Source organism: Furipterus horrens, unplaced genomic scaffold, assembly GCF_987537825.1.
Source record: "Furipterus horrens unplaced genomic scaffold, mFurHor1.1.pri manual_scaffold_11, whole genome shotgun sequence".
Lineage (NCBI taxonomy): Eukaryota > Metazoa > Chordata > Mammalia > Chiroptera > Furipteridae > Furipterus > Furipterus horrens.
The window spans coordinates 49,852,548-49,923,260 of record NW_028327181.1 but is presented as its reverse complement, the minus strand read 5'-3'; the positions used below and the strand labels follow the sequence as shown (position 1 = coordinate 49,923,260).

The window sequence follows — 70,713 nt, the reverse complement described above, 5'->3', positions numbered from 1 at the left end:
AGAGCCTATATGGTGCTTTTGTTTTATTCCTTACTCTGACAGAGTAAAAAAGGTTTAATAATAGTTTTTAAAATACAATGGTAACTATTAGTAAAACAAAATAAATTGTGTATCTTCCATGATGTTAGAGAAGGTAAGAGCAACTAAAACATAGCTTATAAAGGCATAATACAAGGTGACTGATGGAAGTGGTAGCAAATTAGTTATAATAGTAAATGTGATTTGATTAAACTCTCTTATTAAAGATTGGGTCAGAAATCAGAAGTCCAACCAAAAAGTTCTAACTAAAATCATGACATTAGAGAAAGTATAAAAGGCAAAGATAACATCAGACCACTTCAAACAAAAGGAAAGTTGGCAGTAGAATATTATCATTAGAGAAAATAGAAAAGGGAGCAAGACAGCATTCAATGGAGCAAAAAGGCCATTTTATAAATCACAGTGAGGCTTATCCGCAGAATGACATTACGTCAAACTGTCTAGTAAAAAACTTAGAAACATTAGAAGCAATGGAGGGAACATTGTGTTGGGGTCTAAGAAGACACTGTCTCTGATCGAAGCAACAAAAAATAAGGAAGGTCTAAAGGATCTGAATGAAATAACAAGGTCAATTTAATAGCAGTATTTGGAACTTTTTATGTACAAGGATAATTTAATGACAGTTCAGTTTCTGTGCAACATTTGCAAAAATTAATTAGATGTCACTACAAAGAAAATTGAAATAAATTGCTCAGAGTAGCTACATTTTCTAGCCCAGTGCAACAAAACTAGAAATTAATTTAAAATGGTTGTGAATACTGGAATTTTAAAAAGCCAACCTGCGAAATCTCTTGGCTTAAAAAGGAAACAAAAACCACAGATAATATCGATTATTATACCAAATGACATTTAAAAACTATAAATAATAGCTTATTGATACGTAATGACAGTGATCATCTGCACGCAATGTAGAATGTGTCTGAAGTTGAATTCAGAGGGAAAAAAATAGACTAAAGGCTTTTATTATTAAATAGAGGTCAAGAAGTTTTTTATAAATTAAATTTTGTTTTTAATTTTCAGCTGAGTATATGTTTATTGATTTTAGATAGGGAGGGAGGGAGAGAGACAGACATTGATCGGTTGCCTCCTGTACACGTCCTTACTGGGGATCGAACCCACAACCTAGGTATGTGCCCTGACAAGGTATGGAACCTGGCGTACGGGACAATACTCCAACCAACTGAGCCAAGCAGCCAGGGCAGGTCCAGAAGCTTTAAAACAAAAGCAGTAAGCTTGAGAGAAATTAGGAAAATAAACTCACATTGGTAAAAGTGGAAAGTAAAGAATTGGAAAATGGGAAAATGGAGGACGAAATAGTCTTAAGAGCCGTTATTTGAAAATGCCAATAAAGAGACCTCTGGGGGGTCTCGTTCTTTGCCAGCTCTTCTCTTTTACTTAGCCCATAAATGTTAGCATTTCTACAAAGTTAATCAGTCTCGAAGGCTCCTCCTTTTGTTCTCTGCTCTTTTCCAAAGCACTGTCATCTGCGCTTCTGAGTTCAGCTGCTTATCTTGAAGCCAGGCTGACTCCCAGATCCGTATCTCCGGGTCAGGGTTGTCCTTGCTGCTCCACACCTGTCCGTCTGTCTTCTTGGTGTTTTCACTTGGCTTTCTGAGAGCACCTCAGATTCAACATGTGTGAAATATTCCTTGTCCTCTTCCAGCCCCCCAAATGCTGCTCTTCCACCACGTTCCCTTTCATAGGGCCTTGAATCAAGTTGTTTTTTTCACAAGAGAAAACCAAAAATATATGGATTGTTTTCTTTGTACCCCATGTCAAGTAATCACCAAGTCCCGTAAACCCATAGATTTGACTTTCTTCCTAAGGGCTTCCGTGCCTGCTTACGTACGTGTCATATTTCCATTTACACATTGCCTGAACTCAGGGATTCCTAATCTTTTTTGTGCCATGGATTCCTCTTGTGCTATCAGTAGTGTTTTTAAATACATAAAATACATTAAGTATCACTAAGTTATATTGAAATATGAAAACATTAAAAAGGCAAATTTCTAATTTAGTAGTATGTACTTTATTCAGGCATTCAATAGCGGGATCTAGGAGCGGGTGTAATGACTTTGAAAGCAGTGATGAGCATAAACAGTATTTTGTGATATCTGCAACAAGTCCAGTACAATATGAAAAACTGTTTTTTATTGTGACAAAACCACAGGTACTGTTAATTCTGCTGTGGTTAACTGTCTACATTCGTAATTTAAAGGTAAACTAAATTTTAGCCAGAAGTTAGTGAAAATGAAGACACACTTTTCCCCATCCAAGTTCACAGAACCCCTGAATCTATTAGTGAACACCGCTGATTTAAAAATTTCTTGCATTATTGATTCCTACTTGTCCTTTAAATTTCATTCCAAATGTCGATTCCTCGGAGACATTTTCTGATTCCTGACTAGATCGTATTTCCCTGTTAGACTACTAAGGCCCACGCTCCCCCCTCACAGTACTTAGCATGTTCGGTAATGCAGCACACTACGGTAGTAGACTGGTGGCTTACAAACTACAGGACTTTATTTCCCAAGTTCTGTGGGCTGGAAATCTAAGGTCAGGGTGCCAGCATGGTTACTTCTGGTGGGGACCCCCTCCTGAGACCCTGGCCTCTGCTGTATCCTCACTGGTGGAGAGCAGAGAGAGGGCGAAAGCTCTCTCTTGATTCTTACAAGGATGCTAATCCCATTTAGGAGGGCTCCTCTCGTATGACCTCATCTGATCCTAATATTACATGGTGGCGGGTAGAGCTTCAACATATAAACTTTGGGGACACATAAACATTCAGTCCGTGACAACCATTTTTAGCGACATTCAGCTGTAAAATATATGTAGCTCCAGTCAGGATATATAGGAAAAATAGGTGAGAACAGCTAAAGAGCAAGGGGTCTCGGAACACGGTCGGGAGCCGGAGAAAGGACAGGAGTTCATGAGGGAAGAGGGGCGGGTGACGTTTCTGGAGAGGCCTGCTCTGTCACCTCCGCCCCTGCCGACCTGCCGTTGCCGTCTTGTTTGTTCTTCTGTCCAGGCCTGGTGTGTCACCGTGGAAAACTGAATGTTATGGCGGTAACGCTGATGCTGCTCTGTTTGTGAGAGGTTACACTGAGACATGACCTTACGGTAGGTCTTCAGATAATGTTTTTAAAATTCATGTGTGTGTATTAATCTTTCCCAGAATGTCACAGGTAGATTAATGGTTGGCCTGCGTTGGTGGAATCACATTGGCGAAGATGGAAAAAGTCACTGGGTGTTTGAGTCCAGGAAGGTAAACTCCCCCTCCCTGTTTTTTGAGTGTCATTCATTAAGTTAGGTATAGATTACATTTTAATATTTACAGATGAAGTATTTAAGATTAAAAGTACTACCCCAAACATTTGACATGCCAACACTAAACCAGACAGCCTTCTACAACTAATCACATTTTTCTGACTAGTTCAGACCAGAAACAATGTGTGTATAGGAAGAAGGCAGGAAAAAGAAATAGAAGGATTGCAGTCTGAATTGATCAGAGCAATCTGTTCTTGAAGTCGGACCTTCAGGGGCCCTAGGGGGCTCTGGTCTGTTTCGGTGGTTTGCTTATCTATGGTGAACATTGTTTTCCTGTGGCAATCGGTTTGGGTGGCAGAGGACAAAATTCTTGGAGACAGTTCCAATGATATTGCTGACCTGCTTAGAATGCCTTGACAGGTATTTCTCAGAAAGCAGCAGTGTGCTCAGTGAGCCTGCGTTCCTTTGTGTTATAAAATCTACTGAATAAACAACTCACTACTCTTTTAAATTCCTAAGATACTCTGGTCATTGTCCAGAATCCCTTAATTCCATTTTTTTTTTTTTTTACTGGACCCTGACTTGACCTTTTAGGATGAGTAGAGACTTGATTTCCTTGATCCTTCCCTATGAATAAACAGTATAAATGTAAGAAGAATCGAATAGAAGCCTATCAGACCATCCTTAAACTGTCTGCTCTGCCCTGAAACTGCAAAATTCTTGATTTAAAACAAAGTATATTAAAACCAGTTCTTAAAATTACAGTAGTGGTAGATCTACTGTTTTTTGGGGTGTTGGATGGAGGTGGAGGTGGGGGTTTGTGATTTAGGACTTGGGTTATCTGTGTTAATTTATTTGAATTTGAGGGTAAGATGTTTTTCATCAAAAATGTTAAACTTCTTACTAGTGAATATCACAAAATATTGATTATTAAATTCATGTTCTTTTATAGGCATCTTCTCAAGAGAATAAAACTGTTTCAGAGGCTGAATCGAGAATCTTCTGGTTAGGACTTATTGCCTGTCCAGTGCTTTGAGTGATATTTGCCTTCAGTGCTCTCTTCTCCTTCAGAGTGAAGTGGCTGGTGAGTATCAGGGCAGAACTAGTGAATAATCCATTAAGATGCCTAAGGGACGATCATAGTAAGCAGCCATGTAGGTTAACACTAGGGGCCTGTGTTGAATAGGCAGCTTGATCATGTATTTCCCACGATTGATTTACTAGCTCTACTTTTTAAATATTGGTGAGCAGAGTCCTGTTAAAGATCCCATTTCACCAATTCTGCAGGTGCCTAGTAGAATTTTAGTTGAATCCCCTTATATAGAGATGACCGTGTTTATCAGATTATTATCCTGTTGGATGAGGATGTTCAGTAAACTCCAAACAAACATGTTTAGTTTAATTTGTAACTAACAGAGTAGTCTTTTTGAAAATACTGGTTGCTAACCTTTTCTGGCTATCTATTGCTTATATAGTAAATCTCAAAACTTAAGTGTCCTAAAACATCAGCAGTCATCGTAAAGGGCTTGTCTGGAAGCTCTGGCTGGGGATCCTTCATAGTTGCATTTGGCCAGCAGCCGTGGCTGGTGTGGCTGGGAGCTGTAAGGTGTCTCCTCTGCATGAGTCCCGTGGCCGCCCGTGCGGCCTGGACATACGTCCTGGGCTTTCTCATAGCCTGGTGGCCCCGTGGCAGTTAGGCTGCTTACTGGAGGGTCAAGCTCCAATTAAGAGAATTCCAGCTCACAGTCTGAGTTACCCTTTACACCTGAATGAGTGTGCTCGGGTTACCATAACAACGTACTGCAGACTGGGCGGCTTAGACAACACTTATTTCCTTACAGTTCTAGAGCCTGGAAGCCTGTCCAGAGCTTTGAGTGATATTTGCCTTCAGATGTAGGCAGGGTAGTTTCTTCTGAGGCCTCTTTCCTTGGCTTGTAGATGGTCGTCTTCTCCCTTTGTCCTCACGTGGTCTTCCCTTTGCACGTGTCTGTGTCCTCTTTTCCTCTGCGTATATGGCCATCAGTCATATTGGATTAGGGCCCGCACTGGTGACCTCATCTTATTTTAATTACCTCTTTAAAGACCCCATCTGTAAATATAATCACATTGGGGGTACTGGGGTAAGGAGTTCAACGTAGGCACTTTTAGGGGACATGATTCAGCCCATAATAACCACCTAGCCTCAGAAGTCACAGCATCACTTTGCCACCTATTCATATTCAAGAGAATGGGAATTCGGCTTTCCACCTTGATGGGGAGAGGGGTTAAAGAAGGTCTGGGAGAGGATGTGAAACAGGAGATACTGTTGCTACCATCTTTCAAAAACGTGATCTGTTACTTGCCCCAAACTGTGAGTCTTGTTCTTCTAATAGTTAACTTTGTCTCATTTAACTATTGATAGCAGATATATTTTGGCTTTACTTATGTTTTTTTTTTTTCCCCCATTTTTTATTATTTTCTTGTCCCCGTTTTGCTATATAGGTTCTCTTTTTCTTTGTGTGTACATATACATAAACACTTTCTTTTTTGCAGTTTGGAAGGTTTATTGTTTACTTTTAGTTTTTCTAGTATTTATCTGTATTATATGTTTCTATCATACCTTCTTTCATGAATTAGGAAATGTATTTAATAGCCATTGATTTCCTGCTATGGTATGGAGATGGTCAAGTTAACACTCAAGGGTTCTCGCACCTTTCCTCCCTGCTTCCACCTCTGTATTTTTGTTGATTATACAGTTGACCCTTGAACAACATGGGAGTTAGGGGTGCTGACCCCCCCAATGCATTTGAAAATCTGTGTATAACTTTTGACTTCCAAAATCTTGATTACATAGTCTTATTTTAGTTATTTTACCTAGTACACTTAAAGCTGTTTATTTACTTAACAGGCTTTATTTAGAAAGGAAATGAAATAGTCCCTTTCTGTCGCCTGAGTTTTGTTTGTTCCAGTGTTATTCTTGTTGTCAAGGTTTGGAACAATTACCTTTTGAATGACATTTCTGACTGGCTGTTCAGTCTTTGATCTACAGTATTTTTAAATACATTGATTCGATCTTTATATTGCAGCTTTTCCTTTTACCTCCTGTATGGTTAGCTAAATTTCATTGTTGGGTGATTGTTTTCCAAAAATGTATAGGTGTTGTTTTCCTTTGGCTCTGTCATGTTTAAGAATGAGTCTATTGATTTTATTCTTGAACGCCAACTTGGCTAGATGAATATTCTTGGGTCACAGGTTCTTGTCATTTAGGAGGCATTACTTCATTATTTTCTTAGATTGAATTTTGCAGAGAAATCTGAGGCCAGGCTTACTTAACCTCCATGTAAGTGAGTGAATCATTTTTTTCCCTAGACAAATAATTTTTAAATTATTCTTGAGGTTTTAAAATTGTACCAAAATGTCTTCGTGTTTGTCATTCTATATTGATTTTTCTGGAAACTGTGTGCCTCTAATATGCAGGCACAGGTTCTGCTTTGAATCAGGAAAATTGTGTTCTGTCAAGTCTTTAAATTTATGTTCTATTTTTTGGTCTCTCTGATTCTGAGGTGTTATCTCTGTTGGATCACTTTTATCTGTTCTTATCTACCATCTTTAATTGCTTCGACCTCTTGGTTTTCTTCTGTTTATTTACTCAGCAGATATTTTTAAGAGTCTTCTATATGCCAGACCTGTTCTTGGCACTGGAGATACTGTTAAGGGCTGGATAAATAAGGTGACTGCCCTGACAGAGCTTATGTTCTCAGTGGAGGATAATGTGGGCACGCAGTAAATGAGAGAGCAAGGTGTCTAGAAAGATAATGATACAAGGTAAGAGTGGAGCGTGCAAGGGAGAGAATAGTGGGCTCCTTTGGGCTGGGGCTTTACTGTCCATCTGGGAAGGTCAGCCCAGTCTTTCTTATTTTTCTCCTTTATTTTTATTGTTGACATGGTTGCCGATATCCCCATTTTCCTCCCTTTGCTCCCAGGCCCAGCTCCCCAGTCCCTCTGTCCATCACCACACTGCTGTCTCTGTCCATGGGTCATGCATGTGTATGTGTCTTTGGCTAATCTCTTCACCACTTTCTTTCATCGAGTCTCCCTCCTCTCCGCTCCCCTCCAGTCTGTTCCATGTATCCATGCCTCTGTTTCTGTTTTGTCAGTTAATTTTGTTCATTAGATTCTACATATAAGTGAGACCATATTGTATTTGTCTTCTCTGACTGGCTTACTTAGCATAATAATCTCCAGATTCAACCATGCTACTGTAAAAGGGAAGCTTTCCTTTTTTATGGCTGTATAGTATTCTATTGTGTGAATGCACCACAACTTTTTTATCTGCTCATCTCCTGATGGGCACTTGGGCTGTTTCCAGATCTTGGTTATTATAAATAATGCTGCTGTGAACATAGTGTATGTATTCTTTCAAATTGGTATCTCTTCAATAAACGTTTAGAAAAATTGGACAAATACATGCAGAAAAAGGAAACTAGGTCACCTACACCAGTAACAAGAGTAAACTCAAAATAGATAAAAGACATCAGTGTAAATCCTGAAACCATAAAAATCCTAGAAGAAAACAGACAGTAAAATCTCAGACAGCCATCAGAGCATTATTTTTGCTGATATATCTCCTGAAACGATGGAAATAAAGAAAAGAGAAACAGGTGGGGCTACCGCAAACTAAAAAGCCCAGTCTTTCTGTAGCAGTGGCTCCGCTTCCCTAAGACAGCCGGCAAAGGCCATGTGACAGTGGTTTGCGCTCACGTTAGGGCCACAGGGCGGGAGATGGCATCACCCAGGCTCTTCATGAGTTTCTTGCCGCTGTGCTCTCTGAAGGGCATCGGCTGATGACTGGTGGTACTTCTGTGCTGCTGCTCCTCCTCCGTCCCTGCTCCCCCTCCCTGGAGGGGGGAGGGCATCACATGTCAAGCTGCAGGCATTTTCCTGCCTCTGTTGGGTTTTTATTGGTTGGAAGGGGCTTCTGCTCTCACATCTGTTTCTGCATTTTTTCTTCGGGTTTTCTGTATCCTCTGGCCTTTTGCCTCTAAGTTGTTAGGGGTGGTGGTTAGTAAATTTCTTTCTTAGAGCTTCTTGGACAGTTAGGGGCTATACAGAGCAACACCGAGCGGGCTCTCTCTTGACAGCCAGCCCTTTTTGTATTTATTGGTACCAGCTTATTTGCCTTTAAAAAGCGTTTTTGCTGTTTATATCTTAGCGGGAGGGAGATCTTGATATCTGGCTTTCTCTGGTTTACACCATTGTAAGCAAATAGTCTGCTTGTTTTAACTCCTAAATACAGTTTCAAATCGGCTGCCGCTGGACAGCGCCGATGCGTCGGCAGCACTCCTAGCCAGTCGTCTGCGAGCTCAGGAGCCGCGGCCTGTGGGTCACACGTACCCAGGGGTGTCCCAGTGTGAGAAGCATGGGAAGTCCAAGGAAACTTATTTAAAGAAAAACATAATTTTATGTTTATTTAGGTGACTAGCAACCTTACATAATTCTAACATGTTTATTTCTGTGAAACATAAATTTAAAACAGAAAGCATAACTATATACTTTCTTTACTAAAGCTTTGAACCTATTCCTTCATTAGAACTTACGTTCTCTCACTTGCTTAAAATCACCTGTCCAGCTTGTCCAGGCGAGTAAGTCTGGGTTGGAAAGGGACGTTCTCTTTAGGTGTCTGCTCTGCAAACACACACTTGTAGAGTCCAGGGTGGTGGGCTGGCTGGTTAGTTAGTCGTCTTAAGTTCTTTTGTTCCTCTTACACAGCATCGCAGAGCCTTTCCTCCTCCTCTTCTCTTTGTCTCTTTTATTTATCTCCTTCCCTCCTTTTCTGTTTGCTTTCCTCCCCTGGTGCCCCTCCCTGCCGGGTTCTCTGTCTGCGCCCCCAGCCTCCCCTCTCTCTCTTCCCCTCCCCTCAGCTCTCGCTCTTGGTGATTTATTACTTGCCCTGCTGCTTCTGACAAACTATTTGTAGGAAAATGAGATTTGGTCCACGCCAGATGGCTCCTCTGGGAGGCCGCGTGGGGGTCGGTGTCGGAGCCCCAGTGCGGCCCCCACCAGAGCCCCCGGCGCTCTCGATCACAGAGCTCTTTAAGATAAATGAGCAAAATTAAGAGACTCACTGGGGGAAGAAAACGCTGGATGGCAGCTAGTAAGAGCGGGTGGTGCCCGGCTTCCTCCCAGAAATGCACCCACGTGTGCCCCACTGGAGCTCCCCATCTGCTCAGACTCCAGGGACTCCCTCCCCCAGAAAAGCGTGGAACATTGGGTGCATTTCTGTCGTCCTGGGACATGGCCCTGAAAAGAGCAGGAAACTCTCTAGCATTAACAACAGTCTGGGGTGGAGCAAGCAGGTCTTCTTTGGGAGTGGTGGAAAGAGACCTGAGGAGGGGGAGAAGGCAAGGGACAGACAGCAGAGCAGGTGGGCGACAGAGGGCAGTGCAGTGGGCTGCCTGGTGGGGTGCACACATGAGGAGCAGCTCCAGGCTCTGCCTGAGGCCCAGGCTGCTCCAGCTGTACCTGATCCCAGGAGACTTCAGCAAGGTTCATGTCCTGGGCACAGGTACCACTCGGGGGACAGGAGAAGGGGAAGCCCTTGCCCCAGCCCCCCACCTCCTCATGTGTGGGGCTTTAGCTTTTGGCCAGCTGGGTAGCAGACTCTGAGCTCCTGAGAGTAACTGGTAGGTCTGTGGTTTTCCTGTAGCACTTTAGTGCTGGGCCACCACGGGCTTCCTGGGTCACCTCTTGCCACCTTCTATTCTGACATGAATACAAGAATGTCTTGCAAGCTGTAGCCTCTCTTCGTAACCCCAATGGGAGATACATTGGGACCAGTTATTCAAACAATTTTTCTCTTTTTTTAAAAGTCATACACTTATTTTTCTGTCAAACATAAAGAAAATAGAGAAACTATAAATAAGAAAATAAAAATCACCTGTTATTTTATAGTTTTGTTTTTATCATAGTTTTAAAAATGCATATTTTCAAAAAACAAGGTCATATTGTGCACATTTTTGACCTGCTTTAGCCACTCAACATTATATTGTGCATACCTTTCCAATGATTAAATAGTCTTCTGAGATATAATTTTAAATGGACACACTGTTTTGGTATATGTTTGTATGTTCTTCGTATAATTGTTTTTTAGTAAGGTACTTACTTTTGTTCATTTTGATCACCTCTAAATTTTTGCCATTATAAAGATGTAGTAACCTTGGAATTATCCAAATTACCCTATTCTTATCATAGTCAGTGATAAAAGTAGTGATTTCTGCTCCTTCCTGGCTTCATAAGAATAAACTGTGACATATTTTAAAGCTTAGCACCTCCAATGGGCCTGGTCTGAGATGCTAGCCTGTATCAGCCCTTCTAGAACTTTGTAGGTTTTCAAGGACCACCTGAATCTGTAAACCAAGGCCTTCTGAGAATGTTCTGGAAGAACATAGAAACCAAAAATGATATCATATTTAAAGAAAAGGCTTATTTAGCTTGAGTCTTGGTAGCACGTTTGCAAATAAAACATGAGCCAAATTATAATAATGGGCCAAGTTACCTCCAACTGGTGTTCATGTGTTGTAATTTCAAAGTGTGTTAAAATGAAAAACTTGGATGTTTCAGTCATTCTAAGAGTCTAGTATGAGAAGTGTCTAGTAGGACATGAGTGGAGAAGAAGAATAAGATTCAATGTGTAAAGCTGGACAAAAATTAAAGATTCGGTGACTACCCACAGGTACCCCCAAGTAAGCATCACTTTTGAGGTGTCCATCTGTATGTCTGTCAGTCGGGAACGTGTGGGTCTTGGGAAGGATGGACAATGATGCAAAGCTACTTGATAATTTGCTTTTTGGGTTCATTATCCCTGATGAATATAGATGTACAGTCCTCAGCAAAATTCTAGCAAACCACATCCAGCAATACCTTGAAAAGACTATCAACAACAACAACAAAAAATTATGCACCTTAATCAGAGAGAGGGCTTTATTATTTCATTATCCCAGGGGTGCAAGGTTGGTACAGTATCCGCAAATCAATAAACGCGATCCGCCACAGAAACAAAATCAAGTATTAAGTCACGTGATCATATCAACAGGTGAAGAAAAACCATCTAATAAAATACAACGCCCAGTGCCGGTAACATGTCTCAGCAAAGGGCTACGAGAGGGAACACACCTCAGCATGAAGGCCCGATGTGACCAGCGCACAGCCAGTAACATACTCAGTGGCAACAACTCAGAGCGCCTCCCTGCAGATCCGGAACAAGACGGGGATGTCCGCTCTCACCGCTCTTATCCGACACGGCACCAGCCGTCCTAGCCACAGCGACCGGGCGAGGAGAAGAGAGAGATTAAAGGCATCCTCACTGGGCAGGAGGAGGTGACGCGGTCGCTATTTGCAGATTCTGTGCACAGAGAGCCTCGAGGTCTCTCCCAACACTCCCAGAACTGATGGACGCATCCAGTCAAGGAGCCGGATACAAACCAAACAGCCAGAAATCGGTTGCATCCTTAGGCACCAACAACGAACTACCAGAAAAAGAAACCAAGAGAACAACCCCACTGACAACTGCATCAAAAGACAACAGCAAACCCAGGAAGAAACCTCACCAAGTACGTAGAAGACCTCGGCGCCAAGGGCGGGTCCCGGCAGCTCCAGGCACCGAGCCCGTGAGTGACGCCACTCCGGGGCTCACGGTCATCCGACAGAAGCGGCACCGCCTGCACGTCATAGCCACACAGACGGTACTTCCTCTCAGTGTAAGGTAAGGGATAGTTCATAACTTTTCTCTGTGTACTGGGCAGAACGGTGCTCAAAATTGTGGTAATAATACCTGGTTTCATATGCATCCCCCTTCCAGAGATGCTCGGGTTCCTCTCTGCACTCGGCGGTGAGGAGAGATACAGAACGCCCGTGAGTGAAATCAACGCACCGCCTTAGGCAGGGCTTAAAGGAACCTGAGAGACAGAACGTGACTCGTCCGAAGTCCAACACGGACTCAGCCGTCAAGCCAGAGGGAGTCTAACTTCCCATCAAAGGCTCCCTTGGTGAGGGTGACAACGTCAGGCTGTGACGATGGGCTTTCAGTGTCTGAACCCAGTGAAATCCCCCTGCTCCTCGTGTCCCATGATGTGGGCCAGGGAGCCCCCGCGGCTCATCCTCTCCACACAGTGACTCAGGGACGCGGGGCGTCTCGGCTCTGCGGCTGCAGCGAGGGCCCCGGAGGCCGGCTGCCCCTCCACACTCAGCTGGCGAGGCCCACGGACCAGCGGCACGCAGGCCCCACGGACCGGCAGTGGGAGGAAGGCCCGGGAGGGCTGCTCCCTCCGGTCCCGCCTCTGGGCGGACCTGGACCGCAGGGCGGGCGGCCTGGGAGATGCAGGACAGCACGACCCCCGTGCGTCTGCGCACCCGGGACGGCCGCCTGTCTTCCTGTCCCTGTCCCTGCGGCCGACTCCGTCCGCCTCCTCCAGGAGGCGTGACCGGGGAGAGGAATGAGAGAACGGGACGTCACGCCAACCAACGCAGCCCTTCCGAGGCCCGTGAGTAAAGACAACACTGTCCACTCGTTTCCAGCGACAGTCGGCTCACTGTCCAGACTCACTTTCTCCCCCCTTTTTTCTTCTTCTTGATGACAGAGAGCACCTCATTCTGGAGCCACCGACGTGGAGCAGCTCCACAGCCAGCCGCCCCTCCACCGATGAGCACCACGAGCTCGGGACAGAACACAGAAGGCAGTGTCCCCGGATTCGGGAAGAAAGCAGCAGCGTGGTGACTGGGGACGGAAGTCAGAACTGGACGGGTGACCGGCACGGCGGTGTGCGGGTGGGCTTCCTGCGTGCACCTCGGCTCTGTTCTGACGGCGGTGAGTCTCAGCACGGCTCCGCTGCCGGGACAGGACGGGCTCAGAGAGCTGGATGGGAGAGGGGCTGTCGCAGCCAGAGGGGTGGCTCCTGGGGACCCTTCCCTCTCTTCTCCCCGCCCTGCTCCTCTCTGGACCCTGCTCCTACCCTGACGCTGTAGCCATGGCCGCCGGGTCAGCTCCTGAACTGCGGAGGGAACACCCGTCTCTGGCTGGCGGGGGCCTGGGGGACATGACCCCCGTGCTCCACCACGTGGGGGAAGCCGGCTCAGTTTTTCTCTTTTCCTCTCACCAGTTTCCCCTGAAAACCACCCCTTTCTGGGAAGCTTCCATACAGCACATGGGGGGAGAGGAACCTAAGATCTCAGAGAAACCAGAGCTTGCAGTCGAAGGACCAGGGAAGGTGGTGGAGAGTCCAGGAGAAGACGCGCTGAGGGTGAGCGGGGGCCCCCGCAGGGTGCACCCCAGAGGCCACCGTCGGCTCTCCGCCACGCTGGTGCTGTGGTCACCCCCACAGACGCAGAGACAGACCTGCACTCCTGTCATCACAAACTTAACCGGTGGTCTCCCGGCCTCTGCCGCCCGGTGGTGAGAAGACAGACCTTGGAACCCCGTATAATAAGGGAGTTGGGGCGACACGTCCATCGGTTGCATCGGTAGCATCGTCCGAAGTCTGGAGGGAGAAAGTCCTGGGACTGGAACGGGCACAGAGCTCCGTGGGAGGAGGCCGGAGCTCCGGAGCACCAGCCTGCAGACCCGCCGCGCCCTCGATTCTATTTCCAAGAACAGGTTCATTTTTACAAATAAATCTATTTTCCATTCACCTTTGTAGTGAGTGGTTCCCTGTGTTTCCTGTGAAAGACTCAATTTCTGGCCTGAAAGGTAAACCTAAGCAACAAAGAGCAGCTTTCAGCCCTCGCGTGGCTGGGGGAGGGAGGTGCTGACTCAGCATGAGTTTCTTTTACTCCTTCATCCGCCCACCTGCCCGCCCACCCACTCAGCCACACCATCCTGCCCGCCTGCGCTCCTATCGTGAGCGGGTGGACCCAGGTGATGTCCCGTGGACATTCTAGCACGAGGGGCTGCCGCAGCCTCCAGGCCGGAGAAGGAGCAGCCGTTCCGGTCCAGCCCTCCAGCCAGCCCCACGCAGCCCCACAGACGCGGTGGCCCTGAGACACCACTCACCAGCGGTGGAGCGGGACACCTGGGGAGCAGACTCCTGCTTCTGCCCTGGCCACAGCCTGCTCACCGCCCTGAGAGCAGGGAAGCGTCCTGCTGAGGGAAGCCTGGCCCCACACCGAGGGCCCCCAGGCCCCGGCTAGGGGGGGTGCACAAAAGCAGGGTGTTCTCAATCCTTTTGTGGCCTGTAAGGGCGAAATGCATGGCCACAGCAGCACGAGGATGGCGCTGGGACGATGCTGCTGCAAGGTTCTCATGCTGCGTGAAGTGTTAGGATCTGAGGGTTGACTGTGATTAAAGACGTCTGTTGTTAACCATTGAACATTTAGATGCATGAGTAAAAGATCAGTGTTCAGAGAAACAGAGAGTAGAGTGTTGGTTACCAGGGGTTGGGGGAGGAGAGATGGTGGTCAAATGCACAAGGTTACAAGTACAAGAATAAGAAATTCTGGGGTCTCTGTACAGCATGGTGAGTATAGCTAATAATGTTCCATTATATATTTGAAAGGTGCTAAGTGAATAGCTGATGCTCTGGTGGTATCATTTTGCAACTTAAATATCCAAACAACAGCTTAAACTTACACAACATTATGTGTCCATTATGTCTCGAGAAAGCCACCAAGTAGGGCAGGGTTGACAAGCCATGGCCCACAGTCCAGACGCCACTGTCTTCCTGAGCAGTTCTATCTGAGCAGCGGTCACCCTGCTTGTTTCCTTGTCATCTCAAGCTGTGCTGGCTCCACCATGGCTGATGGGACTGATTGTGCGGGCACCGCAGAGGGGACCATGTGGTCCAGAGTCCAAGACATTTTCTCTCTTGTCCTTTTCCTTGGGGGCTGGTGCAGTCGTGGGTGGGAAGTGACGGGAGCTCAGCCTCCAGTGGCTGCAATGAGGGGCAGGAGTCAGAGTGTATTTTGGAGAGAGAACCAACAGACACAGAGCATGGATAAGGAGGTCAGTATTGACAGTTTCAGATAGACTTTCTGGCAAGGGATGGATCCCTGTCTTAAAAAAACAAGCAAACAAAAAACATAAACCTAAAAGAGCAATTAAAAAACTGACCAAAAGAACAACCCAGATTACTTTTGCCTGATGGAAGGCAGAGCTGGGCCTCCTCCAGGTTCCAATGAGCAGAACTGGAAAACTACAGGAAGAACAGACGGCCGCGGGCCTTTCTGACGAGCCTTCATGTTCTAGGCGGCACCAATGCTGGGCGGCACCCACCTACTGTCTGCACCTGGTATGGGGTTTTAGGCCTACCTTGTAAGACCATAAGAAGCTTCTTGCACTGGGCATCATGGTGGGAAGCATTGCAGCCAGCACGCCCCCATTTGCCCGCTGGGCAGGCTGCACTCCGCGGCAGACACACGTCTCACTCAGACACAGTCCTCAGAAGCCAACTTGCCTGCAGCGATGAAGCAGGGGTGGGCTCTGAACTGTGCCCCTCAAAATTCACGTGCTGAAGTCCTAACCCCAGAACCTCAACACACCTTGTTTGCAGACAGTCTTTACAGAGGTGACCAAGTTAAAATGAGGTCATGGGGGTGGGCCTAACCTAACGACTGGTGTCCTTATGAAAAGAAATAATTTAGAAACAGACGCACTGGGAGAGACACAGGCCAAGGAGCAAGGCCTGGAACAGGTCCTCCGCCCAGTCCTCCGAGGGAACCAGCCCTGGCGTCCCGATTTCAGACAGCTCACCTCCAGAACTGGGAGGCAGTAAGAGTCTGCGGTTTAAATCGCCCGCCCATGTGTGGTACTTTGTTGCCGCCACCCTAGGAAGTGAAAACGGCTCGCCAGCCCGTGGAGTGTGAGCAGACGGGGCCTCGGGTTTCCTGTCTACACCCCCCCCCCCCAGTGTGTTATGTGAGCCTTTGGTGCATGTAGGTGCGCAAGGTAACTTGGGGTGGCACAGGATACTTTTAATTTACATAATCAGGTATTTATCTTACTAAGAAAATGTTTCTAAGAATAGCTATGTATTTTAAGGTTTCAATGCTACTAAAATATAGGTTTCAATGCTAATGAGAATATAGATAAAACAAAGGTAGCATCTAAATTGTGAGTTGCTTATTGTTTTCAGTCAGAGTCCATGAAATTCAGCTTGAAATTAGAGTAGGTCTAGAAGAAAAGGTGAGTTAGGGGAGAAAACAGTATTAAGCAACCAGCAGTGCAGGCTGGGGGTAGGGACGGACAAAGGCCGGTGCCATGAAAGCGCGGCTGAGCTCAGCCCGCATGCCCCGCGCACCCCACGCGCGCACACTCGCCCCGGCACACACATGCACACTGACACGCGCGCACTGCTTTCTGCCCTTCCTGAGGACGCACGGTGGGGAGCCGTTTTGTAAAACCAGCAGAGGCGGCCCAGCCCCGGGCTCCGGGCGCAGCTGCAGGCGCACACGCTCCGCCGGCAGTTCTTCCGCTCGCCCTCTCGGCAGCGGGTGCCGCCCAGCCCCGCACCTCAGCGGGCCCTCTCCGGGCGTGGTGGGCAGCGAGTATGCAGGTCCTGGGAAACCAGGGGGCTGCCGCTGCGCTGTGCTGGGGCCGTGAGCCAAGGGAGGCAGCTGGAGAGGTGGGACCTTTCAGAATCATCTCAGGGGACGACGGGACCACAGTGAGACTTGAGTCCAGCAAGCACAGATGACTTTATTGCAGACACGTTTAGATGATGGGGACTCACAGTGGAGACCAGGGATGCAGACAGTGAAGGTCTCCTACCCTGGACCCCCCACCCCCCCACTTCAGTCCCCCTGTCTATGGCCCTTCCTGCCTCTCTCTTCCCGCCCCTTCCTCTTTCTCCCCCCATCCCTCCCTCACCAACCCGTCTTTGGCTGTCTCTCCCCGTCTCTCCCTCCCTCTCTGTCTCCCTCCTACCCTCCCTCTCTTTCTTCTCCTCCCTTCATCCCATCTCCCTCCCCTCCCTTTCACGCAGCCGGGTCCCCCTCCTGGGCAGGCCAGCACACAGCCTCAAGGTTGCCCTCTGGGGACAGGGACTCGGTGCAGGCCCTCCCAGCCTCTGTAGGGCTGGGGCACCCATACCTCCCAGTGTGTGAGGGTCTGGGAGCCCCCGGCTGGCCCGCGCTCTCCGGGGTGGGCACCCCGCACTTGGGGAAGAAGCCGCAGGTCTCCACTGGCTCCTGCAGCCTGGCCGCTGTGCTCCCAGCTTCCATCCTGTGATCTGTGTGGGAAGGGAAGAGGGCCTTGGCCTTGGCCTCGGCCCCAACCTCTCCTCCTCAGGCCGATACCCCAGGGACAGCCAGCTGGGCTGTTGGGAGAATGAAATGCTTCCCCCAGACAGTGAGCCACCCTGTACCCCACAGCACCCATGTCCACAGGGCCAGCTGCCAGGGCCAGCCCCCCTCTGCTTGGGGCCTGTGCAGGAGCAGGCTTTCACTCCTTGGCTGACATTCTGCCCCCAAGCCCCCAAGAAGACCATCCACCTCCTCCCAATGTTGCCCAGGCCCCTGCCAAGCCCATGACCTCACCCTACACCCCCTCTTCCTCAGGTGCCCCGTCTCTTCTTGCCTCCTATTGGAACTGATCTCACCAACAAAGGGAAAAGACTGCAGGGCCTCAGCCCTCTCCCAGGAAGAGCTGGCCACATGCTCTCCACTAGAAGCAGAGGCGGTGCCAGGACAGAGCACTGGTTGGCCACTGTCCCACAAGCAGTGGGAGGGGAAGACCCCCTTTTCATGCTCACCCTTGGAAGACTTGGCCGGGGTGCAGCACAGTCCTGCGGTGCACGAGCAGGAGGGGCAGTCCCCCCTTGTCTTGAGGAAGCAGGCCACAGCAAAGAGGAAGCAGCAGAGGACAGCGCCCAGGCAGAGGCCCAGGCAGAGGCCCAGGCTGCTGTAGACCGGGGCCAGCTGGTCAGCACTCAGCTTCAGCCCTGGGGCAGCTGCAAGATACCAGTGAGACCTGAGTTTAGGAGGGTCACTGCCCAGGACCCTTCTCTGAAGTGTCCCCGCTTTTAGATGGGTGCCTCTGCCCCACAGTCTTTCTTTTCCCTCATTCGGGCCAAGCAGAGCCCCCGCCACCTCCTGCAGTGGGCCTGCCTGGCTGCTGGAGGTGGACCCCTGCCTTGCCCTGAGACCTGGCTGGCGTGCTCCCGGACCCTGCACGACACTGACCCTCTCTACCCCAGGCTGAGAGCGGCTTCTTCCAGGTCCTCAGAAAGGGCGCCTCTCAAGCTGGGCCTCTTGGCTGTCTCCACTTGCTGTGAGCGTGTGGAGTGGGGCGTTGCCAGAGGCAGATGGACAAGTGACTGGACAAATGAACGGACGGTAGTCTGGGGGGGGAGTCTTTGTCTGCCCTGACCTGCACCTACCTCCAAGGAGAAGTGGGGAGCACACCCCACGGCAGTGAGCCAGGTACAGTTGCCGCTGAGTCTGGACAGCAGGTGTGAAGCAGGAGAGCCCTGGAAGGTGGGGCACTGGCCACCCTACCTTTCAGGCCCTCGAAGCTCTGCTCTAGGGACCAGAGGAAGACTCAGCCCAGGGCCAAAGGCCTCCCCCTTGACATCTCTCCGAAATCCAGGCTTTTCCTGGGCTCCGGAACTGGGGCGCCTTCTTGGCCCCAGAATAGAAGGGCAGGTGAACCCGAGATAATCTAACGTGTATGTAACACACTCATTATCGGGGCCTCCTGTAAGCTCTACTGTGTGCAGACACTTCCTGCAGCAGCTCCCTCAGTCCCCCTGCTCCCGGGAAGGAGGACTGATGATCCGTTATAAAAACTGAGATATAATTCACACACCATCAGTTCACTGTTTAAAAGTGCTCACCTCAGTGGCTCATGGTGCGCTCACGAGGCCACACAGCCGTCACCGTTACCTCCTTTGTGGACATCTGCTTCCCCCAGGACCCACTAGCGGCCACTGCCTGAACCCTCCCGGGGCCCTTGGTAATGCCTGCGCTGCTCTCTGTCCCTGGGGATTTGCCTGTCCTGGACATTTCATGTGAATGGAATCAGACTACAGGTGACCTGTGTGTCTGGCTTCTTTCACTTGGCATGTTTTCGAGGTTCATCCGGCCTTCCCAGGGGTCCAAGGTCCTGTAGGTAACAAAGGAAGTGCCCCCTAGTGCAACCCCAGCTCCTGCCCTTGCCAGCTCTCCCTCCACAGCCTGCCTTCCCCAGAGTCGCCTCCTTTTCTGCACACCGCCCCCGCCTTGTTCACCCTCCGCTCTCTGGCTTCTCTTTCGACAAGCGGATTTCACTGGTCAGCCCTGGAAGGCAAAGGGGGGTGGGGCTGCCTCGCCAACATCACACGCTGAAGTCAGGGTGCGGGAGCACAGGAAGGGAGGCGACAGAGAGACAGTGGCTCACACCCTGAGATAAGCTAAAGCCAGCAGCAGAGTGAGTGCCTGGTTTAGCTCCAGTTCCCAGATGAAAGGAAACCTCTCACAATTCCTAGGACAAAAGCAACATTGTCCCTGACCCTGCAATGCTGATCCCTGCCTTTTCTGGATGAGACCTCAGCAAGAAGACAGCCACCTCCCGCCCTGCGCAGATGGCATGCAGACCAGCTAACCTTGGTCCTTGTGGTTTGCTTTGCATGCCTACCATGCTGGGGACCCCGCCTGCCCACCCTGGCCGCCTTGCTCCCCTCCCCGCCCCACCCCCGTGCCCGCTGCCCAGATCACTGCTGACCCCAGCTCCTCACGCCCCTTCTCTGGCTTCAGCCCCACTGCCTGCAATCACCCGTGGGGCTCTGGGCGCAGGCTGGGCACTCTGAACTGCCCGGAGAACAGTGGGGCCAGCAGGGCCCTGCCCTGCACCTTCTGATCTGGTAGAAATGGGTGAAAATGGACCAAGCACATTTAGGGACTGATAGGTGATGAAGCTAAATGGGGAAGAGGAGAGAAAGAGGCCTGGCCCGTGGCCTCAGGGGTCGTCAGAAAGAGGATCCCTGTGTGTTTGTGGGGGGGTGGGGGTAGAGAACCCAGTGCCCCTGCCCATTCTCTCTGGTCAGGAGCCACCGCCACCCAAGGACACCTGAAAATGGCCCTTCACAGGGTCCCCTGACCTCCTTGTGGCCAGACCTGATGGACATTTGCACCCTTCTCTGTGGTGTGACCAACTCCTGCAAGCACTTTCCTCCTGGTTTGTCTTCATGGACACACGGACCTCCAGGCTCCTCTCCGTCCCAGGCCCTCTGCGGACCCTCTCCTGACCCTCAGATGCAGACCCCCCATATAGGGTTTCCACCTCAGTCCTTCCTCTCCTCACACGTGGGTCCCTGGGTAACCTTTTCCATTCCACGGCCATCTTCTAGGCCTGTGAAGTCCAAGTTCACCCGGTGAGACCCTCCCCAGGTCTATAACCTGTGTGGCTGCCCCCACAGCTGGCGTCACCCTCCCATGAGAGGGCCTGACTCAGAGAGCTCCTGGGTTCCCGCCTCCTTACTCCATGTAATGAGCATAATGGGCTGAATGGTACCCAACCCCCATACCCCGAAGATATGCCCCCCATAACCTGCAAATACAACGTTATTTGGAAAAAAGAGCCTTTGCAGGTGTAACTAAGTTAACGGTCTGGAGATGAGATTGCCCTGGATTAGGCTGGGCCCTCAATTCAGTGACCAATGCCCTTGGGAGGGAAGAAGAGGAGAGAAGACAGACAGAGACACACAGGAGAGGCCATGTGATGTGAGAGGCAGAGACTGGGTGAGGGGACCACTCCAAGGAACGGCTGGAGTCAGCAGGAGCTGGAAGAGGCGGGAAGAATCGTCCCCCAGAGCTTCCGCAGACGTCTGGCCTCCAGAACCGTGAGAGAGCAGGTTTGTGTTTCCAGGCCCCAGTACATGCCGGACGCTGTCCTGCGCTCTCAAAACCCAGAGGGATTCAGGCCTCGTGGGACTCCTGTGGACACTGAGGCACGAGTGGGCTGCCCAGGAGGTGGGGTTGCTGAGGGCTGGCTCGCACCCCTACCCAGAGCTCAGGCCCTGGGACTCCAGGGCCCCTGGGGAGCGTCTGGGGGCTCTGGGGCCTTGGGTAAGAAAAGCAGATCTTCACATTCACTGGTGCCCACCTGAAAGTTAGCCTTTGCTTCTGAGGTGAGCAGAGGCCCCAGGGCCCACTCTGAGCTGTGACCGTGCCCCTGTCACCAGCAGAGTCACAGACATTTTCACATCTTCCCGCAGCGACTTTGGGCTCCCCCAAGTGTCACCTGTGCTTGTGGAGTCCCTGCTGTCTATCGCCCAGTGCACTGCTCCATCGGGTTCCTCGGTGCATTGATGGAGACACTCAGGCATTCCCTCTGATACTGTAATTTGGGCAACCTTTGGGCAATTATTTAATATTTAATTTGGTTTAATATTTTGAGGTGCCATTTTTTCAGTATCTAAACATCACTGGTTTATCTGTAACCCTGTGTGTTGTGTTTGATGCACTTCAGAACATTATTCCAAGGTTTATGGGCCAAGGTGCCGCGGCGCAACACCCGCAGCGCTGGCCCAACACGAGGGCCCTTCCGTCCCGCCAAGCCCCTGCCCCTCTGCCTCCAGTCCAGGTCATTGTCATCTGCGGCCTCATTCTGGCCAGAAGCGGCCTCTCACAGGGTCCCTGCTGCGTGGCTACTCTGTCTCCTGGGGGTCAGGGGTTCTCCATACAGCCCAGCTCAGCCTCTTGTCCCAGGGCCGCGCTCCTGACTCCAGGAGCGCGCTGTCTCCCCGGTCTGGGTCCGGCAGGCAGGTCCCTGTGGCGTCTGGCATCTGACCCCTCCCAGGGCCCTCACCGACCGCCCAGAAAGCTTGCCTGCTGTCTCAGCCCTCTGCTCCTGACCACGGCGCGCCTGCTGCGGGGCGCAGCCCTGCAGCCTCCTCAGGGAGAGGCAGGGGCTCCCTCCATGTCCCCGACCCCTGGCAGGGAGCTCATCTTGTGGGCCTGGGGTCACGCACCCATCTATCTCCTTGGAGTAAGCAGTCGACCCTGCGTCTGGTGTTCGAGGCTTCCCCGTCCGGCCCACGCCTGGGAAGGCTGGAAGGAAAGCCTGCGTGCTCCGCCCTTGGGTGCCCGTGGCAGATCCAAGCTGCGCAGGCCCGCCCTCACAGGGGAACACTCGCTCGCCCGCCCCAGCCACCACACACCGCAGACAAGCTTGGGGGCCGGCCCTGCTGTCCCCGCTGACAGCCTCATCGTGGAGCGCAGCCTTCCACGCCCTCTGGGCCAGCGTATGGCATCATCAGTCTCAGTAGCCAAAGCACCCCAAATTCTGGTGGGGGCCCCTCCTGCTTTCGCAGAGTGGCCATCACGCTCCCTCAGCCTGGGACGCCCTGATGCCGGGTTTAGTCTCCTTCTCCTCAGATCCCCAGTGTCGAGCACAAAGCTCTGGCCAGTCCTCCGTGGCTCAGTGCCTTTACCCCTCATCGCACTTGTACAGGCTGTTCCCTCTGCCTGGAACACTCTTCCTCCACCTTGTCCCTTAAACACACGTTTTCTTTTTAAAAGGGCAGTTACTATCTGCTGTTTGGGCTCTCACTGACTGTCACGGACTAATCTCTTAAAATCCTCACAACTCCATAAAGTCACATGACCTCAGTCTCACAGAGCTAAGGCTCAGAGAGGTGAAGTAACTTGTCCTAGGTCACACAGTCCCTGAGGCGTGGAGCTGGGTCCCAACACCCAGCCATCACCCAGTCTGCCTGGGCTGTGATGGGGGCAAGGAAGCACCACCACGCACAGAGATTAACTTATCATTTGCATGAGTCTGGTCCATCTTCTTTGTCCCATCAGACTGTGACTTCGTGGGGTCAGAGACAAGATCGGCCTTGCTCAGGCCACCTCCCCCATGCACATTATGCCCTCTGCAGTTATGAGCCTGACAAAGGAATGACAGTCTGAGAAGACGCATGAGCCACCTGATGCAGGGTTGAGCTGGTGAGGAGTGAGTGGGGGTGGCAGGATTTGGGGAACCCACAAGTAAGACAAGGGACAGATCAGCTCCACCAGTGTGTGCAGCTGGACACAGCCTGGTCACATAGTGTCCTGCAGTCCCTGCCCTCAAACAGATCCAGACCTGACCCCTCACCTGGGCATGAGGCCTCGTACTTCTGTTTACAGTCTATACCAATCCCAGCTGCTGCCCTGCCAGTCCGAGGAGAGAGCAGAACGGACCTAAGCCCCGGAACTGTGGAGATACCGAGAGTAGGGCAGACACAGCGGGACAGGGAGCTGGGGGCTCCATGAGGGCTCATGGTGTCGCACAGCCAGGCCACGGGAGGAGGGGAGCGCTGGTGCAGGCTCAGGCATGGCCACGCTCACATACCCCTCTCCCCAACATGTTCTTACACGACCCCTTCTACTGGACGATCCATCCCTAGAACCAAAATGAGGCTCCCAGCTTCCACCCAGTGCCCTCCAAGGATGGGCCTTGGGGTGGTGGTGGTCACAAACAGGAATGGTGACGTGTGTCCCATGGGCAGCAGGCCAGCTTCGGGGAGTGGCCTCCATGGACGCTGCTCTGGGATTTTGCTCTCAGAGCGGGGAAGCTCTGAACCCATAGACTGAGCCTGAATCCCAGCTCCACATGGCTTCGCTGTGCAGCTCGCAGCAAGTGGCGTCACATTTTGAGACTCGGTTGCTTGATCTGAAAAGCGGGTAGGATTGATCCAATTGGGAATCTGTTGCATCAGAGGTGGGAAGGTTCAAGGTTCAGCTGGAAGAATCAGATATGTCACCAACCGCAGGGCAGGCATACAGGTCACCAGACACGGGGCAGTGGGTGCGGCGCCTGCCTTCATGCTTCAGCTCATCACCCCTGTACCGATGCCTGCCGCACGGGGACCGGCAGTTCCTCCCACAAGAAAGAGGCTGTGCTGGATTAAAACCCACAACAAACTCACCATGGCTACAAAGTGTTTGCCTCTTCTCCCTGCCAGAGGTGGCATCTATTTGCCCCTCCTTGAATCTGGCTGGCTTTGCGACTTGAGTATCAGAACACAGAAGCCATGAGGTGATGCAAGTTCCCAGCCTAGGCCTCGGGAGGCCTCGCATTTTCTGCCGCTTCTGCTCCTGCCACCATGACCACCTTGCCGGGCCACTGACCCAGGAGGAAGATGGGAGACACGCAGAGCCAAGCCGCCTGTAGCTGAGGCAGCTGAGCACAACCAGTCCCAGCCAAACCCCAGAGTCATGAGGAATAACAAGCCATTGAGTTCTGGTATCTTGGCACGAGGCCCTGGACGCCCAGAAATGATGTTATTATGAGGAAAGTTACAGCAACGGAGAGAAACCAGCAGGCACCCTGGGAGCCGAAGGCCTGCTGTCTCTCCACTGACCAGCAAAGAGCAGTGTAAGTGCCAAGTGATTACAGATCCACACGGCACCCCTCCTATGCTTTCTGACACTGCAGAGGAGTGGAGGGGAACCAAGAGGCCCTGTGTTTGGGGCCTTCAACCATCCCGGCTTCTCCTCCTGCCCCTGCTCACAGAATTGGGAGACCCATAGCTGCTTGCTAAACAGGCTGACCTCCTTTATACCTGCCCCTGCCAGAGATGCCTGCCTCACATCCCTCACCTCCTGGATAGTCACCCTGTCCTCTCTGAAGGAGACGCCGGTACATGTAGTCCCTACTTCATTTATGAGACTGTCCATCTGTTCTCCATGCTGGACTGTGAGGTCCTTGATAAAACTAATTTGATTTTCCTCTATACACCTATGTTGGCACTGCCCAAAATGAACTTCAGTATATATTTTGAATGATATCTGGACAAACAAACCCTCTAAAATTATATTGCAGATTCATTTATAACAAATATTTATGCTTTATTCCTAAATATTTTATAATACGATATATAATAAATACTCTATTTATGAAGATGTTTTATTTATAAAATAGGAATACCCAGCCTTACCAAACCCCACACTTGTTAAGCAAATAGCAAGCTGATACTTGTGCAAAGGCCTGGCAGTAACAAGGCTCCCACTACCTGAGAGGCATGAGATGGAGGAACTGATGTGAAGGAGAGGCCGGTCCCAAAAAGCAAATCCCACCTCGAGGGGCTCACGGTACCGCTCTGCAGCCACACCTGGAGCCAGGACTGTAGCAGCTAGCGGATAATCAAGGTGAAAGGCAAGAGGTGGGTGTAGCGATACTGCATAATTCCGTTTATATTACATGTCCAAAACAGGTAAGTGAATAGAAACAGAAAGTAGATTGATTAGTGGTTGCCAGGGGCTGAGGGAGAATTATGAGGTGATAACTAAGGAATGCAGGATTTCTTGGGGGTGGGGGGATGAAAAAATGTTCTAAAATTAGATTGTAGTGATGACTGTAAAACCCTGTGACTACATTTAAAGACAATGACGCGTATTCTCAAAAATAAAATATCGCACAGATACAGAAAATAACTAAGGTGGGTATGGCAGCCAGTAGGCCAGCCTTTCAGAGAAGCCTGTGCAGCTCCAGTCAGTTTCCTGTGGGGAAGAACACTCGCTGCTGCTGCCTCCAACCCAGGGCTGGAAGGGTGCTTAATGCCCCTTCCCCCCAACCCCATGTTCCAGACAGAAGTGACCCATTCAGGGCTTTATCAGCCAGCCAAACTCCCTGCATTCCTGGGGTTGTTAGGGTCAGCTAAACTTATTTTTTAAAGAAAAAAAGAACACAACAAGGACCCTTTTTGCTTATTGCCAGGACCAGGAAGCTGCTTTCTGTACCTGCTGTGCCAGACTGGCTTGCTGGCTCAGACAGCTGGCTGGGCAGCAAGATGCCCAGGTTCCCACCAAGCAGCGAAGGACCCGCTGCCAGGGAAGCTTTCACCACCCAGCCAAGAGAGAGTCATGCAGGGAAGAATCGCTTTCCACCTCCTCACTGGACCCAACCAGCATGGTAGCAGAACTTCACAAGAACCAAGTGCCCATTACACCATGCACAACAATGAACTCAACCTAGACCTAAATGTAAGAGCGAAAACTATAAAACTCTTAGAAGATCAATGGCAACAGCTTTATAACACTGAATTTGACAGTGATTGGATATGACACTGAAATCATAAGCAACAACAAAAAAAAATGGATAAATTGGACTTCATAAAAATTTAAAACTTTTGTGCATTTAAGGACACTATCAAGAGAGTGAAAAGGCAATCCAAAGAATGGGAGAAAATATTCGCAACTCACATATGTGATAAAGGGATTCATATACAGAATATATAAAGAAGTCTTACAATGCAACAGCAAAGAAAAAAAAAGGGGGGGCTTCCAGCCAAGATGGAGGCCTAGACAGACACACTGCATCTCCCGCTACAACTAAGAAGGAATACAACTACCTCAAAACTAGAAACAACCAGAAGTTCCAGAAAATTAAACTGCATGGAAGTCTGCAAACAAAGATATAAAGAAGAAATACTCATCCAGACAGGTAGGAGGGGCAGAGCCGGGGCGGAGAGGACGAGGTGTGGTGGTGGCAGGAGTGGCAGGCCGGCAGAAATCACAGTCACATGTTTTAAAGTCAGGAGGGACACCTGGGGAGCGTGCCCAGCTCCTCACCAGACCTAGCAGCTCACGGTCCCAGCACCGGGAAAAATCAAGCCTCATTGGTTCTGACTGTGCAGACCAGTGGGGGTTGGGGTGGAGGCAGAAACTGACGGTCTCAGCAGAATCCGCTCGTTTAAAGGGCCCCCCATGGTCCTAGAATATCCGCAGACCCACCCACTCTGGGAACGACGGCCAGGGCAGCAGCTAGAGAGGCACCAGTCTGGTGCGGAAGTGGGAGAGGTGCCTGGAAAAGGGGCGAGTGCTGGGCAGGTGGCATTGTTCCCTCTCAGACCCTCCCCCACATACAGCGCCACAACGTGGTGAAACAGGTCGCCCTGTACTGACGAATCCTTAAGGCTCCGCCCCTTACAACGTAACAGGATTGACAGCTCTACCTCAGACGCGAAGGCAAACAAATACAGGAGCCTGTCAGAATGAGGACAACTAAGCGACAAGGAGATAGCCAACCTAACAGATAAGGAGATAAGACAACCTAACAGATGCAGAATTCCAAACACCGGTGATAAAGATGCTCTCAGGCTTGACAGATATGCTGAGTATGGCAAATGCATAAGAGAAGAAGCGAAGGCTGTGCTAAGTGAAATGAAAGAAAATCCACACAAAACCGTGGTGAAGGGAAGGAAACTGGGGTTCAAATCAATGATTTGGAACATAAGGAAGAAAAAAAACAGTCAACCAGTGCAGAATGAAGAAGAACAGAAAAAAATGAGGAAAACTTCCCAAATTTTGCAAAGGAGATGGACATACAGGTCCGGGAAGCACGGAGGGTCCCCAGAGGGGACCACACCAGGACACATCATGACTGAGATGCCAAAGGTGAAAGATAAAGACAGAGTCCTGGGGGCAGCAAGAGAGAGGCGGAGAGTTGCCTATAGGGGGGTGCCTATAGGACTCTCAGCTGATTTCTCAGAGGACACTTTGCAGGCTGGAAGGGACTGGCAAACAGAATTCAATGTGATGAAAGGCAACCTGCAACCAGGACTACTGTATCCAGCAAAGCTCTCATTTGGAATGGAAGGGCAGATGAAGTGCTTCCCAGACAAGGTAAAGCTAGAGGAGTTCAGCATCACCAAGCCGTTATTATATGAAATGTCAAAGGGACTTACTTAAGAAAAAGAAGATCAAAACTATGAACACTAAAATGACAACAAACTCACAACTATCAACAACTGAATCTAGACCACCCAAATGTCCACCAGCAGGTGAATGGAAAGCAAAATGTGGTCTATCCCTACAACAGCCTTAAAAAGGAATGACATTCTAATACATGTGACGGCATGGGAGACCCCAGAAAACAATGCACTCAGGGAGAAAAGTCAGACACAGAAGGCCGCAATGGTACAAGATTCCACTGACATGACATGTCCAGAACAGGCAAACCCGGGGAGCAGAGGGTGGCCTGAAGCCAGAGGCACTGGAGGGAAATGGGGAGTGCCCGCTACAGGGTGTGGGGTTTCTCGCTGGAGCGATGGAAGGACTCCAGCACTGACTGTGATGACGGCTGCACAGAAACCACTTATTTGCTGTAGGTGGGCAGATGGTGTAGTGTATGAGTTACATCTCAATAAAACTGTCACCAAAAACATTTTTTTTACTTGAACTACACAGTTCGCAAGTTGCTGAGCCAGGGTCTGACAGTCAAGAGTCCCTGCTCCCCTCACAGCCCTCACCGCCCCTCTGTGGCCTCTCACAGACCTCATTCTTGGGTGTTCTGGGCATACTGGTCTTCACTTCCCTTCACTTCCCCGATACCTCCATGTTCGTTGGCAGCCGTCCGTCTCGAGAGACGATGGTGTAGCTTCTTAAGAGTCTATCTGCACCGCCGAGAATGGCTGTGCAGTCCGACTCGGGAGTGACACGGTATCTGTCTCCTCCCGTGTTGAATCGACATCTTGCGATGACGCTGGAGTGTCCTCTCCAGTGAAGCTGAAGCTACAGAGCCTGGGCAGGGTGATATGGAGGGTCTGCTGTTGCCCATGCAGCAGACCCCCCCTCTCTTCGCAGCTGAAGGGTCCAAGGGAAAGACGGAGTCAATACAGCTTGGCTTCAGGTGCGCCGCAGGAGTTGCCGGTGTTGACTACAACGTCAAACCGCCTTAGGGACTCCGGCTCCGGATTTTCTGTCGGGGTTTACTCCCTTAGCCTTTCCCCTGAAGAGGTATGCCGCAAGGCAGCGGAGGTTTTTTGGAATCAAGAGTTTTCTTTCTCTGATGTGCCCTGACTGGAAGATCGAACCAGCGACACTTAGCTCGCAGGCCGACGCTCAATCCACTGAGCCAAACCAGCCAGGGTGCCTCCATGTATCAGAGTTTATAAGAACTCCTGCAGCCCATGCCAAATAGAAAGTCAAACAGTGTTATGTCTGCCATGGGGAGAGTTCACATTCCCAACAAACATAGGATCCTGACCTCAACCGATCCATCCAACCTCATTCCTGTTCCTGGAGGCTTCAGCAGAGCCACTCCCCCCCCACAGGCCTTGGACCAGTATCCTCGCCATCCAAATATAACCTGCTTCTCATCTAGGACACGGTGGCAGGGAGGAGGAAGGTGTAAAACACACACACACTCCCTCACCACGGGCTACATACACCAGGAATATCTGGGATGTAGAGAGCAGGGGCCGGAAGGAGTCCCCACCTCCTTCCTGCCTCACACCGGCTCCCCTGGGCAGCCTAGTCAATTCACTCTGCGGATGAGAAAACTCCCATCTCTCCTCCTGAGCACCTTTGCTTCTCCAGTGCATGCCTCTCTGACCTCACCTCCTCAGGGGTCCCCCACACCTCCAGCTCTTCAGCTCCCCCTAGCTGTTATCTGCCAGCAGGCTGCAGCACTTCCCTCTACAAGTGTCCATGTGCCTGCTCCCCAGCAAGGCCTTGAGCTCCCTGAGATCAGAAAGAAGGGCCCCTCCTGTTTCCTAGAAAAACAGCAGAAACAAAGTAAGACGCTTACAGATCACCAGTGGCAGAACAAGCAAGCCAATAGCAGGTACCTCCTTTCCAACAGAAGAGTCAAGGGCCTGAGGGCGCAGCTCAGGGGTGTATTACCCAGTGCTCCTCAGGGCAGCTGTCAAAACACAAAGCACCCAAGGAAATGGCCAGACAACCTCACTTGCCTCCCTTTCCAGACAATGCCCTTTAGAAAGAGGCTGGGAGCTATGACGCCCAGGTCAGTGTGCCAGGTCCAGCACCTCACAGGAGTCATTTGTGTCTTTGACCTTCTGGAACACTTGGCACAAGCAGCAGCAGGTGCCGGCCACTGTGATGCAGCGTGCACCCCGTCATACCCAAGTGAGGGAGCTGCGCCGGGAAGCTTTTCCAACGTACTCCTCACAGCAACCAGCACAGTAGGCACGACTCTGCTGTCAGGGCGAAAAGGAGGGGGCAAGGTAAGAAGGCGGCAAGGACCCTTGGTCTCACTGGCAACCCCACACCCACACAGCAACGCTGTCTCACAAGCAATGAATCTCTGGAGGCGTCCTGAGGAAACCGCTTCCCGTCTCGCTGCCTCTAAAGTTCTTCTTACCCGCTAATGACGCTCCCAGGCACACGTGAAGTGCCCCTCACTAGCACAACACACGTGCTACACACCTCTCCTCTGAAGCTCATTAAATGCCTTGCGTTAACGTCAGTCCCAGGACTCTGTACTTGGGATGAGCTGAGAAGCCAGGGGAAGGTACTGGATGGATGTCCTCAATTGTCTCCGAAACGCTGGCCCACAATTCCAGATGGTGTTGGGGTCGCAGGATGAAACCCTTTACTCAGGTTGTGAATATATTCTACATTCTTACAGCTGCCAAAGTCATAAAACGTTCCTTTATTTAGGGGAAAAGCTAAATGACGACTGTTCCCAAGAAAACACCCTGCCTCACATCCTATGAGATGTCCTGTTGCTAAAAAGGAACAAAGACGCTTTACTCAAAGATTTGATTCTTCCGGCTTAAAATAAAATGAGGGCATCACAGCTGAGGGAAATGGTGTGCAAAGGGCCATTGTCTGAGGCAGGATGTAAGGAGATCATACTTGAAATCAATCTGTTTTCTTGCAGAAAATTATGCTTCCATATTTTTCAATACGCTTTTCACTCCCATGATACCCTGAAGGTAAGCGCAGGGGATGCCCCTTCACCAACAGGGACCGTGTCTGGAAGGAGGCAGCAGCAGTGCTGACGACCCACGGGAAGTTACTTCAGAAACAGAGCAGGGGCCAGGGAGGGGCAGGGTTCCAACAGCAAGAGCCTTTGTCTCCAGCAAAAACAGATTTGTTTTGGTTGGGGCATGAACATCAACTCTTCCCACAAAAAAAAGAGAAGGACAGACAGTTGGATTACAACACGTGGTGAGCTCGTTAAGGTTCAGAATGGCCTCCAATTAGGCAGCTTACTAAAAATAGAGGCACCACTTCCAAAACAGGACAGCTGGATACAGATGAGGCCACTGCTGCGCTGGGGTCAGAACGCACCCAGTCTGAGCGTCCCTCCAGCAGTAGGGACCGAGAGCCCGGGGCTGCCACACAGCCGGGCCAAGGACAGGGTAGGGCCACAGTGTCAGGCTCCTCTGTATGGGTGCTGACTGGACCAGAGGAGGCAGTGAGTACTTCTTAGCTCTATACTTTGCCAAAACTTTTACTCTAGACTTTCACCAAAGCGTCAGGAAGTAGAAGTGAATCAGTGGCTGCCTGGAGTGACCGGAACTTCTGACTCCCAGTCCAGTATTTGCTCTATCACACCACCTGCCTGAAGGGAGACAAGACCTCATGGGGGTGGAGGGAACAGATTCAACACCTTCGGGCGGGGCAAGGAGAGAGGAAGCAGCCCACAGAGAGAACTGGCCACGATGGCCCGCAGGAGTCAGAACGGGAGAGGCGGGCTGCACCTGGAGCTGGGCGCACTCCCAGCCACAGATGGCCAAGGGTGCATTATGCACACATGCTGCTTCAGGTGTGTGAGGCCCAAAATGATACCAGCTCTACAATACTAGCTCTAGGGGTGCATGCTAGACAGAACGGTTACAAAAGGGATACATTAGTAAGGTAAAGCCACAAAAGAACATGAGGCTTGGTGGGGTAAGGGCAGCAAGAAGAATCCCATCCAACTCTTTCCACGGGTCAGCCCAGAACCAATGGTGCAGAATGTCTGCCTGTGTGCTGTGCTGCCCTGCATGCCCGAACCCTAGAGAAGCTTCTCCCAGAGACTTGGGTGCCACAGCCCCAACCAACAGGTGCCTGGGAGCTGGGTTGGAAATGCAGAACACAGGGAGGATGCGTGTGCCACCAGCAGATGCCACCTCAGCAAAAGAGATGTGTGCACCCAGCACGTGGGGTGCTCGATCAACCATCTCGACACCTCGGGCCCTGCGGTGGAGGACGTTACCAGTGCACAGAAGAGGAGTGACACATGGAGCCACTCACACCTTCTCTACACGTCCTTCCTCCTTCCCACAGGGCTGACACATGAGGCCTCAACCCTGGGCTACTCACTGGCCCTGTCATAAAGGCATGGAAAAGAGGCAAAGCCAGACCGTCGCTTCTGGAGGCCCATGCATTTTGGGGCCAGGCAGTGGGCAGCATCAGAGGTTTATTTCTTTGGGGTCTCCCGTAATGTGGCACAGAACAGAACAGAACACAAGGCAGGTCCTTGTGAAGGCCAACAGCCCTTCAGAATAGGGAGAGAAAACCCAGAAATACCTCTCAGATAATTATCCCCAACCAGAGGCTCCTTCCTTTATAGGCCTCATCTTCCTAGGACTGCCATGCAAAGCCAGGTAGACCATCCTTGTGGTGGCCAGGCCCCCAACCTCCTAGGGGACAGCGGGGGAGACACACCCACAGGCCCTCTAAGGCACAGCTGTGGGACTGGTGGCCTGGGCAGGCCCTCCCACTGCCGCTGCCAGAGCAGTTTACACACTTGCATCAAAATCCCTAAGCATCAACGTCCTCGGTCCTTTTTAAGTTCTAGTTCTAGAAGTCTATCCCAAAGAAATAATTTCCAAAAATAGGAAAATATATGCACAATTGGAGTCCTTGCTGTTGTCTATGCATTGTCAAGATGCTTCTTAAGTTTTTGCTTTAACAAAACATGTGAAAACGTGTTTTTTAAAAACCTGGATATACTACCACCAAAATGTTAAGCTCTGCTTGTTAACCACTTGGCAGGCACTCCTGAACCTGCGAGGAAGGGCGCACCCTTGCAGTAAGCAGGCCTTTGCTGCTTGAAGGGCCAAGATGAGCAGAGCGGGACGTGACCGCAAGTTCCCTCCCATCTCCCTAGCATCTGAGGTGAATCCCCCAATGAAACAGAAGGGTGGCGAGGAAATGCAGCTCCACTGAGTTCTCGTTTAATGTCCACAATCATCCTAAAAAGCTGTTATTACTCGCCCCATTCCACAGATGGGGAAATTGGGGTTTGGAAAGGTTAAGAAAGTGTTCAAGGTCAGCTAGCAGATGGCAGAGTTGGAATTCAAACCCACATATCTCAATCCATTATTTCCTACAGGTTTCTCATTCAATTTACTTCCACTTTGACAGGTTCCAAGTGGGGAAAAGTCGAGGCTGAGGCCACCTGTGCACCCTGACCGCCCAAGCGCCTGTGCCCTCTTCCCAATGACAGCGTGCACACTAGACTCCAGTCCTGGCCAGGTTTACCTGGGGCATTCAGGAGCAGCAGCAAGGCCCTCTGGACAACATGGATCTCAAGTCAGAAACCCTCTGGGCTGGTGAGGTACGGATTCCCAGGGTAACTTGTTACCGCCCACTCTTGTGTCCATTCTTGCAACGCTCTGCCCAGGACCGCGGCTGTGCAGAGGCAAAGCCTGGCCAGAGTCACCGAAGGCCTCTGTGATGGACTGAACGTCTGTCTCTCCCCCAGATTCCTATGCTGAAACTCTGTTTGGGTATTAGGAGGTGGGGTCTTTAGGAGGTGACTAGGATTAGATGAGGCCATGAGTATGGAACCCTTATGAATGGGATTAGTACCCTTCTAGGAGCCAGGAGAGAGCTGGCAACCTCTCTCTGCTTTGTGCTTGGTGAGGAGAGGAGCCAGCCACCTGCAGCCTGGAAGAGGACCCTCCCCAGAAAGTGACATGCTACATCTAACCTAGGACTTCCAGACTTCAGGACTATAAAAATAAATTGCTGTTGTTTATAAACTACTCAGTCTATGGTACTTGTACAAGCCCATATGAACTAGGACAGCTTCAGAGAGTCAGCACCCCCCCCCACCCCCCCGCCTCCAGAGGAGCACACACACAGCCCCTCGAGAAGGCTGGTGCATTCCTGTACACCCCCTGTTGACTGCTCACATGACGGGCTGACGTCAGAGGGGTGACTCTGGGAAGGAGTTCTCCTCTGGGACTAACTCTAAACAAGTAAACCAAAACAGGGCCTGTTATCATTTAAACTCCACAATGTTCACATCAGAGGATTTCTGTGGACAGTCAGTTTATCTTTTCATCTTTGTGCTTTCCTGATTTTACAAAGTCTGTACAATAAATATGTCAATTTTATAATTGGAAGAAGCAGCAGTTTTTATGGCATTTACTCTCTTGCATGTGAGTGCTGCCCTTAGTTTCAAGATCCAAACCAGTCTTTATGTATTTGTTTAATTGTCTACATTTTAGCTAAAAGTTTGCATCACTTTTAAGAAATCTGAATAGGAAAATTCAGAGTTACAAGAAAAGCAAATGAAGGGATGGCTTTTCCCATAAGGACATGGTGCCGTCAGTGCACTCAGATGTGACTTGGTTACACTGGGGAGTTCTCTGCATGAACCAGGGAGGGCACAGTCCTGGGGGACCCATTCCTTCTGTGACTTGGCAAAAGGTTAGAAAGAAGGGGCCTGGAGGGAGGAGGGATGAGGAGAGGGGAGGGCCTGGAGAAGCAAAGAGTTTTCAGCTGGATCCCAATTTGCAAGGCTTAAGCCTTTGACATGGCTATTTTTGGGTGGGGGTGGGGTGGAGAAATTCTTCCCACAGCTGCCCTGCTTGGCAGCTGCTCTGTCCTAGCTCCCCCTCCCTGCCCCTCCCTTCCATAGCTCTCCAGAAATAAGGAAGCAGACTCTTGAGTATTCCTCTCCCCCCAGCCACCCCTTTACTCCACCCCCATACTCTTACTAGTGTCCCTAGGCCTTACCCACTTGCTTGTGTTTTTATACAGAGCTGGGAAAATGTGGAAATAAAGCCTCAATTAGGCAAGCATCCAAGGACTGGGGGTGGGGCAGGGCAGCGGTCTAAGGCCCAGTCCCAATGCAGAAATGCCTGAGAAAGCTCTGGAAGCCTGGAGCTGCTCAGAGGCTGGAAGCTTCCCACAGACTCCTTTTTGGTCTGTTAAACAGGCACACGGCCAGGGGCCGGAGAGCCCAGCCTCACTCCCACACCAAGACTCACTGCAGGCTCCCTGCCACCCCATGCACAGAAGGACAAAAGGGGTCCATGCTCTTGTCCCCTTTCTTCCTCCTTGAATCTCTTCTTAGAGCAGGAGGAAGGACCCTCCAATGTAGACCTGGATCCCGGCGCTGTGGCAGCCCTCCAAATGGGAACAAAAGCAGTTCTCCCCCTTTTAATTGTGGAAACCCAACATTTCTTATTTATTCCATTCTGAGCCCGGAGAGAGCAATGAGAGGGAGATCCTATTTCTTCCCCCAAGTTGAGGGGTGGGGGGAGAATCAGATTCTGTAGGGAGGAGACTGGGCAGGAAGCTGTTCAGATATTTTTAGAGACATGGGAATTAAGGGAGCAGAGACCTTCTGGGGCCAGAAATGACTTTGCTTCAATCCCAATTCTGAAAGGCGCTTAAGAGACTGAGAGGCCTGGGGCGTAGCAGGGGCAGGGTAAGACTTAAGGGAAAAGGAGAAAGGCGCTGAGCTGAGCTCCCTGCGGGCCACTCCATTCTCATTGCTGCTCCTGTAGTCGGTCTCACCATTTATAAAAGCTGGGCAAATGTCACTACTTCATAGCAGTGTTGGGTGGCACTGAGTTAGGGCAGGACGGTGGGCGCACCACCCCCCCACCCAGTGTAGGGTGCCCTCAGCAGAAGTGAGTAACAAGAGAGTGGGGTAAGGCGCCAGTACCCACAGCGCCCTCCGTGCTGACTCGGGTTGAAGTGGAAGAATCAAATGCAAAACACGGATTTTCAATGACCTGCGGGCTCCCGATGAGTCAGGCTCCCTCAGCTCTTTACGCCCACAACATGGTCTGCGGGGCACCTCAGTCTCCCGAAGAGCTACGCAAACCAGGGTGGGGGGCCCACAGACGAGGAGACGGAGGGGAAAGCGAGCGTCCACGGCGCCCTCCCACCACTGACGGAGTGCGGCGTTTCCAGAACACGATCTGGCCACAGCTATGCACTGCCTGCAAAATGTACGCTCTGGACCAGCGGTTCTACTTCCAGGAGTGTGTGCTGAAGAATTATATTAAAAAAAGAAAAGAGAAAACTTGAAACCACAGCAAACGCCCAACAATAAGGACTACAGCAAACAGCCGTTTGATGGAAGAGCATGTAGCTATCAAATGCTTCCAAGGGTGACGTGGGGAGTGCTGGAACAGTTCTATTAAAAATGTAAGTATACGACACCCTAAGAGGAGAAACAAACCATGATATCAACAGATTTTTATCTCTGGGTGATACACAGGCAACTTTGTTTTCTCTATGCTTTTTGTTTCCCAAAGTTTTCACCATGAACATACTTTATTTCTGGCAGTAGGGGTGAAAAACCACTATTTGTTTAGCCCCATCTTCTCCCCCCACCTCGGTGCTTTGGCTGGTCCCACCTTCAGCATCGGACACTCCCTCTACTTAGAAGCACCTCCCTCTCCACCTCCAGATGATCCCCAATTTGTTCCTCCTGGGAAGCCCCAGAGTTCACCAGCCTGGCTCCTGTGGCTGAGTGAGTGAGTGTGTGTGAGTGTGTGTGTGTGTGTTTCAATCTCTCCCCTCCACCTCTCAGCACTTAATGTACCCCATGACAGCTGACCTCTCCATTTTTCTGACTATAGACTATTAGGTTCTGGAGGGTAAGGACCCTTTCTCAACTTCATTTTTGCAACTCCCAGCCTGTCCATGGCACACAGCAAGGAAACAAGTGAATGAATGAATTCAACCTCTCTCATGGTTTCCACAGGTCCCCAGGAGAGAGTCATAGGGAAAACATTTCATGTGGGAAGAAGGAAAGTACAACAGCATTATGTGGGCCTGTCTGTGTGGCCCTGGGATAAGCACGGGCCTAAGCCACAGATCTCCCTGATGGCATTTCTCAAGGCAGCCAGAGTATCAGTTGCAGAGCCTGACTGGTCCATGACAACAAGGGTCTTATTGTTGGTGTAAGTAGGTGGCTGGGCCTCATCAGTAAAGGGCCTTATTCACCAGAGGAGATCAGATAAACTGTCTCTCTTCACTTTTTTGGAACAGCAGTCATTATTAACCCTTGGGTTCGACCCAGAAGAATCCATAATTTCAACTGTTTATGAAAGTATCTCTTGCCCAATAAAAGGTGTAGACAATACATTTAATTCAGGAGCTGAAAATACACACATCTCCTGGCAGGCACGTGTGCACTCAGTCTCAGAAACACACACACCAGCACCACGCACACACAAAGAGCTACACAGACCCAGAGGAACGTGACCCACACAGGACTGAACAAGGACAGAAAACTGAAAGGAACAGCAGCACAGAAACAGGGTGGGGAGGCAGGAAGGAGATGCCCACTCTGGACACCAACCAGCACGTGCCCTCAGTGTGCACGCTGAGTCATGAAATGCAGGAGTGGGACCTCCAGGTAAACATGGCTGCATGAATACAGCATGTTCAAGTCCCTGCCTAAACCCTAATAAAAATGACCACAAATGAATTTTTTAAAGATATAAATTCTCAAGGGCAAAAAAACTAGAGAGGAGACAGCAGCAGATATGGGAATATTAATTAAGTTTTGGAATGTAGGAAGTGGCTGCATGCATGGGAAGTGACTAAGGAGAGCAGAGGAAGCCTCCAGATGGACGCCAGGAGGAAAAAGGCTGGCACTGTCCTGGACCACTAGGAAGGTTTAGGCCTGGCATCTCCGACTGCCAGGGAGGCTGAGAGCTGAAGAACTGGTCGGCACCTGTGGAAGGAGCACACACCCCAGGGCCCCAGTCCCACCAACAGCAACCAGAGAGGGGTTGTCTGGAAAGGCTCTCGCCTAGGGAGCAGCAGGCAGTGCTATGGGGAGGGAGCGGGAGTTCGGTAGACATCCCCCTGCTGCGAGTTGAGGTCCCCCGCAACTCCACGTCCTTCTGCTGCCCACACATCTCCGTGGACTGGAGGTGAAAGGGCCTTGTCCGGGGAAACCAGAGAGCCATCAGAAAGACCACTACCTGGCTTTCTCCATAGCCTAGAAATGAGAGGATCTGTATCTGGAGACATTTGAAGGTCTCCCCAAAGTCACCAGTTCCCTGCCTGTCCTTCTAAGGCGAGGCCAACCAGTCAATACTCCTACATACACCCTGCAGTCACCTTCTTAAACATAAGCTCTCAGCCAAGGGTCAGCACTCATTTCAGACAGCCCAAGAAAGACCAAAAGCAGAAAGGGAACTAAGAAGAAAGAAAATCAGACCAGAGACAATAAAACTTCAAAATAACTGAAATTAAAAGTATTGCAGCCATGAAAGATGAATAAGATGCTATAAAAAGATAAAAAGGATTACACAGAGGACAAAATATGAGCTCTAAAATTATGATTGCTGGCATAAGAGTCAGAATAAAAATATTGAAATATGGTAGCTAGAATAAGAAACAGAGGGTTTAACACAAGGTTAATGAAATCTCAGGCAAGACAAAGCAATACAAAAAGATAATAAAATTAGAGATTCTTTCCAAAAGAATCAACAGCCAAATAATAGGAATTCTAGGAAAACGAAGCAAAGGAAATTACCAGAGGGAAAAACACAGGAAAGTTTTCTGGACCGGAAGGACAGAATGTGTACCTACACTGGTAAATACACAGACTTCTAGCTCAGTGTAAGAAAGCAGACCCATGCCAAGGCTTATCTTCATGAAATTTTAGAACTCAATTCAAGAAGCTCCTGAAAGTTTTCAGAGAAAAAATTCCATTCATTTACAAAGCATCAGGAATCAGCTCCGTTGTATATGAATGTCACAGCAGTGATGGTGGAAGTTAAAAGACAGAGAAGAACACCTTTACATTCCCAAGGAAAATTACTTCCAATCTAACATTCCATAACCAGTCCAGCTACCAATCAAGAGTGTGGGTAAGAAAGGCGTTTTCAGATATGCAAGCCCCCAAAACTTTTTCTTCTCATGCGCCTTTCATCAAATGGAGAAGTAAACAAAGAAAGAAATCAATCGAAGGCACCCAGAAGAAAGGGAACTTCCAGGCGGAAGGCAAAACCCAGGTCAAGAGCTTTGCGGCAGGTCTGGAGAAGAGTCAGCCCAACTGGAACAAGAGGATCGAAGGCCTCATGAGGATGTTACCATGAAAGAAAGAATCATTGTCCTAGGCACTTGCCCACACTAAGAGATGTTTTATAGTTCTGTCAAAAAGTTAAGAGTTCAATTAAGGTGAAACAGACAAACAATGAAAAGGGGGCAGGAGGTGATTATTAAATGCAAGAGAAACCAAAGGTGAAAAGAAATATAATCACAGTTCCCTACATGGCTTGAATGTACATATTTTCTACATTGTCATAATAACTTAAACACTATTGATTCAATCCTAATATTTAATTTAACTACATTGGTAGAAGAGAGTAAGGTTGAGAGAAGATGCAACAATACATATGTGTCTGCACATATGTAGGTGTGTGTTAACTAATTCCTATCTTTAAAAACTCAAGAAGTAGCGGTATAAACATGATTTACAAGCACAGAGGTAAGTACTAGAATTCTCTAGCTACGTGAGTTGGAAGTGACTTCCTCTGGGAGCAGGCCTGGGAGTAAGGAAGCACAGGGCAGGGGAGTGGACTCCTATTACAAGCCTCTGGTTATATTACTTGACTGTAAAATACACACCTATATTATTTTGAGGGGGAAGCCCCAATGATGCGTTTAAATTCCCACGTGGCCCATTTTCAGCCCTGCCGTATGTCTGGGAGCAGAGTAAGACCCCAAGGTAAATACTGAGCTATGGGAAGAGAGACGGATATATATTCCACAACCCTCCAATATACTGCCCAACTGTCACGTCAGTGAGAATATAAACTAACCTCCACAGGTCTGAGAGACTGACCTCCTGTGCCCTCAGACGAGCAGTTGGCTTTGGGTGCTCCTTCTCTTTAGGATGTGTTCATGTATTATTTTCTTTACTGGGCAAAGCCATTAGAAATAAAGAACCCTTCCCCTAAGTCAATAACCTCAAATAGGGCATTTGGTGGAGGAAAGTTTATGTGTTGCCTGAAGGAGTTACAAAGATAGTTTCTCAGGTTGTTACAGTTTGAACACTTGATTTGGGGGTTTAATATAAAGTTTAAACCAAATAACTGAATGTGTTCGAAAATTAGGCAAATGCTTTTCTCTCCGACAGGATGAGGCTAATAACATACGAGGACATCAGCATGACCCAAACTGCTGCCAGGCTCTCAGATGCTCATACACACCACCAACCTGAAAGTTCTACACGGCAGACCTCGCCCCCTCCACCCCTCACCTCACTACCCAGGCCTACCTCACAGCACCCTGAAGAACCAGCACCCATGACTTCCACATAAATGGCTGATGCCTGAGCAAGCAGAATGGACACATGTTTCCATGTCCATTCCTTTCTGCACATAGCGGGGCCTTCCTTTCCCCCCTGGGCAGCAGGGACGGCATGCTCCACCCCCCTCCAGTGATAGGGTGCAGGGTCTCATCCAAGAAGACAGTGTGAAGTCCACCAACATCACCTACATGAGCTTGTGTCTTTCCCTACAGGGCCCACGCAGAATAAAAAAGCACAGGAAAAATGCTGAGTGACCTCAGAGGAAGCTCTTCCTCCTTTCCTGCTTTACAAGGTAGAGTTCAGGTACCTGGGCAGCAACAGCGGCCTGCTCCAGCAGACCAAGGGAAGCAAATGAAGAGAAAGAAAGGAGCATCAGGGGTACCTTCATGAATTCCATCAACCATGTTCTGGCCGTCCCCTCCCCCATTCCCACCACCATAAAAAGAAAGAGAAGACAAAGGATTACAGATGTGTACCTTTCTAAACCCAATCCTTGAGGACAGGGCTGTTGTTTGTGTTGAATAAATTACAACCAGTGTGTATCTGACTCAGACGCACAGCAGTTACTCTTTTCCTGATCACATAATACAAGCTTTCCACACTATTATAACAAGTCTCAGGATATGAAGTAGAGCAAGTTGAACCTGGCTACAGGGATGAAGTAAGTTTGACACACATCACACTGTAACACTGCCTTTGCTTGGAGGAGGGAGAGAGGATGCCTTAGAGAATATGTTGGAGGTAAGCAATGAGATAATATGTGCATTTCAAAATAAGGGAGAGGGTGGGGGAGGGGGAGAGGTGCCTGGGACAGCAGAGGGAGCACAGGGCTAGGTAGGAGTAGGCGAGGTATTGGGGCTGTTTCCTGCTAAGGGCTGTCATCTAAAGCTCAGCCCCAGCGCCCGCCCTCTTCCAGTGTAAGCTGCCACAGCATCACCATGACACAGTGTAACTCCTTACAGTGACACTCTGACTGCACTTCACACTCCCAAACGTTAACACTTAGGTAGCAGCCATGCCCGGGTGCACTGGGCAGGGCTGACTGCTTTCCTAACCTTTTCTCATAGAGCATGAAGTGTGTTCCCTTCCTCCCTTGAAAAGGAGGCCCCCAAAGGTAAGAAGCCCTGATGCGTTCTCCCGACACACATGCCTCCGCTCTCCCACCCCAACCCACGCCCACCACCACAGCATCACACTTTCCTCCTCCCTCCTCAACTTTTCTGAGGGCGAGAGCCCCAGCAGGTCAGCCAGGTGGGGCAGGGAGGGAGGCTGAGCAGTGGGGCCCAGTGAGGAGGGGCCCTGGAGGAGGGTGGGCTGTCAATCCTGGTGCTGCAACAGCTGCTGGATGACCCTGGGCAACAGAGTTCTGATCCACCCACAATGACGACATGAGGGCCTGCTGGCACACAGAACACATGGGTGTGTCTGTTTCTCAGGAACTCACAGCTTATTAAGAAAGGACGCTGCCCTATTCGTGCAACCTGAATCCAGGCAGGGAGAACCACTCCAGGGAGTGAAGAGGGGTCTCGGAAAGCTACTGACAGGTGACTGTGGAGGCCCCTCCTCCCCGCTGGGTCTCAGTTTCCTCAGCAGCCAAAGGTGAGGGCTAGACTAGAGGGTGCCTCCAAGGACCCTGCCAACCCACTACATCTACCATGCCCCAGCCCCTTCAGATACAGCCGGGGCAGCCTCCTCCGTCACTGGGACCAGAACGTGTGACGGAGCGGAGTGGGTCTGCTCCTGCGAACACACCGGACGGTAGGGCTGGGCACGTCCTCCACACCCAGGTGGAAGTGAAACCTCCCCTCACCCCACTGGAATGAGGAAAGAGGCAGCCTAGCCTTTTAACTGCCCCTTGTCACTTCTCTGTGCCAGCTGGGAATGCTGCGGCACTCAACAGGTATCAGCAATCCAACAGATTTAGCACGAATCACACACAAAGGGGTCAAGACTTCTGCGACAGTTTATCCTGCCCTGTGAGAGATCTTCCAACATTAACCACACAAGGCTCCAGAGTCCTTGAGCCAGAGCAGCTCCACCGTCCAGGTCTCTGACCTGTGACTCCATGCAAGTATCCCAGCCTGGCAGGGAAGACATCTTATCCTCAGGCAGGTGACCGCTCTCCCCACAAGGCCATTTTAAAGACCGAATGTGAACCCAGTGTGTACTTTCTTTTTACCTCTACATTTACCATATAGGCAAGCTGGTTCCAAACACAGTGCATGGCTACCTGGAGGAAGTGAGCCTCAGGCTTCTGTCCCAGCTACAGCCACCACACCCTTGAATAGACAGCCTGATACCACTAACAAGCACCCTCACGCACTGCCTTCTACCTGAAACATGGGCGCCTCGAAGCACTGTTGGGCCACCACGTCCTCACTGGCTGACAGGGAGATGGGTGCAACCCCCCAGTGGGCTCAGGGGAAGGAAAAGGAATCACTTGCACCAACATTAGACTTTGAAGAGCAGTCTGCCCTCTGCCCTCCCATCCGTGAAGCCCAAAAGGAAGGTTCCCTGAGGAGGGGCAGAGAGCAGGTGCAGTAAACACTGGGCTGGAATCCACCTCCTACACTCCCCTCCTCTGCTCCAGGACAGGGGTGCTCCCATGTGGCTGGAGGGGGGTCATAATCGGCACTGCACGGTCCTCCAAAGCCTTCATAGCGTCCAAGGACTTTCTGTCCTCTGCCGCCTGCACTGTCCTCTTCATGCTCCTGAGTGTCTCACGGCGCGGTAAGCACACCACCCTTGTTAGAAATAAAACACAAAGCCCATCTCACCAACGGGACCGCAGACTCCTCAAGGACAGCACAAAGACCCTTTCCCCTCCCTCACCTCCCTGGGGCCCCTCGAAGAGGATCCTGGGCCCTGCTACTTATAGCACCTGTCACTTTGAGGGGCTTGTCTCAACAGGCTGACTCAAGTCGGAGTAGCATCCGAGCTTCGTGGTACAGGATGGGGGCTAACTCGCTTCTCTAACACCTTCATTAGCACGAGAGGCTGGTCCTTTCAGGTCCTTCCCTACGCTGACATGCTGTGACTGATACACTGTGGCAACCCAGCAGCTGTGGAAGGATGTGCAACACCTGGTGGGACTAAGCCGTCAGGGACCACTGTTGGTGGCCCCTGTTTCTCCCTCTCCCTCATCTATGCACTGCCTTTCCTGTGTCTGGTGCCTACATCTCAGGCCTGGCAGCGGAAGCCAGGACCACTAATCAGTCTTGCCCAAAACGAGAGTGCGTAAAGAACCAGAGAAGGCAATGGCAGGAAGAGGGGCAGTCACCCCCTCTGGCCACATGGAAGTCACACCTCTCCCAGGAAGGCGGCCAGCCCTTCCCACTCATCTCCCAGCCTGGTCCAAGGCGGTACCACTCCAGCCCTTCAGACCCGGCTCAGTTCATCTCCTCCTTGCAAACTTCCAGGCAGTCTGCTAGCCCTACTCTGTTACCAGAGCACTTTGCGTTGGCTTCCTCTGGTCTCACCCTTTATGTTGGCTGAGAAATGGCCCCTAGAGATCCCCATTTCCCAGTTTCCAGAACCCGTGAATGTGACCTTAGTTGGCAAAAGGGACTTTGCAGATGTGATTAAGGATCTTGAGATGGGGAGACTGTTCTGGCTTATCTGGGTGGGCCTACATGCAATTGCAAATGTCCTCATGACAGAGAGGCAGAGGGAGATCTGACACGGAAGAGGGGGAGATGGAGTGACGGAGCGGATGTGAGCTAGGGGCCACGAGCCGAGGGAGGGAGGCAGGCAGGCAAGGGCCCAGGTCCTCCCCTGGAGCCTCCGGAAGGAACCAGCCCTGCAGGCACCTTGACTTGAGCCCAGCCCAGTGAACCTGATGTTACACTCCTGTAAGAGAACAAATCGGTGTTGTGTGGAGCCTCTAGGTAGTGGCAATTCGTTATAGCTGCCACGGGAAACTAATATACCTACTATAATGGGTACTATCCAGTATCCACCTTGAAGTTCACTTCTGACATACTTCAGGCACTCAACAGATGTGAGTGAATGAATGACTCATGGATCTGCACCCGCATATGGGCTGGGCCAGCCCTTCAGGACAGGTCAGTACATGTAAAGGACACCCTCCTCCTTAATAAAGCCCCGCTTGCTTACCACTGTTTCTGAGATTCCACCCGAGGAATCATTCCCTGGGCTTAGAGACCTTTCCCACCATAAAGAACATCCCCTTCCCTGCCAAAGAAAAGATTCTTCTGAACAAGTGTTTGTGGAGTAGAGGGAGGGCAATCTGCCTACACACAATTAATGCCTTAAGTGGGTTGGCTTATCAGACACTTTAGCACTGCCCACTTCCCAGGAAGGTCCAAAGCAAAAGACATGGTCAGGCAGGAAGAGCTGGGTGCCCTGAGGGTGGGGTCCTGAGGAGGCGGTAGAGCGTGAGGGGCCTGAGAAGTAAGGGTGCAGGGACGTGGCCCTGGAAGACTCTGCAGCCTGGCTTCATGCTGCCAAGGCAAGCGTGTCTGTGACTGTGTGAGCACTTCATGCACACACAGACACACATGTACTATTTACCTGGCTGTTTTTCAACACAAATGTCTTTTGTTGCTAACTTCCATGAAATGACCTTTCCAACCGTTCTTTCCCTGATGCTACTTAGTTTCCTAACCCATTATTTCAAGCTGTTTACTTTCCTAATCCCTAAAGTCATTTCTCTCTGTGTGGGGAGGGAACCACCCAGCCCATTACCACAAACACTTGGCCTGCAGGCCACAGTCAGAGCTGCCACAGAGAAGTCTACTCACAGCTCTGAAGATCTCCAACAAGGGTGCCCAGCAGGCCCATCCTCTGCTGCTAACCCAGTGCACTGCAAAAATCCCTCCACCAGCCCAAGAGAACTGCTACTCCAACCACCCTCTCATCTCGTTCCACACTAAAAGAGTTGTGCACACTCAAAAAGCTGGACAGATGGCACCTAAATGGACAACAAGACATGTGACGGCACCTAGAGACCTCAAGGGAACACGGTGCATCCACAGGGACGTGGGGGTTGCTCTCCCTCTTTAGCAGCCCCCACCTTGCTCATGGACTAGTGCAAGGATGAAAACACTTCTGAGTTCAAAGTTTATTTTTTAAAACTACCATTATTATCATAGCAAGCAAAGGACTGGGGAAGAGGAGCTGAGCGGAGGAGGACAGGAAGGTTCTCCCAGGCTCTCGTCAGCCGCCTCTGTTAATCGTAGGTGTCCAGAAGTCTCCCCACTCAGGAGCTGCAGGCACAATGGGGAAGACAGAGAGAAGAACGCAGGTATCTCATTATGGCTCATGGGCACTTAACAGAGGCAGGCAGGTGATTACTATCTTTCTGTCTTCAACTCACCACTTATGTCACTGAGAAGAAAGCTGAGTACACGGGACAGTCCCAGTGAGACAGAAGGGCACTCACTGAGCAACCCGGAGTTGCCAAGTCCTCTCAGTGTGATGTGAAAGTCAAAGAAGGCAGGTTCTCAGGGGGAGACCTTAAAATGTTTACAACAGCCTCAAGCACCAGAGCCAAGGACAATGGCAGAATGACTCACCAGCCTTCCAGCAGTGTGCTGAGCTTCTCCCACACCTGGACTGCTACTCTATGTCCTGTCTACGCAGGCCAACACCAGGCCCTGCCTCAAGGTGCTCACTGTCCTGTAGAGGGAGGCCCTCATGAGATGAGCGTCCTGGGGATAAGGCACAGAGGAAGGAAGGTCACGTGTGACCTGGGTCTTCTCTTGGTTCTTGAGAATGGTTCACAGTTACCTGCACAGCCCTCCTACCCCACCTGACTGGTATTAGCTTGTTCCCTTTCCCCTGACCCTCTTTAGTCACTTGCTCCTGTATGTCCTTCTCTAACTCTTCCCTCTCCAAGACTCAGGCCACCCATGTGAAAGATCCCAACACCCTAAGTACAAATGTCTGTACCACCCCAGACTCAGGCTCCAGCATGTGAAACAGTGAGCCCTTCCCTCCTGCCCACTCCTTACTTAGATGGAGACCAAGCAACAGGGAACCCAGCTACTCACCCCACACCTATCAGCTGAGGCCCCATGGGCCAGTCTCTGCGACCCTCTGTGCTGAGTCTCCCCACCCACAAAACAAAGGTCTAGAACAGGGTCCTCTAGAAAGCCCCCTGATCTCACCCCCAGAATCTGCTCTATTCTTTATCCAAACAGTCCCATTATTAAACGTTGGTGGCTTCTATCCCCCAGCTGTTCCCTAGGTGGAAAATGTCACTTGGTTGGGCATGCAGAGTTGTAAATGACCAGAAAAAGATCCCAGCGCAGAACGGTGCACTTTCTAATAGGTACCAGGCTCAAACGTCTTAACAAGCCTATGTCTCCAAGCTCCTACCCAACTCTCAGGTTAAAAATAGGGGAGAGGAGGGAACAATTCAACTCCCAGGTTCCAGAGAACATGTTTACTGAAGATCCCAGAGAGACACACAGAAAATGCCCCTGCATCTACAAGCTTCATTCTAATGGGCAAAGTCTCATCCATCCCAGTGAATACTCTTAGGGAAAAAAGGCACGTGGCACATGGAAGCTTCACCGCTGATCTTTCGACAACAGGACTCCACTGTCTGTAGGCTCTGAAGAGCTCCCCACTGCCGCTGGGTTCATCTATGCCATACCTCACCCTCTCACTTTAACACTTCAAAACAACTGACGGTTGGCCTAAAGATGCTCTAAGGAGAAGCAGCCTGCAGGAAGCCCATAGGCTGAGCACAGGGCCCCTCCCAGCACAGAGCCCCCATCCCGCCACCTGCTCCCTGCCGCCACAAGATGGCCACACAAACACCACAAGGACTGCACTGGTCCCTCACCTTCCAGCCAAGGAAGCCCTTGCATGCATAACATACACTTAGAGATTCCAGTTTATCTTTAACATACTCAAAGGGTCATTAAGCAATAAATTATTCTAACACCCATCCCAGAGAGATAAAAAGTATTTTTAGTTGTCCTGATTAAGGAAAGATGGGATGAGGGACTCAGGTCTAAGGAAACTAAAGTGGACGGGGGTCAAACACCTTCTGAACACCCGTGGCTGGTCCTCAACTCCTGAACACCCACCCCTAGATCGTGCCGGCCTTGACAGCCAGCACACTGGGCCCTGGTGCAGGTAGTTGCCAGTAGCCCCTGCCTGTCTTCCAGCTCCTCTCCACGTTTCCCTACACATCAGCCCCTGCACTGGCCTCAAAGGTTACCTAGGAAGACTGCTGTTCACGCACCAACCAACATTGGCAAGCACTTACTACTTTTAGAAGGTTCAAAAAACAAGTTAATTATTGTGACAAAGTAGGTTAATCAAATGATCCACGCAGGGAGCGGTGCCTTGTCCACACAGGCACACGGACAGCCTGCCCTAGGAGGACACTGTCAGCACTGCGGAGGGGATGGGGACGGAGGGGTTGGAAATAGTTCACAACCTCAACTCAAGTAGCTCCAGACTATATCCATTTTAAAGCTTGGAATGCACAAAGGTTACAGGATCGATCCCTGGTCAGGGCACAGACAAGAATCAACCAATGATGCATCGATAAATGGAACAGCAAATGGATGTTTCTGTGCGTCTGTCTTTCTCTCTAAAAATGATCAACATAAAAGATAAACTTGCATTAAGGTTCGGTGCAGAATTCTGCATGACAGAAGCCTCCCGACTTGTGTGTGACAGCCCCCAGAGACCTCAAAGGAACACAGTGCATCTACAGGGACGTGGGGGTTGCTCTCCCTCTTTAGCCACCCCCACCTTGCTCATGGACTAGTGCAAGGATGAAAACACTTCTGAGTTCAAAATAAATTTTTTAAAACTACCATTATTATCACAGCAAGCAAAGAACTGGAAGGTTCTCCCAGGCTCTCTGCAGGCCTGGTAATGCTGCAAGCCTCCTATGGAGGGAGAACAGGCAGGGAGGAGGACCCTACTCAAGGCCACTCAGCCAGAAACAGACGGACTTGGTTAAAACCCACGTTTCCTGGACTGTTTACACTCCCCGGGCTTCCGGCACCTACCACAACAGGCCTGCCTCCATGCCCTGGAGACTGAAACCATGAGGAAATAAGTACGAAGGTCAAAGCAAGGCCCAACACACGACAGACTTTAAAGCAAATCTAAAAACATGAAACTAATGTGTGAAATATCTTCTCTGATTCTCCATCTTGCCCCATCCTTTGAACATGAAGGATCTCCGTGTCTGAGGAAGCTTCCCTGTCTTTCAATCAGGCACGGGGACTAGTAGGTCTAAAATTAGGACAACAACCTTGAAGACCCAAGGGAAATGACTGTAACTGCCAGTCTGTGGGGGGTGGACAAGACACTGAGAGCCCAGCCTGGCCCTCAGCCAGGGCCACTGTGCCCTTTTCCTCCTGTGCTCGGACAGTAGAGGCTGGCTGAGCCAGCAAACAGGACCACTGGGGAAAAGACCCATCACTCTCCCAGAAAGCATCTCACCTGTTTACAAATCCCAGTTCTGTCACTCATAAGTTGAGCAACCCCATGAACCTCCTGGGCCTCGGCTTTTCCATCTGTGCCATCCACGTTGTGGTGGGGACCACACTAAAAATTGTGCCTGTAGAGCCAACACAGAGCACTGAGCCGAGCACACTGCTCCTTCCCAGCCATCATAACAAGCAGGAAGGAGGCCAAGACCCCATCTTTCCTCCCAGAAGACATCTCTGACTCCCTAGATCACATATTGCCTTGAACAACATGCACATCATGGTTTTGCTTGGTATTTAATCTTCACATGCACATGTGGGTCTCAAAAGTCTGTGAGCTTCACCAAGAGAGGGACCTTCTTTTGGCCACATGCCAGTGCCCTGCAGCTCTTTGCTTTGGATACAACAGCCACCATGGTTACCAATGAGTCACACATACTGGCCTGTCTAGAAAAGCTCCAGGTGGAGGGAAGCAAAGCCAGAGCTTAATAAAGGGGTTCTCAATATTGGGTGCTTCCTAAAAAATCACAGGAAGTGGTTAAACTGTGGATACTTGGGCCTGCCCTCAGGATATTCTCATGCGGGAGAAAGTCTGCACAACGATACCAGGGGAGATACAGGGCTCAGCTGCAAAGGAGCCGGGGAACCTCTAAGACAGGTCCTCAAAGCAGTAGGGCTGAGCAGTGACGCTCCTCCTCCCCGCTCTTCTACAGCCTTTGAGCATCTGCGTCCTCCTCAGGGTTCTCACTGCCAGAAGTAGCCTAAATTTGTCAAGAATAAAGTGGGCAAAGATCCAAATGTCAAAACAACCTCTAGGCCTCTGTCCTAAAGGAAGCAAACTGTCAAGGAGCCAGAAACCTAACCTGTTAGGATGCGACATCATCCGAAGAGTGTTCAGACCAAGCTCACAGCTTTACAAACGAGCACACACATTCCAGAATAACTTCTCCGGCTGGACCTTTGCATCCTTTAGAACTGTCAAATCCACAGCTGCCTCCCAAGAAAAGCACACAGCACTTATATGAGGAACTTGGAGAAGTCAAAACCAGAGACAGAAAGTAGAACGGGGTTGCCAGGGGCTGCGGGGAGGGAACCGGGGAGTGGGTGTTGCACTGGGATAGCGTTTCGGTTCTGCAAGATGAACGGAGTTCTGCAGATGGATGGAACGATGGTTGCACAACAGTGCGGCTGTGCTTAATGCTACAGAACTGTACTCTTAAAAATGGTTAAAATGGTAAATTCAATTACTTATATTTTACCATAATTAGAAACAAACATTAGACCATCTTTTTGCCTACTTCCAGGAGGGAAAAGGAAGAGAACATGAAAGCAAGGGCCCCAAAGCTTCAGTGACCACTGTATTCTGCCTAAAACTTCGAACTCTGCTTCCCCGCAGGGCTCGGTGCCTCTCCGGGAAAGCCTTCTAAAGTGGCCTTTGGGTTCTGCTGATGCCAGCACCTTAGCCTTCCATCCATTCCCAAAAGCTCAAAAAGAAGTGGCAGAATTTGGTGTAGGAAGAAAACCAAAAGTAGAGGAGAGAAGCAGCAGTCTGGGTTTCTAGATTCCTCACTCTGCCCACTGCTGGGAAACCAGAGGCCCAGCCGGGCTGCTCAGGCTCCCACTTGCCTGTGAGGCTGCCCTGAGCCTACCACGCCTCTGCTTACATTTGGGAAATTTCTTTTCCTTTTTTGGGAAAACTGCCTCTCCTCCACACCCACCAGTTACAGGGTACGTGGGTGTAGCAACAACAACAAAAAACTTCCCAAAAAAGAAAAAGTGATTCCCAAAGGTTAGTCCTAACTGAAAGCGGCATGGACGAGAAAGGCAACAGTCAGTCCCCAGAAGGCCCAAACCTAGCAGAAGAGCCCAAGCAGAAAGGGCTCTCAAAGCAGCCCCCAAGGCAGGCCCGTGCCCAGGGACGAAGGCCCCTCCTCCTCCTGGGACTCCTGACAAGCACAGCAACTGCCATGCCCCTCTTGGTCCTTGCGAACGGGGCCCACACAACCCCCCTGTCTGGTTCTCTCTGCTGAGGAACCATGAGGAGCTGCACCCCCTTACCACACCTAATACCTCTCCCACCTTCTCCCAGCTCTGGCCTTCTCAAGCTGAAAGCAGAAATTCTGCAACAATGCATTTACAGGGATGGCTAGCTCCACTGACCAAATATTTACTGGGCCTCTGCCATCTAAGCCCCAGGCCAGACAATGTAGAAAGATACCAAGAATTGTCAGGGGCCTCCCCCAATAAAACAGAAAAAAGAAAAAAAAAAAATCTAGTTGCTAAGATAACATTTGAGCAAATTAAAAGAAATAGTAATGTTGTATAAAAGTCAAGTAACAACGTGAAAGAGATTTTGACTAAGTGTTAAGGGAAAAGTCTAGCCATAAAATGCTACAAAAGTTATTGCACGCAGGTTAGCTAGGGAGGCCCAGGGGAGAGGGGAGCGCTGGGGCGAAGCTGGGCAGGAGCGGTGGAGCTGGTGGTGGTGGTGGAACCGGCTGCTCAGGGCTGCTGCTCTGGGAGGCCAACCCCAAGATGCGGCCACTACACAGGCACGATGGTCCAAGCATGCCACAGTAAAGGGTACCCATGTGTTCCCTGGGAAAAAGCCATGCAGACGCAGTCCTGCTAGCCCTGTGGCCGTCTGATGTGCGGGGATACGCCGTGGAAACCCCTCCACACCAGACACCGTCCCTCCCTGTTCCCTGCCCGGCACCTACCACACCAGCCAGCAGGCTGAGCTTGTCCTATCACTTCTCTCATTCCCAGAAAATCTGATGACTGAATCCTTCTGTACCTTTTAAGAACAGGGATGATAACAACTCATATTTTACTTTAAAAACACTTGAAGAAAATTTTAAAGTTACCGACAAGGTCTCGCAGGTTTTCTAAGCCTTGGCACCACTGACATCTGAAGCCCGATCATGGTCCTGTAGGCGGAGTGGCTTGTTCTGTGCATCACAGTGTGTTAGCACCATCCCTGACCTCCACCCACCAGGTGCCAGTAGCAACCCCCCCCACCCCACGCACTTGTGAGAATCAAAGATGACTCCAGACCGTGCCATTCCTTGGAGGCACCATGGGCCCCAACTGAAGACCACAGCTTTAGAGACTCAAACAGAAGACTTCCAGCATGGCTAGAATTCAGTTCACACACAGACTGCCTAAAAAGTTCTCCTGCTTCAGGTCTCGGGACCCTGCTGGCCAAGTGGAGGCATGAGTCGAAGCTTCGGGAAAGGTGACCCTGGGCTGGAGCTCTAGGGTTCTAGGTTGTGCTCATCTCGTGAGTGGCCGTGAAGGACAAGGACCCATGCAAACCACCGGGGAACTGGAGCCCACCTGTAAGCTGCACGGCAGAGGCCCTGATGCTGACCACTGGGCAGCTGGCATCCGACTGCCCCCTTCACCCAGCCTCTTCTCAAGTGTAACCCTAATGCTTCCTTGTAACCTTCCCCATACATAAAAGAAAATCCTTACCCACTTAAGTGTTGCTTTAAAGGTATTTCAAAGCAACCACCACTGGTTTTTCACTCAAAGAAGTAATGTGACTTTACTCCCAAAAGGTGCCGTGTACCTATACCGCCCACAGTTTGGGCAGATCAGCACTAACTGCCTCATGGGGTCAGACTCTTAAGCTCCAAGGTCATCTGCCAAAAAGTGGCCCATGGCCCCAAACTCTCACCTCTGGGCATTCCCCCAAAGCCCTGGCTGCAGTCCCAAGTTTTTCTTGAAGCTTCTTTCTTGTCTTGTGTCACTGAGCACAGCTCCACTTTGGCCCTAGCAGTGCATGAAATAACACCCAACCAGCATCCAGGTTGCTGGGAGACCAGAACGTCCTTCGAGGTGTCAGTTCTCACGGCTCCATGGCCCTTGGGGTGCAGCATGTGCATCGCGTTTGTGCCCACACACAAAGGCGTCTCCAGCGGCCACCCCCTCTGTGCTGTGCAGCTGAGCTGAGGGGAGTAATGAATTGTGCTGGACTCCAGTTAGACCTAAAGAGAGATTTCCTGACCAGAATACCTGGTCTTCAAGGGAAGTTCAGTCCAGCCTGAATAGAATCCACTGACCTCTGAGGCTCCTCCTCTAATTGTCAGCCTTTGCAGGACTTCAGAACAGGTCAGTCAGGCAGAGGGAGGACAAGCAAACCTCAAGGCTCCTAGCAGCCCAGCTCTCCCCCTAGAGCTACTGCAGAAATGACAGCTAAGCTGGGATCACACATGGAAGCAGCCCTGGGTTAGCCTCCACGCCTGCTTCCTTTCCTCAAAGGAAACAAGGGTCCCAGTGAAATCAGTCCCCCTGCTCTCACCACCACCACACCACTGGCACACACCTCTAACTCAGTCACCTCAAACTACTCTGGACCACAGATGTTTTTGTGGCAAAAACCGCTGTGGCCCATCCACACTGTATAATATGCTCACAGGAAGGAGCAAGACAAAAATTCTTTTTAAGAAGGAACCAATGAAGTGATACTCAATTAAGAGCTAGGTGTCATACCTATTAATTCCATACCTAGATGTCGACCCATTAATTTATCCCAGAAGTAAAAGAGAAAGCATCAAAACACAAAAATTAGAACATACGTGTGGAAATGGATCCACTTAGGGCCTATTCACCTATGAGCTTTAATAACTACCCTAAACTCCAAGTGCACACAGTCTCTGCGGTCCTAGGGAGGACAGGCATCTCTGCTCACACTTCTGGAGTCTGCTTTCACCCTTAAAGCAAAGAAATGAACTCTGGGTGGGATGGGGCCGACATATTTTACATGGTGTGACCAGATTTTCTAGGATAATCCCTATTTTAAAATGCTGTCCAAATGAATGCACATACGCTCACATACATACTCAAATGGAACCAGAAAAGATGCTCAAATCCTCCATCTTCAACCCTTTATTAAGTTTAGAATTCAGTCATATCTCAGATTAGTTAGGAGACCAATCTCCTTTAGAGAAAAAAAATCAGGATACAAAATGGGTTGGAAAAAGAAAAGCCAGAACATTCTGCCTGCTTGGTTTTCAGGTTTGCCTCTGGACCAAGAGCAGTAAACAGTCACCCAGCCCAGGAAGCAAGAAGCAAACCAGGCGGGCAGCGTGGCAGGAAGGAACCTGCGTGCTCGGGCTTAGAGACCAGAAGAACAACGATGACCAGGAGGCCTCAGCAGATCCACTGGATGAGCAAGGCCAGTTACAGCAACGGAAGTGAGAGGCAGTCTTGGGACTGCAGCCTGTGGAGGCGTGTGTGCTCAACTTCCACATGCACACCCAGGGCCCACCCCCACCTGCCCCGCTGGCCCCCAGCCTGTTCCATGTCTCGTTGGGAGTGCAACGGCCAAGACCAACATCTATGAGCCTTGGAGGGAAGTGACTTCCTCCCTCACTACTTACTCTACTTACTCTCAACCGTGACCACTGAAGACATCTCAAAACAGAGGTCTGGGTTGTAAGAGTAATCTCTACCAACCACCACAAGTTCTTCAAAAGAGAACAAGGCTCCCAAAGAGAAGCCCAAGTGAGAGTACACAGATGCTGTGCTCAGAGATGATGCCAACGCAGCCATCATAAAGTGGCCTGGAGAAGACAGAGGTGGGGCGGGGGCAGAGGAGGGCCTCACCATCTCATCCAGAGCGTAGCGCAAGAGGCCGTGCTCGTACAGGATAAAGAACCGCCGCTGCCATTTCTGCAAAGGAACCGAGAGTAGGTGTTTAGGAGGGTCCTGGCCCTGATCTCCATGTGTTCAGTCCCTGAGTCTGACAAACCTCTAGCTAAAGGACGCTGGTTCCACAGCTTCCATTTCGGAGCTAGAGAGCAGGAAAAGAGGGTCCCAATGTGGAAGAATGGTGATTTATTACCCAGGATTGGACCAGAGGAGAGGCCCAAGCCACATAGTGTGTTTCCATGTAAGTTATTGAGATTTAACAAGATGCTTGCTTTATTTTAATTTGCAAGCTCCTCAGGAGCAGATGTGTCTTGGTCACCTTTTTGTATACTTGATGTACGCAGCACAGAGCTTATCACATACCATGTATCAATATTTATTTGATGAATCATCTGACATGATATGGAATAACCTGAGAATAGGAAGCACTGATTCCCTGCTTCTGAAGAAATCTAGGAAACTGCTGTGAAAGGTTGTTATGATGACCCACAGGGAATGGGAGAGAGGGAAAAAGGCAGCCAAGCCCCAACGCTCACTGAGAAGCGAGCTAACAAAAACCGAAACTGAGGAGGTATGAGACCAGTGGGAGTAACTCCGATGGCCAGGGAGTGTGCGACTGGCAGGGTGCCTGCCCTCTGCTCGGAAGCCGCGGCCCGGTGCTGGGGGCCATCGGTGGTCCAGTGGCACTGACAGCAGGAGAAAGACCATGAGGCTACGTGCCTTCCTCATGAGGATCTCATGACCTATTTTCAGCATTCAAAAAAACCCAACATAATTCATACTTTTACTGGCAATAAGGCCACAAGAACTACCTAGAATATCATGTCTCTTTGCTTTGGGCCAGAATTACATCATTTAGAATAATGACTTTCCCATGAGAAGCTGGGAATGGCAATCCTGTATGATCTAAATACATTTAGAAAGGAGCTGCCCACTGGTTACCCCAGGCACTGCACCACAGTCCTTGGCATGGATGGCAGAAACAGGACAGTCCAATGGCCTCACCAAGAGGACCTGTAGAGGACTGTTCCACACTGGGTGTCCATGGGGAAGCTCTTCCCAGGAAACATTTCCAAGGCCCCTATTTGTAGTCTTTAAAGACAAAACCCATCCCAGAAGGAATCCCAAAGGACCAGACACAGCACCAGGTCTGTGGGGTGCCACCCCCACCCAGGAGTGTGGCATTCGGGCTGGTGGCAGCAGAGACCAAGAGGCAGGTCAGAGGCTCTCTGGGCGAGCAGGGGACAAGAAGGGGCAGAGCTGCAGCAATGTGCAGGGTGTGGGCAACAACACCTGGAAAAGTGGAGAAAGGAAGCTCACTGTTTTCACTGGAGTCCAATCCAAAGGGGATCCCTGGCAGAGGAAGCAACCACTGGTCAGGGACAAGGCTCCAGCAGCCTGTGCACAGCAGGAACCGCTTTGGGCTGGAGTGCCCAGGAGAGCAGGGGCAGGAGCAGGAGCAGGAGTAAAAGCGAGTCCTCAAGACCCTCATCCCTTCCTTAGCGCTTATTTCTGAGACTCTAGCTGGGGAGGATGGGAGGGGAGGAAAGTGAAGAGGGAAGAGGGAGCTGCAGGAGGCAGGGCCTTGGCACTGAAGAAACTAGGAGCCTAATTAGCATAATTGCAAACATTTGCTGAACTTTTGCCTTTTCCATTTAACTATTTCTAGAGTTAAGTTGACCCCTGAAACAGGCAACACCATGTGAGAGCTTATTTTGAAGGCAGCACCAGGCTTAGCTACACAGAACTGAGACTGCCTACGGGTCCTACGAGTTTGCCGAACAGCGCTCCTGCGGATCCTACCATTCGGTGGCCCCCTGTCCACTCCCCATCTCCTTCCTCCTTTCTGTCAGTTCGCCCTGAGCAGAGCCCCTCTCTGGTCCCTCCCACCCCAGGAGTTGACTGATTCCCTTACCCGAGACCGATGTACTGGGTTGTCAAAGTCCGTCCCATCTGGAGCCAGGAGCAGCCAGCCAACATAAATGGGTTTTGCCTGGAGGAGAAAAGGGCAGGTCGTCAGAGGCCTTGGACCACAGAGAAAAGACAGGTCTCAACAGTCAAATTCAGGATAAGCACTTGCAAGAAACAGAAATCCCCTCTGCCTAGCACACCCCACACACCGCCTCCCCCAGCCCCAGGATGCGACAGCAAGGGGCCACGGGAGGCCTGTAGTGTCTGGTGTAGAGATGGGAACACAAAGCCCAGGGGAAAGAGGAGAAACTGCAGAGTACAGGAACTCCTCAGAAAGCAGACACCTCTCTCAACTTCCTGATCAAGTCACCAAGATCAGAAAAACGGCATTTTCTTCAATAACCAGGTGAGTGCCAATGTGCGCTAGGCACTAGGTATCACGTGAACAACACAGTCCAAAGCCCTCATCCTGACAGTAAAAAACAGGGTCTGAGAGAAGAGACCCGGCTTTAGTGATCACAGCCAGCACCGGCCAAAGCAGCATCCAGTGACCAGCTGTGTGACCTTGCGCTGAGATGCCCTTGAGCTTCAATTCTCCCATTTGAAAGGGGTATGGATAATAATTACATCTACACCTCATGAAACTTAGGTGAGGATGGAGATAATGCAAAGGAATGTAAATGGTGTAGCCACTGTGGACACCAGTTTGGCAGTTCCTCAAAAGGTTAAATGTAGAATTTCATACACCCCAGAATTCCACTCCTAGCTATATACACCCAAGAACACTTAAAGCAGGTACGCAAATAAAAACCCAGACATGAATGTTCACAGCAGCACTATAAACAATGACCAAAAGGCAACACAACCTAACGACCATCAACAGAGGAATGGATAAACTGTGGCACATCCATACCATGAAATATTACTCGGCAGTAAGAAGGTGTAAGTACTTAATTTTTTTAAAAAAAGACTAATATAGGAAAGGGTGAAGCCGGGGAACGTAAATGCATGATCCATGGACATGAACTAAGAGGGGTGGGATTGCTGGGGGAAGGGAGTGCTGGGCAGAGGGGAGTAAAGGAGGAAAAAATTGGAACTATTGTAACAATATAATCAATAAAATATACTTAAAAAAAAAAAAAGGCGTAAGTACTGATACACACATACACTACACCACGGATGAACCCTGAAGACATTATGCCGAGTGAGGGAAGAGAGACACAAAAGGCCACGTACAGCATGATTCCACCTACATGAACAGGTAAATCCATAGAAACAGAAAGCAGATTAGTGGCTGCCAGGACAGGGAGGGGACAGGAGATGGAGAGTGAACACTAACAGATATGGGGGTTCTTTGGGGGGTGATGAAAATGTTCTGAAATTAGATAGTGGAAATGGTAGCATGACATTGTGAATATGCTAAAAACTACTGAATTGTACACTTTAAGAGGACGAATTTTATGTAAATTATATCTAAAAATAAACTGAGGAAAAAATATACTGAGTACAGTGTTTGGCCTGTAAGTGCTTAATAAATGTTAGCTACTATTATATTTTCATATTCAAAGAGTCCCCCTCATCCAAGACCCTGGCAGTAAAGAGCTCAACATGAACTAAAAGATCCGGACAGGTACTCTGGCCCTGCTTCCCTTTTTAGCCACACCCAGGCGGTGAGAAGGGGTTTGGGAAAGCCATAAGCAGGCCTATCTGTCCACTACCCTTTGGTGGGCAGTAAACCCCCACCTTACACATAAGGATTGATCTCTGGGTAAGCCTTAAGGGTTCTGCTGTCACACCACCTCAGCTTATTGAGGAGGAATCTGTGACTCAGAGAAGGAAGGTCACATGACAGAGGTCACACAGTATCTTGATGAGCCAAGAACATTTTTTTCTTAGCTTCTGCAGGGTCCTCAAGGACCCCAGGGGAAGCACACCGGCTTCTCCCCATGAGCGTGAACAGGGCAGGTAAGAGGGGCTGTGGGCAAGGGGTGTGGAGTGGGCAGAAGGAAGGAAGGGGGTGGCTGGCTTTGATGAAACACGGAAACGGGTGCTGGCAGAGAACCAGGGGTTAGAGGGACACGACTCAGGCAGGCCACTGTCTGAGCAGGGAATAAAACTCTGCCTGAGAAAGCAGAAGCAAAGAGAGTAGAGGCCTGCTTTTTCAGTAAACACCAGCAGCGCACAGCCATCCCCAGGCAAGCGAGCACGCCCGGTCTCTCTCCCACATCACTCAGGGATGTGCACACTCGGCAGACCCCACAAAAGCCCGCACAAAGCATTGGGGTGGGTATCCTGGGCCAGGTGAACCCCACTTTGCCCATCAGCCTTCAGTTCCCCAACCTGGAAAATAAGGAGGTTAGTCCAGTCATGTCTCCTCCACTTGGGTCTAGCTTTCATTGGACACCACCCTCCTAGTCCCTGGCTGCAGCACTGTGGGGCAACTTCACATTCTCAGCTATATCTACTTAACCTGTCCCTGAAGGGACAGTGGGAGACCTGAGGGACTGGCACACGTTTCCTCAGAACCTGGCCACCACCAGTGTCACTCACTCAACAAATGTCTCCTCAGTGTGCTGTGTGCACAGCCCCACGGCCTGCCTGCACCCACCCTGCTGGGCTATGACCTCCTTCTACAGATCAGATCGCCCCTTCCAGGGGTGCGGGATGTCCTGAAAGACAGGAAGCCTGGGCCAATGGAGGGCACAGGGCCAGGAACAAGTGCTCCGGGAGGAGCAGCAGGCTGGGAAGGAGGTACCGTTCCATCAAGAACATTTACCAAGGCAAAGTCACAGTGACAGGAGGCAGGTTAATGGCTGATAATGGCCAGGGGATAGAAGGACTTGGGGGGGGGGGGTGACAGCAAAGATGTACAAAGCTTCCTTTGGAATGATGAATATGTTCTAAAATTGATGTGGTGATGGCTGCACACCTCTGGGAATACACTGAAAATCATCAAATTGGGTCCATCGCAGGATATGTGAACATTATCTTAATAAAGCTGTTAAACAAAATCACTTACCAAGGACTGTGACAGGCAATGGGAGAGCAGAGATAAATAAGAAACTGCTCCTATCTTCACAGCCTCACAGTCCAAAAGAAATGTCAATTAATGAATCCTCTTCCCACACCTAAGAAGACCATATCAGGGGAGTGGCCAGGGAACATGTCGCTGTAAATTTTCAAGTGACTCTGCCCCATCCCCTTCCTCCTCCTTGACATTTGGGAAACTTCATTCAGAGAGACAGGGACAAAGATTTCAAAGGTCAATAACCTGGTCCATCAGTTTGTAGGAAGGGAGGTGGGACGTGCCAGGCACAGACGCTGGAGGGGGAGCAAGAGGCGGCAGGCACAGTCCTGACAGAGTAATAGTAGAGCAAGAAGCATCTACGGGGCTGACTCGGTGCCTACAGCTGAATGACAAGAACCACCAGGCCTCTGCTGTGCAACTTCAGGATCCCAGGAGACAGCAAGGTACCTGCCGCCCTGCACTACCACCCAAAGTGAGCAAACTGGGAGGCAGAAATGACCGTGAAGGAGGTGAGCTCCCCCACCCCTCTGTGCACACAGGAGGATGGCCTGGGGAAGAGAGGACTCTGGGCAGGAGTGACTGCACCCTGGGGCGGTGAGGAAGGACCAGACCCAGCCGTGTCAGGAAGTCCAGAAGCACCAAGCAGAGCCACTGTCACCTTTCTTCCTGGGGAAAGGCCTCCAGCAGGCTGGGAGGCATTCTCTTCCTGAGAACCCCTAACGACCTGAAACGCAAACTCTGAAACAGACAATGCAGGAGTATGCTCTAGTTTTTTTGTTTTCTGGCTTGGCTTTTTGTTTGGTTTTGGAGGGGGTGGTGTTCAGGAGAAGTAGGTATCTGTTGTTAATATCGATGATCCAAGCTGGGCTGGAAGGACCCAAAGAATGGAACTGAGTTCTATTTCAGGCTGGCTGCCCTGGAGAAAACCCAACAGCCTATACAGCCCATGTAGGGGCTAACACATGAAAGCTTCTCTTCCAAGGAAACTCAGTCTCCCCTCCCAGATCCAGGAAAGCAGAGGCTGCTCTTCTTGCTGGCTGGTCTCTGCCAGGAGGCTGCTGGTGGTCTGGGCAGACACCTCAACTCAAAGCCCTTCCAAATATGGTTCCTTGAAACTTCTGCTTCCTGGAATATGGGGTAGATGTAATTTTCCCTATTCCTCCTAAGTAAAAATTAAACCCTGGACACTGTATATAAGACAAACCAGAGAAGATTCTGAAAAGTGGATGGAGATACTTCAGGACCCAAGAAATAACAAGGAAGTATGTGCCCTGGCTTTTATTTTTGCCTCACTGTCCCAGGCGGGGGCCTGGAGGAGTAGGCAACCTGGAAATGCCAATGAGCACAGACAAGAAAACAAAAGCCTGTTCTCTTGAGCTGAAGATCCAGGGAAGAGATACCTAGCAAGACAGAAAACTCTTAAGACAGTAACGACCCTACACTAGGCAGACGCCACAGAAAAGGTGCAGCCTGACCCCCACTATGACAACAAAGGCTAGACTTCCACCTTGCTGGCCAGCAACTCTGCAAGGGAAGTGTCAGGAGGCCAGGTAGGGAGCTAGGACTTCCAACCCCCCAGCATTAACAAGGCCCCCTCCCTCTCCCTATTGGGGCAATGTCAGAGGACATGTGGGGTGCTGAACTCCCCCTCCACTCCCACGGTAACAAGGCACCTCCCACCTAAAGTGTCAATGGAGGCCAAGTGGGGGTGGGGGTAGCTGTGCTTCTACCTAAAAATAAAAAGGCTGTGGCTCCCCTACCCCTGCTAAAGTAGTGTCAGAAAAATCCAACTGAAAGAGAAGTGTCAAACACAATCCAGAGGCACCTAACAAAACACAAAAATTTCCATGTTTCAATCGAAAGATCACCATCATGCCAAGAACCATTAAGGTCGTAAACTGAATGAACAAAAATATTTGACAGAAACCAATACCGAGGTCGACGTGTCGGAATTATCTGATGACAATTTTAAAGTAGCCATGCTAAAATGTTTCATTAAGAAATTATGGTGTGGTCAAGATGGAGGCATAGGTAGACACGCTTCATCTCCTAGTGCAACTGTAGAAAGAATTATAACTAAATCTTAAAACAAACAACACCCAGAACTGTCAGAAAGTCAAGGTGTATGGAAGCCCGACAATCAAGGACTTAAAAAAGCCACATTCACCCAGGTGAGAAGGAGGGGCAGAGCTGTGGAAACCGGCAGAAAGGTGCAGAGACGTGGTCTTGTGCAGAGAGACGGCGGTGGTGGTGGAACCAACAGTCCCACATTCACATGCGGTGGATAAAAATCGGGAGGGACACCTTGGGAGCGAGCGATCCCAGCCCCAGGCCAGACTGCACAGCCCAGGGTTCCAGCAACAGGAAGATAAATCCCTGTAACTTCTGGCTGTAAAAATCAGTGGGAGCTGAAGCTGCAGAAGTAACTGCCAGATTTTCAGGAGCCTCCGTTTAAAGGGGTTGCATGGACCTAGAATGTATGTAAACTGGGTTGCATGGACCTAGAATGTATGTAAACTGCCGCCGCCCTCCCCACCCCCGGTGAGGTAACTGGGAACAGGGCACCTCCAGATGCCAGGAAGAAGCACAGTACCCTCTCAAGCCCTCCCTCGACACAGAGCCACAAAAGCGTGAAGCGGGTTGTTCCACCCCGGCAAGTACTTAAGGCTCCACCCCACACAATTTGCAGGTGCCTTTTCTGCAATAGGCCATGTTACTAAGACAGGGAGTCAAAACAGCTCTACCTAACACACAGAAACAAACACAGGGGGGCTGCCAAGTTGAAGAGGCAAAGAAATATGGCCCCCCAAAAAGAACAGAACAAAACCCCAGAAAAAGAACTAAATGAAATGGAGATAGCCAACCTATCAGATGCAGAGTTAAAAACATGCTGGTGATCAGGATGCTCAAATAACTCACTGAGTACAGCAACAGCATAAAGGAAGAAATGAAGGTTACACTAAGTGAAATAAAGTAAAATCTACATGGAACCACCAGTGGATGGGAGAAAGCTGGAATTCAAATCGATGATTTGGAACATAAGGAAGAAATAAGCATTCAACCAGAACAGCAAGAAAAAAATCGCAAAGAAAAAATAAGGATCATATAAGCACTCTCCGGAACATCTCCAAATATACCAACATCCATATCATAGTAATGCCAGAAGAAGAAGAGGAACAGCAAGAAATTGAAAACTTACTTGAAAAAATCATGAAAGAAAACTTTCCTAGATTGGTGAAGGAAATAGACATACAAGTACAGGAAACACAAAGAGTCCCAAACAAACTGACCACAATGAGGACCACACCATGACACATCATAATTAAAATGCCAAAGGTTAAAGATAAAGAGAGAATCTTAAAAGTAGCAAGAGAAAAGCAGAGAGTTACCTATAGAGGAGTTCCCATGAGACTATCAGCTTGATTTCTCAGAAGAAATTTTGTGGGCAAGAAGGACCTGGCAAGAAATATTCAAAGTGATGAAAAGCGAGGACCTACAACCAAGATCACTCTACCCAGCAAAGCTATCATTTAGAATGGAAGGGCAGATAAAGTGCTTCCCAGACAAGGCAAAGCTAAAGGAGTTCATCATCACCAAGCCCTTATTATAAGAAAATAAATAAGATCAAAACTATGAACATTAAAATGACAAATTCCACAACTGAATCTAAAAAATTAACTAAGCAAACAACCAGAACAGGAACAGAATCATAGGTGTGGGGATCATTTGGAGGGTGATCAGCAGGGAGGGGGTAAGGGGGAGAATGGGGAAAATGGTGCAGAGATTAAGAAGCATAATTGGTAGGAACAAAATAGACAGGAAATGGAGAAGCCAAAGAACTTATATGCACGACTCATGGACACCAACTAAGGGGGAGACTGCTGGAGGGAAGGGGGGGTACTGGGCAGAGGGAGTCAAAGGGGGGAAAACTGGGACAACTGTAATAGCATAATCAATAAAATATATTTTAATAAAAAGATACAACCTTAATAGAAGAAATTATGAACATGCTTAGAATAAATGAAGATACAGGAAGCCTCAGCAAAGAAACAGGAACTATAAGACCCAAAAGGAAATTTTTAACCTAAATAATATAATAACTAAAATAAAAAGTTTAACAGATAGGCTCAACAGCAGAATAATGAGAACCAAGGAAAGAATCAGCAAACTGGAAGACAAAACAATAGAACCTACCCAATGAGACAACAGAGAGAAATGACTAAAACATAAAAGTAAGAGAAGAACAATCATGGAGACCTGTGGGTCTGTAACAAAAGGTCTAACATTTGTGTCACCAGAGTCCTGGAAGGAAGGAAGGAAGGAAGGTAGGGCAGAAAAAGCACTTTAAGGAAGAATGGCTGGAAAATTCCCATAAAGTAGCCACCTATAACTTAAGAAGCTGCGGGATGCCAAAGGATAAACTGAAAGAAAGTCACACCAAGACACATCAAAATTAAATTTCTAAAAACCAAAGACAAAGAAAAAATCTTGCCCTGGCTGGGGCTCAGTGGATTGAGTACCAGCCTGTGAACCAAAAGGTTGCCAGTCTGATTCCCATCAGGGCACATGCCTGGGTTGCGGGCGGGTCCCAATTTGGGGGCATGCAAGAGGCAACCTATGGCTATATCTCTCACATTGATGGTTCTCTCCCTCTTCTTCTCCCTCCTTTCTCCTCTCTCTAAACATAAATAAATAAAATCTTAAAAAAAAAAAAAATCTTGAAGAAAGCCAGAGAAAAACAACAGCTATTGATAGGAGAAAAACAAATATAATGGATTTCTCATCAGGAACCATGGAGGGTTAAGGAAAGTGGTACAATACTTTTCAAATACTGAAAGAAAACAACTGTCAACCGAGAATCATATACCCAGTGAAAATATCCTTTAGGAATAAAAGTGAAATCAAGACATTTTCAGATGAAGGAAAACTAAAAGAATCTGTTAGCAGACCTACCCTAAAAAATGGCTATGGAAAGGTCTCTAAACAGAAAGGAAACAATGAAAGAAGGAACCCTGGACTGTCATAGAGGATGCAGGGACATAGCCAAAATACATATAATCAGGCTTTCCTTCAATTTTATATATTATGCTTGACAACTGAAGCAAAAATTAGAAATAACATTATCTAATGTGGTTCTAAATTATGCAGAGGAAATACTTAAGACACTTCTACAGGAAATGGTAAAGGGGTATTAAGGGAAGAACTCCCTTTAACTGAACTGATAAAATGACACTACCAGTAGACTGTGATAAGTTATGTATGTACAATGTAACACCTAGAGCAACCCCTAAAAAAATCTACATCGAAAAAAGATCACTATAAGTCATCAAATCTGTCATAAAAGATAAAATTCTAAAAAAATAAGTTCAAGCAGGAAGAGAAATAAAAGCCAGAGAACAGGAAGCAAAAATAATTATGGCCTAACATATCAAAGATTAGATTACATGTAAATGGTCTACATACACCAGTTAAAAGACATTGACTGACAAAGTGGATTTCAAACAATGATCCAACTATATAGTGCCTAGAAGAAACTCACAGGCAGGTTGAAAGTAAAGAAATAGAAAAACTACATCACACAAATATTAATAATCTAAGGAGAGCAGAGTTGTTAGATTAGCATCAGATAAAATAGACTTCAAAATTTTAAAAAATGACCAGAGACAGAAAGGAACATTATACAATGATAAACAGGGCAATTCACCAGGAAGTCAAAGCAATCCTCAATGAATATGCACCAAGAAACAAAGCTGCAAAGTACTATGAAGAAAAACAGAACTGAAAGGAAACAAAAAAATCCCCAATTACAGATGAAGACTTCAACACCTCTCTCTCAACAATTGATATAACAACTAGACAGAAAATCAATAAGGAAATAAAAGAAATAAACCAATAGAATCTAGCTGACAGTTAGCAGAACAGTCCCATAGAATATACGCCATGATAGATCACATCCTGGGCCATAAAATAAACCTCAATAGATTCACAGAATTAAAATCATAGAGCATGTTCTCTGACCACGATGAAATCAAACTAGGTATCAGTAAGATAGAGATGACAGGAAAATCTCCAAACATTTGGAAACTAAAAGATACACTTCTAAATAATCCATGGGTCAAGGAGGAAATCCCAAAGGAAATTTAAAATATATATATATATATATATATATATATATATCAAAATTTGTGGGACACAACTAAGCAGTTCTGAGAGGCAATGTTTCAGCAGCAGTAAAATGCTTAGTTTAAAAAAAAGCCAAGGTTTCCCATCAAGAAGCTTCCACCTCAAGGACCCTCCCAAAAAAGGAGTACAAAATATAACAAAAACCAGAACAAAAGAGCAAAACCCAATTACCATTAATTGAAATAATAGAGTAAAATCAACAAAATAGAAAACTGATTCTTTGAAAAGATCAATGAAAGTGATAAACTTCAAGAAAAACTGACAAAGAAAAAGAAAGAAGACACAAATTAAAATTAGGAATGAAACAGGATCTATCACTATAGATCCTGCAGATGTCAGAAGGATAACAAGGGAATATTACAAACAATTCTACAAACATTAATTTGACAACTTAGATAAAATACACCAATTTCTCCAAAAAACACATAATTTGAATGACCCTATCACTGTCAAGGAAACTGGATATGTAATTTTAAAACTCCCCCCAAATAAATCTCCAGGCCGAAAGGGTTTTATTGGAGAAGTCTACCAAACGTTTAAAGAAGAATTAATGCCAATTCGACAGTCTTTTCCAGAAAATAGAAGAATAAAAAATAGTTTCCAAGTCACTTTATGAAGCTATTATTAACCTGATATCAAAATCAGACACAGTACTAAAAAGGGGGAAGAAAAAGGCCTATACACCAATATTCCTCATAAATATAAATGCAAAAATCAATAGTATTAGCAAAATAGAATTCAGCAACACACTTAAAGAATTATATACCATGATCAAATGGGGTTTATTCCAGGGATGCAAGGCTGGTTTAGTTTTAGTTTTTGTTTTTTTAATTCAACGTAATCCACCATATTAATAGCCTACAGAAGAAAAACTCTGTGATCATATCGTTTAATGCAGAAAAGGCATTTGACGAAATTCAACACATATTCATGATTTAGAAAACAAACAAAAAATCTTTGAAAGTAGAAATAAAAGGGAGCTTCCTCAACTGATAATGAGCATCCACAAAACAACGAGACTGCCAGTGCTGCACACAGTGGTCAGTGGGGAGAGAGCCAGTGCTTCCCCTCCAGGACCAGTTACTGCACAATGACACCCACTCTCAGACCCATACTCAACACGGCGCTAGACTTTCTAGCCAGTGCAATAAGGCAAGGAAAGGAAATAGAATACAGATCAGAAAGAAGAAATAAAATATTTACAGATGGCATAATTAACTATGTAGAAAACCACAAAGAATCTATAGATATGACTGGTATAAAAAATCAACTGCATTTCTATACTAGCAATAAATATGCAGACACCAAAATTAAAAATATAATACCACTTATAATCACTTTTAAAAGTTAAATACTTGTAAATCTAACAAAGCATGTTCAGGATTTACACATTGAAAATTATACAACGTTATGAAAGAAATTAAAGAAGATCTAAATAAATGGAGAGAAACATATTGTGTTCATAGAGTAGAAAATTCTAAATGACAATTGCCCCAAATTGATATACAGATTTAACATAATTACTATCAAAAGCTCAGCAAGACTTTTTGTAGATATAGACAAGATTATTCTAAAATGCATTTTGGAAGGCAAAGAAACTAGAATAATTTTTTAAAATTAAAGAAGAATATAAAGGGAGGAACCCATCTAATTACAAGATTTATTAATTATCCACAGTAATTAAGACTGTGTAGTATTAGTGGAAGGTTAGACATATCACATCACTGACACAGAAGAGAACGAGAAACAGACCCACACAAACATGCCCAAACTTAGTTTTTGACAAAGGTGCTAAGTAAAGCAATTCAACAGAGAAGGCAGCCTTTCAACAAACAGTGCTGCAGCAAAAATGGAGATCCAAAAAACAAATAAGCAAACCTTTACCTTATACAAAAATTAATTCATTAAATTTAAACATTTTTGCTCTACAAAAGACCCTCTTAGGAGGGTGAAAAGATAAGCTACAAAGTAGGGATAAAAAATTTGCAAACCAATATCTAATAAAGGACTAGTTTATATACAGAATACATAAAAACCTTTCAAAACTCAACAGTAAAAAAACAAACCATCCAATTAGAACTGGGCAAAAGACATGAAAAGATATTTCACATCATTAGATATGAAGATATATACCTGGCAAATAAGCACATGAAAAGATTATGTTCTACATCATTACCCATTAGGAAAATGCAAATTAAAACCACACACCTATCAAAAGGGCTTAAATTAAAACAAAACAAAACAAAACAGTGAGAACAGCAAATGCTGGCAAGGATGTGAAGAAAGTACAGTTGACCTCTGAACATGGGTTATAACTGCACAGATCCACTTACACACAGTTTTGTGTTTTGTTTTGTTTTGTTTTTTTTTTCAATAAATACCCATAGTTTTCAGTCTGTGGTTGGGAGTCTATAGATGTGGAGGGCTGACTGTATGCATTGATCTATGCCATTTTATTTATTTTTATTTTCTTTATTTTTTTAAGGTAATTTTATTGATTATGCTCTTACATTGGTCCCAATTTTTCCACCTTTGTCCCCCTCACCCGGTACCCCTGTTCCCTCCAGCAATCCCTTCACCCTTAGTTTATGCTCATGGGTCGTGCATATAAGTTCTTTGGCTTTACCCTTTCCTATATTATTCTTAACTTCCCCCTGTCTATTTTGTTCCTATCAATTGTGCTTCTTGATCCCTGCACCATTTCCCAAATTCTCCCCCTTCCTTCTCTCCACTGATAACCCTTAAAATGATCACGATATCTATGATTCTGTTCCTGTTCTGGTTGTTTGCTTAGTTTTAGTTTTTGTTATTTTTTAGATTCAGTTTTGGTAGTTGTGAGCTTGTTGTCTTTTTAATGTTCATAGTTTTGATCTTCTTTTTCTTAAATAAGTCCCTTTAACATTTCGTATAATAATGGCTTGGTGATGATGAACTCCTTTAGCTTTATCTTGTCTAGGAAGCACTTCATCTGCCCTTCCATTCCAAATGGTAGCTTTGCTGGCTAGAGTAATCTTGGTTGTAGGTCCTTGCTTTTCATCACATTGAATACTTCTTGCCAGTCCCTTCTAGCCTGCAGGGTTTCTTTACAGAAATCAAGCTGATAGCCTTATGGGAATTCCTTTGTAGGTAACTCTTTTCTCTTGATGCTTTTAAGATTCTCTCTTTATTTTTAGCCTTTGGCATTTTAATTATGATGTGCCTTGGTGTGGTCCCCTTTGAGTCCAACTTGTTTGGGACTCTGTGTTTCCTGGACTTGTATGCCTGTTTCCTTCCCCAGATTAGGGAAGTTTTCTTTCATGATTTTTTCAAGTAAGTTTTCAATTTCTTGATGTTTCTCTTCTCCTTCTGGCACCCCTTTGATCCAGATGTTGGCACTATTGGAGATGTCCCAGTCTTCTTAAACTTTCCTTGTTTTTTTGTTTGTTTGTTTGTTTTTGAATTCTTGTTTCTTCATTTTGTCCTGGTTGAATATTTATTTCTTCTGTATGTTACAAATCGTTGATTTGAATCTCGACTTCCTTCCCATCACTACTAGTCCCCTGCATATTCTTTTCTACTTCACTTTATATAACCTTCACTTCTTCCTTTATTTTGTGGCCATACTCAATCATTTTTCTGAGCATTCTTATTATAAGTGTTTTGAACTCTGCAGCTGACAGGTTGGCAATCTGCTTTTCACTTAGTTTTTTCTGGAGTTTTGTTCTGTTCTTTCATTTGGACCGTACTTCCCTGTCTCAACCTGACAGTCTTCCGGTGTTTGCCTCTGTGTATTAGGCTGAGCAGCCGCACCTGTTATGTTGTAAGGATCAGAGCATCAGGTATTCATCAGTGCAGGAAGACCCATTCACTACCTTGTGGCTCTGTATGTAGGACAGGGGTCAGAGAGGGAACAATGCTGCCTGCTTGGCACTTGCCCCTTTTCCAGTTACTCCACCCGCTTCCTGTATGCAACTGGCACTGCTCTAGCTGTTGCCCTGGCTGTGGTTCCCAGAGTGGGTGGCTTTGCAGATGTTCTGGGATTGTGGGGGCCCTCTCAACAAATGAACTCTGCTGAGAGACCGGAAGTTTCTTCCTCTGCCCCAACCCCCACTGGTTTTCACAGCCAGAGGCAATGAGGCTTTATTTTCCCTGGCAGTGGAACCATGAGCTGGGCAGTCTGGCCTGGGGCTGGGATCATTCCCCAGGTGTCCCTCCTGACCACCAGCTGCAATCACTGCCTTGCCACCGCTGCCCACCACCCCCACATGCGTCCTCTCCGCCCTGGCTACCCAGCTCCACCACCCCTATCCAACTGGATGAACACTTCCCCTTTAAATCTTTGGTTGTTGGGCTTCCATACAATTTGGTTTTCTGGCAGTTCTGGTTGTTTTCCTTGTTTTCAGGTAGTTGTAATCCTTAATGTTGTGCCAGGAGGCAAAGTGTGTCTACCTAGCCCCCATCTTGGCTGGAGCCTCTATGCCACTTTATATAAGGGACTTGAGCATCCTCCGATTGTGGTATGGGGTGGGGGGTTTAGAAACAACCCCCTGAGGATACTAAAAAAACAGATAAGTTCTAAGAGAACCAAAGTTATATGTGGTTTTTTGAATGTGCAGAGGGGAGGGTTGGGGTCGATACCCCTAACATCCACATTATTCAAGGGTCAACTGTGTATCACTCATACATTGCTGGAAAGAATGTAAAATGGTATGCCAGTCTGGACAAGTGTAATTTCTTAAAAAACTAAACATGCAACTACCATACAACCCAGCAACTGCACTGCTCGGTATTTATTCCAGAAAAATGAAAACTTACATTCACACAAAAACTGTACACAAATAATTACAGCAGCTTTATTGTAATAGCCAAAAACCGGAAGCAAGGCAGATGTCCGCCAATGGGCGAACGTTAAACAAACTGAGGGACAGGACGCCTTGGAATACTACTCAGCAATGAAAAGAAACAAACTACCGGCACAGGCAACCTGAATGAACCACCAGCAAATCATGAGGAGGGAACGAGAGAACGCC

General features: G+C 48.8%; 1 protein-coding gene, 3 long non-coding RNA genes and 1 pseudogene across 7 annotated transcripts in view; 3 read left to right on the top strand and 2 right to left on the bottom strand.

The window, feature by feature from the left end:
* Positions 1 to 8,130, top strand: part of LOC149997540 (Golgi apparatus membrane protein TVP23 homolog B-like) — a 9,879-nt pseudogene extending 1,749 nt beyond the window's left edge. Inside the window, exons 2-4 of the transcript XR_016507230.1 lie at positions 3,215 to 3,304; positions 4,259 to 4,390; positions 8,119 to 8,130. The product of XR_016507230.1 is annotated as a Golgi apparatus membrane protein TVP23 homolog B-like (transcript). The remainder of the gene's footprint in view (positions 1 to 3,214; positions 3,305 to 4,258; positions 4,391 to 8,118) is intronic.
* Positions 8,131 to 10,526: 2,396 nt separating this feature from the next.
* LOC149997539 (uncharacterized) lies at positions 10,527 to 13,267 on the top strand. Its single transcript, XR_016514029.1, has 3 exons — positions 10,527 to 12,046; positions 12,143 to 12,824; positions 12,921 to 13,267. It is a non-coding gene; the product is annotated as an uncharacterized LOC149997539 (long non-coding RNA).
* A 57-nt stretch (positions 13,268 to 13,324) lies between these two features.
* On the top strand, positions 13,325 to 13,967 carry LOC149997538 (uncharacterized). The gene is made up of 2 exons (XR_016514074.1): positions 13,325 to 13,580; positions 13,662 to 13,967. It is a non-coding gene; the product is annotated as an uncharacterized LOC149997538 (long non-coding RNA).
* A 3,196-nt stretch (positions 13,968 to 17,163) lies between these two features.
* Positions 17,164 to 56,572, bottom strand: LOC149997536 (tumor necrosis factor receptor superfamily member 13B-like). The gene is made up of 5 exons (XM_090290519.1): positions 56,498 to 56,572; positions 54,538 to 54,603; positions 21,491 to 21,602; positions 18,024 to 18,221; positions 17,164 to 17,501 (listed from the first exon to the last, which is right to left on the bottom strand). The coding sequence occupies exons 2-5, from the start codon at positions 54,538 to 54,540 to the stop codon at positions 17,248 to 17,250; spliced, it is 567 nt and encodes a 188-aa protein (XP_090146645.1). The 5' UTR covers positions 54,541 to 54,603; positions 56,498 to 56,572; the 3' UTR covers positions 17,164 to 17,247.
* On the bottom strand, positions 45,567 to 50,081 carry LOC149997537 (uncharacterized). 3 transcript variants are annotated; one of them, XR_016513917.1, is made up of 5 exons: positions 49,788 to 50,081; positions 49,531 to 49,685; positions 48,938 to 49,055; positions 46,036 to 46,170; positions 45,567 to 45,726 (listed from the first exon to the last, which is right to left on the bottom strand). It is a non-coding gene; the product is annotated as an uncharacterized LOC149997537 (long non-coding RNA). The 3 variants fall into 3 exon arrangements; XR_016513916.1 differs by lacking the exon at positions 48,938 to 49,055 and having other exon boundaries at positions 49,788 to 50,066; XR_016513918.1 differs by lacking the exons at positions 48,938 to 49,055; positions 49,531 to 49,685 and having other exon boundaries at positions 49,788 to 50,046.
* Positions 56,573 to 70,713: the final 14,141 nt, after the last annotated feature.

Bases quoted from the DNA above. Each gene is read 5' to 3' on its own strand.
- LOC149997536 (XM_090290519.1), bottom strand. The intron at 18,222-21,490 runs GTGACACTTGGG...GGTATCTTGCAG, and splicing joins CAGGGACTCCACAAGCACAG to CTGCCCCAGGGCTGAAGCTG. The intron at 17,502-18,023 runs GTGAGCATGAAA...CTTCCCACACAG, and splicing joins CCCGGCCAAGTCTTCCAAGG to ATCACAGGATGGAAGCTGGG.